Genomic DNA, 72,089 nt, shown 5'->3' on the forward strand with positions numbered 1-72,089 from the left:
ACAAGTTTGCCTTAAGAAGGCTAGCACAAACTGGGATACAGATCGAAAGAGGCGCAGGCCTCCTGCCTGGGATCCTCCTAAACTACTCCTGGTCATCGTCAGCGGGCTGCACGTAGTAGTAGGCACCTCCAGAGTAGTAGTAGTCATCATCGACGGTGGCGTCTGGATCCTGGGCTCCAACGTCTAGTTGCGGCATCCGAGAAGAAGAGGAAAACGGGGGAAAAGAGGGAGCAAAGCAACCGTGAGTACTCATCCAAAGTACTCGCAAGCAAGGAGCTACACTACATATGCATGGGTATATGTGTAAGGAGGCAATATGAGTGGACTGAACTGCAGAATGCCAGGATAAGAGGGGGATAGCTAGTCCTGTCGAAGACTACGCTTCTGGCCACCTCCATCTTGCAGCATGTAGAAGAGAGTAGACTGAAGTCCTCCAAGTAGCATCGCATAGCATAATCCTACCCGGCGATCCTCCCCTCGTCGCCCTGTTAGAGAGCGATCACCGGGTTGTATCTGGCACTTGGAAGGGTGTGTTTTATTAAGTATCTGGTTCTAGTTGTCATAAGGTCAAGGTACAACTCCAAGTCGTCCTGTTACCGAAGATCACGGCTATTCGAATAGATTAACTTCCCTACAGGGGTGCACCACATAACCCAACACGCTCGATCCCATTTGGCCGGACACACTTTCCTGGGTCATGCCCGGCCTCGGAAGATCAACACGTCGCAGCCCCACCTAGGCACAACAGAGAGGTCAGCACGCCGGTCTAAATCCTATACGCGCAGGGGTCTGGGCCCATCGCCCATTGCACACCTGCATGTTGCGTACGCGGCCGGTGAGCAGACCTAGCAACCTCCATTACAAAGGAAGTTGCGTTAACGTAGTCCAACCCGGCGCGCGCCGCTCAGTCGCTGACGTCACGAAGGCTTCGGCTGATACCACGACGTCGAGTGCCCATATCTTTCCCGCGTAGTTGGTTAGTGCATATAGGCCAGTAGCCAGACTCAGATCAAATACCAAGATCTCGTTAAACGTGTTAAGTATCCGCGAACGCCGAACAGGGCCAGGCCCACCTGTCTCCTAGGTGGTCTCAACCTGCCCTGTCGCTCCGCCACAAAGTAACAGTCGGGGGCCGTCGGGAACCCAGGCCCACCTCTACCGGGATGGAGCCACCTGTCCTTTCAGCCCCCTCATCAGAATCACTTGCGGGTACTCATCAAGCTGACCCGACTTTAATCACCATCTGTATAGTGTGTGTGTATATGTATAGCATATACCCGTGATCACCTCCCGAGGGATCACGGCCCGATAGTATAGCAAGGCAGACTGACAAGAATGTAGGGCCAATGATGATAAACTAGCATCCAATACTAAGCAATTAGGATTGCGGGTAAGGTATCAATGACTATAGTAACAATGATAGGCTATGCAACAGAATAGGAGTAACCGAACAGTAACATGCTACACTACTCTAATGCAAGCAGTATAGAGAAGAATTGGCGATATCTGGTGATCAAAGGGGGGGCTTGCCTGGTTGCTCTGGCAAGAAGGAGTGGTCGTCAACTCCGTAGTCGAACTGGGCAGCAGCAGCGTCGGTCTCGTAGTCTACCGGAGAGAAGAGGGGGAAGAAATAATGAATACAGAGCAAACAAAGCATCACAAAATATAAAAAGACAATACGCGGTGCCAGGGTGATCTAACGCAGGGACAGGTGATACTTGTGAAGGGGGGAACATCCGGGAAAGTATCCCTGGTGTTTCGCGTTTTCGGACATGGGAATCGAAGGGGGAAAGTTGCGTGTTCGCTATGCTAGGGATGGGTGGCGGACGAACGGGCTGCGTATTCGGATTCGTCTCGTCGTTCTGAGCAACTTTCATGTACAAAGTTTTTCCATCCAAGCTACGGTTTATTTTATATTAACTTAAAAAGGATTTAATCATTTTCTAAATTATTATCTATTTAATTCTAATCATTATCCAGAATAGTGTATGCTGATGTCAGCGTGACGTCAGCAGTCAACAGTGCGTTGACTGGGTCAATCTCACGAGTGGGTCTCGCATGCCATACTATGTTTTTTCTAATTAGGGTTTAACGAATCTAATTACCACTTAATTAATTAGCAATAGTTAATTAGGTTAACTAAACAGGATTAATTTAGTTAATTAATTTAATTAATTAATTATATTTATTAATATTATTATTTTTAATTCTCTTTTTTTTATAAAACCGTTCTGGGGCATGGGCCCCAATTGTCATTGGGCCAGGGGGCCTTAGCGGGCGCCGGCACTAGCGGTTACGGGCTGCGGGCGCTAGCGATGCCCAACCAGGCGAGGGCCGAGCGGCCGCCGATGGGCGCCGGCGTCGAGCGACGACCGGGGCCGCGACGAGGCTGGCCGGGAACGGCACCGGCGAGGCTGGCCGGGAACGGCACCGACGAGGCCGGCCGAGTGCCGGACTGCAGCAGAGGATGGTGGGGCCGTGCGAGGGGCGGTGGAGGTGGCTGCAGGGCAGGGCGACAGGGGAGCCGTTGGACAGTGCGACAGCGGCCACGGGGTGTAGCAGTAGGGGAGGTTCGGGACCGGTGCAGCCAGCGTGCATGACGGCGATGGGAGTAGCCGAGGTGGGGAGAAACGACGACGCGGGCACACGCAGTCCACGTTAACCGCGGGCGGGGCGCGGGGCAGAGCGGGTCCGGGTGTGGGCACGACAAGGCGCGGAGCGCGAGCGTACAACGGTGATCGCGGGGTAGGAGGGAAGGAGGGGGGCGCTCACGTGCGCTTGCAGGGGAGAGGAGGGGCCATCGGGGAGGAGGACGAGGAAGCGGGCGACGAGGTCGGAGACGCGAGGCGGCGGGCGATCCGGGCGGCGACGGCAGGGCCTTCGAATATTATGGTGGCGCACGGTGATGACGAGCAGGTGCGGTCCAGTGACAAGGGGATGACGGAGAGGAGATGAGGACGGTGCGGTCCGGTGGGCGGCTCCAGCTCCGGTGGTCATTCGAGGCGTGGCGTCAGGCGGGCAGCAAGGGGCGTCGTTGCACCCCGATCTAGATCGGGGAGAGGGAGGAGCAGGGTCGTGGGGGAAGTGGGGTGGTTGGAACCTAGGGTTCCTGTCGGTGGGGGTTAAGGGGAGAGCGGGTTGGGCCGGTTGGGTCCAGTTGGGCTGGCCTGCTGGGCCGAAGCCCAGTGGGGGCCTTTCTCTCCTTTTCCTTTTTTTTTAGTTTGTTTTCTCTTTCACCTTTTATTTATTTTCTTTACTGTTTTCATTTAAAGTTTATTTTACATTTAGCTTTTATCTAATATTAAAATGATCCCTAATTTAGTAATACATTAAAACCCACTACAGCAAAAGGTTTTACCCCAAAACAATTTAGTTTAGTATTTTGTTAATTACAAAAGCATTTAATTATTGGTTTTTGCTACTGTTTTATTCACCTAAGGGTATTTAAACATTTTATAAAAATGTGGTTTCTCCACCATAATTTCCTATGAATTATTTGGTTCACTCCGAACATTTTAGTTTTAATATTTGAAAATTTTTATTGTTTGCTTGATTTTGAATTTGAATTTGAATAGGTTTCGAACTAAAGCGCGATTACCAATAGTAATCGAGGTGATGTGGCATCATTAGCCGAGGGTTGTTGTAGCTTGATTATCCGGGCGTCACAATTCTCTTCCACTACAAGAAATCTCGTCCCGAGATTTAAGAGGGGAAGTGACGGGGAAGGGATTTGGTTACGAAATTCTAACGAGCGTTCTCGGTCTTGGTTGCTCTTCCTGAAGTACTTGATCCTCCTCGTTGGTGTCTTTCTTTCTTTTCTTTTCATTTCAGGTCATCATGATGACGTCGTCCTCCTTTCTTCGAAAATTATGTCGTACTTACGAATAGGTAAGGGGCTGCTCTACAACGATAGAATGGTATAAGGGGAAATCATTTGGGGTTATCCCAGGGATGAACACAAGAGTATCTCTCGAGTTGAACGGATGAAACATATCGAGAGCCAAGTAAGAAGGTACCATGAGAAGTTTCAAGCGGGTAGGCAATTGTTCGATGCCTAGAACAAAGTGTGAAAGGGGTTCAGAGCAACGGGAAATAGTATTGTGTCTTATACCAGACTAGATCACTAGGCAGGTGGCTCGTGAATTACATACGAAGTCAAGCGCGAGGAATAACTTTGACAATAGGTTATACAGGAGAGTCAGGTTTCGATCCTGTGGAACTGTGGGTTATGGACCCACCATGTGGTTAAAAGTAGGAAAAGCGTTGATATCTTGCACAGTCATGATAGCAAGACATGTCAGAGGGTAGCCTATCCGTTATGTTGGCAACAATGTCGATACCAAGGGCGAGGGACGAAGAGAACCGTTTTCCTGCTCGTTGAACGAGGCGGACCATTAGGCAAGTTCTCGTCCATCGGTGGCTACGAAATGTCATCAATTATAGTAATAGGGTCTTACTGGCAGAGTTGTACCACGAGGTGCTTACCTAAGCAGGGAATTACCACTACTCAGTTAAGTAGATTATAAGAAAGTTTGAACAAAACAACGAAAAGGAAAATGTGTTTAAACACGTATATCAGGGGTATATCCTTCCCAAAGTCAAGCAGAGGATGATATCCAAGACAGGATATAAGGTAGAAAACCCTTTGGATAAGAGGAGAGAAATTTCATGACATTACCCATACAACGGTGTTTGGGTAATTTCAACAAGAAACATTTAGCATGGTGCTTCAAATGTTCTTATTGAAAATCTGAGTACCACAAATATGCTTCGAGACAGTATTGACATGGTCTTCAAGCAAAGGTCAGGCTTTGGATACAAAGGATCCATCGAAAACAACTTATAGAATAAGTCTTACAGTTTCCTCATGGAAGAATGGATAACCTTGTTAAAAAGGAAACTATAACACTCGGTCCTCCGGTCAGGTGTGCTAGGCATGACATCACCTTACAGGGTTATATAAAGATCAATGCTATGACTCTTGGAAAATGTTCCAACCATCATATTTGACAAGCTTCAAATCTGAATGGTGTCAGGACACCTTAAACTCAGGATGCCTAAGAAGAAGAGGTGCAACACAATTGACGAGACGACATTATATGATTCTCAGGAAATGAACTATGGAAGCGAGTTCCGAACAGGGGTTCACCATTAAATCAAGGAGAGGTGAGGAGGTGACTGATTGACTCAGCGACAATCCATCGAGGTTAACAAAAGATGGATTTCCACAATTATGTGAACAAGGAGATAACATTTGTCAGATCAAATGGTAAAATGATGTATGCTCGAGGAAAAACATGCACAATTAAACATTGGTTGAAAGGTGCACCCGAAATATGGGCTGGGTTGCACGACCAACGTCGGAATGGTGATTCAATAATCAATAGTCTAAGAATGAATGGCCGACCATTAACTTCAAAGCAATAGGGTTGCTAGAAGGGCAGAATCCAAACAGCACCGCTCACTTGTTGGTACACCGGTTGGAACCAACACGAGGACCCAATAAAAAAATGGTGATGGTGAGAAGTATCACAATACCAAGAATTCTCAGGAGGTGGTGAAATTCTCACGACATTCTTGACATAAAGGATGGTAATACTCCAAGGTAAAGAAGAGCAATTGCTGGATAGCAAGGAACTCAAGGTATAACACAAAACACAAACAAGTTTGTGTTGGAGGGAAGGCAGTAGAGTGGTCGATGATAACACTAATCATCGAGGGCAAGGATGGTCTTTCTCAACATGAACTCAATTGATATCCTGGAAGAGCTCATAAGGTTGATGATGATCACGACACACTTTGTCGAGAGATTTCATGAAGATGTAATCAATCGGCGATGACATCAAGTCAAAGGAATGATGATGCGAAAGGTTATTGGAACCAAGGGTACGACACAAACTCAAAATCAAGTTTGTTGTTCTAGGAGTAATGATATGACGAGGAAGATCGACGTAAGATTAGCTCACCGTCGAAATTTTTGCTCTGGGGGAAAGGACCAGGTAACACAGTTAAAATCAACACGAATAGGTATAGCAGAGCAGGCTAGGAATGACATGATCGGGTACAAACTTGTACTTGAAGAAGATTACTGAAGAGTTGTTGAACCGTAGTGCGGACTCGGTTCAGTTATCGGTGTCTTTGAGTGTTTAATAACTCAGAGCCCGTGAAAATTTGGAATCCGTGAGAATGTAGTACTTGATGAAGAACTCATAAGAGGTTATGCAGTTCTGTGATAATCTCGAGATACCAGGGGGTAATACTCGACGACAGATCAAAATAGAGGCTGGATTGGGTATTGCTCTGCAGAAGACAAGTGCTTAAACTCGCACGAGAAATGGTATTTAAAGGAGAACATGGTCGGAACCACGATTGCAAAAGGCTAGATCCCAGATATAAGATGAACTTATACCAAGGGAATAATTAATTTTAAAAGAAGCTTCGATGAGAAGATCTACATCGTGTCTATGGGCATGAACACAAAGTTCAAGGTCGACTCACACCTCTCCAATGCACAACCTTTCATTCACTTCTCGCGTTCAATGAAGTCGTAGTGTTGAAATTTTATCTGGCAAAATACCAGAAGAGTACGACTCGTGAAAACTTTCGAGTTCACACATATTAAGAAAGGCATAGGTTCAACCCATAGGGGCTTCTTAGAAACATATACCACAAGTTTCAAGAGTAAATATCACAAGCTCAAAAGTAGAGCAAGGTTGAGAAAGTAGATGATACAATTTACCAAAGGCATTATGTATCCAAGGGAAGGCTCACAAGGTTATTGAATATGAAGGACAATGTCGGATAAAATCCATTAAAGGATCTGTCGGTCCATAACAGAGCTGATGTGAGCATCAACACACAATCAGAGGAAGTAACAATGCAAGGGCATTGGATTATAGAAACAACTGGCTAATCCAGAGCTCAAATGCAAAGGAATTATGATTTCCAAATTAAGGGAACAGAAGCAATGTTCCGATTAGGGGTGGATAAGTTGAATAGCCTTAGGGGTACTATCAACGGCATTTGGATTGGTTGAGAACCAGCTCATGTTTAAAATGACGTCTGAGCCGGAAAGATAATTTAAAAGGATCAACTGATGATTGCATGCATTCGCACTCATGTTGAATCAAAAGGATCAAAATGACGATGCCTAAGGATACTAACGAATATTGCCAGACATATGGAAAGCATCCATCATGCAAGTAGACAAGTATGACAGAGCAATAAGCTACTAAGGATTTTTGGAGGATCGAATAGTATTTCGAAGACCATTGTGAAACACATGAACAACTGGGGGATGAGCGGATACTCGATAAGTGCGAGAATTATCCATAGGGGTATTCAGGTGACAAAGAACAGCAAGGCGGTAAGCTCAAAGGATTATCGAAACAACGACGAGTGTTTCGAGGTATCTGGTAATAACAAGACCAACTGGGGATGAATGTAAGAATAACAACTGCAAGTAGTTATCCATAAGGGTTGACGGTGGAAGGGGAATTGCAAATGCAATGAACATAAGTTCTCGGGTCAACAGCGGAGAGTATCTTCAGGGTCTTCACGTGCCGCAGACGATCATCATTAATAAGGGGCTCTCCGGGTGAAAGTGATAACGAGATCCTAATGTTAGATTTAGCAAAAATCATTTAACCCGAATAGAAGAGAGATCAGAGTCCCAGAGTATAGGTCGAGGAATAAAAGATCCTAATACCACCCAATGGCGACGTGGGCCCGTAAGGCACACAGCCAAGTTAATAAATTTTTTGCAATGACTAGACTCAACTTCGGCCAAGGAGTGTGGAAGGGGGATTCCTACAGGCAGTCAGCTCTGATACCAACTTGTGACGCCCCCGATTCAATCATACACTAATCATGCACGCAAATGTGTACGATCAAGATCAGGGACTCATGGGAAGATATCACAACACAACTCTAAAACATAAATAAGTCATACAAGCATCATAATACAAGCCAGGGGCCTCGAGGGCTCGAATACAAGTGCTCGATCATAGACGAGTCAGTGGAAGCAACAATATCTGAGTACAGACATAAGTTAAACAAGTTTGCCTTAAGAAGGCTAGCACAAACTGGGATACAGATCGAAAGAGGCGCAGGCCTCCTGCCTGGGATCCTCCTAAACTACTCCTGGTCGTCGTCAGCGGGCTGCACGTAGTAGTAGGCACCTCCAGAGTAGTAGTCGTCATCGATGGTGGCGTCTGGATCCTGGGCTCCAACGTCTGGTTGCGGCATCCGAGAAGAAGAGGAAAACAGGGGAAAAGAGGGAGCAAAGCAACCGTGAGTACTCATCCAAAGTACTCGCAAGCAAGGAGCTACACTACATATGCATGGGTATATGTGTAAGGAGGCAATATGAGTGGACTGAACTGCAGAATGCCAGGATAAGAGGGGGATAGCTAGTCCTGTCGAAGACTACGCTTCTGGCCACCTCCATCTTGCAGCATGTAGAAGAGAGTAGACTGAAGTCCTCCAAGTAGCATCGCATAGCATAATCCTACCCGGCGATCCTCCCCTCGTCGCCCTGTTAGAGAGCGATCATCGGGTTGTATCTGGCACTTGGAAGGGTGTGTTTTATTAAGTATCCGGTTCTAGTTGTCATAAGGTCAAGGTACAACTCCAAGTCGTCCTGTTACCGAAGATCACGACTATTCGAATAGATTAACTTCCCTGCAGGGGTGCACCACATAACCCAACATGCTCGATCCCATTTGGCCGGACACACTTTCCTGGGTCATGCCCGGCCTCGGAAGATCAACACGTCGCAGCCCCACCTAGGCACAACAGAGAGGTCAGCACGCCGGTCTAAATCCTATGCGCGCAGGGGTCTGGGCCCATCGCCCATTGCACACCTGCATGTTGCGTACGCGGCCGGTGAGCAGACCTAGCAACCTCCATTACAAAGGAAGTTGCGTTAACGTAGTCCAACCTGGCGCGCGCCGCTCAGTCGCTGACGTCACGAAGGCTTCGGCTGATACCACGATGTCGAGTGCCCATATCTTTCCCGCGTAGTTGGTTAGTGCGTATAGGCCAGTAGCCAGACTCAGATCAAATACCAAGATCTCGTTAAACATGTTAAGTATCCGCGAACACCGAACAGGGCCAGGCCCACCTGTCTCCTAGGTGGTCTCAACCTGCCCTGTCGCTCCGCCACAAAGTAACAGTCGGGGGCCGTCGGGAACCCAGGCCCACCTCTACCGGGATGGAGCCACCTGTCCTTTCAGCCCCCTCATCAGAATCACTTGCGGGAACTCATCAAGCTGACCCAACTTTAGTCACCATCTGTATAGTATGTATGTATATGTATAGCATATACCCGTGATCACCTCCCGAGGGATCACGGCCCGATAGTATAGCAAGGCAGACTGACAAGAATGTAGGGCCAATGATGATAAACTAGCATCCTATACTAAGCAATTAGGATTGCGGGTAAGGTATCAATGACTGTAGCAACAATGATAGGCTATGCAACAGAATAGGAGTAACCAAATAGTAACATGCTACACTACTCTAATGCAAGCAGTATAGAGAAGAATAGGCGATATCTGGTGATCAAAGGGGGGGCTTGCCTGGTTGCTCTGGCAAGAAGGAGTGGTCGTCAACTCCGTAGTCGAACTGGGCAGCAGCAGCGTCGGTCTCGTAGTCTACCGGAGAGAAGAGGGGGAAGAAATAATGAATACAGAGCAAACAAAGCATCACAAAAAATAACAAGGCAATACGCGGTGCCAGGGGTGATCTAACGCAGGGACAGGTGATACTTGTGAAGGGGGGAACATCCGGGAAAGTATCCTCGGTGTTTCGCGTTTTCAGACAGGGGAACCGAAGGGGGAAAGTTGCATGTTCGCTATGCTAGGGATGGGTGGCGGACGAACGGGCTGCGTATTCGGATTCGTCTCGTCGTTCTGAGCAACTTTCATGTACAAAGTTTTGTTGGGGAGCGTTGCAGAAAATTAAAATTTTTCCTACGGTTTCACCAAGATCCATCTATGAGTTCATCTAAGCAACGAGTCAAGGGAGAGAGATTGCATCTACATACCACTTGTAGATCGCGTACGGAAGCGTTTGAGGGAACGGTGATGATGGAGTCGTACTCGCCGTGATTCAGATCACCGATGACCAAGTGCTAAACGGACAACACCTCCGCGTTCAACACACGTACGGTACGGGCGACGTCTCCTCCTTCTTGATCCAGTAAGGGGGAAGGAGAGGTTGAGGAAGAAGGCTCCAGTAGTAGCACGACGGTGTGATGATGGTGGAGAGGCAGTACTCCGACAGGGCTTCGCCAAGCACACAACGGAGGAGGAGAGGTGTTGGGGAGGGGAGGGGCCGCGCCTTGGCTTAGGTGTTCAGCCCTCCCCTCACCCCTCTATTTATAGGGGAAGGGGCAAGGGGGGCCGGCCCCTCTAGATGGGATCTAGAGGGGGGGCGGCGGCCAGGGAGGGGGGACTTGCCCCCCAAGCAAGGGGGGTGCGCCCCCTTTAGGGTTCCCCCCCAAACCCTAGGCGCATGGGCCCAAGGGGGGGGGGCGCGCCCAGCCCACTAGGGGCTGGCTCCTGCCCCACACGGCCCATGTGGCCCCCCGGGAGGGGTGGCCCCTCCCGGTGGACCCCCGGAACCCTTCCGGCGGCCCCGGTACAATACCGATATGCCCCCGAAACTTTCCGGTGTCCGTTTGACAACTTCACATATATAAATCTTTACCTCCGGACCCTTCCGGAACTCCTCATGACGTCCGGGATCTCATCCGGGACTCCGAACAACATTCGGTAATCACATACAAGTCTTCCTTATAACCCTAGCGTCACCGAACCTTAAGTGTGTAGACCCTACGGGCTCGGGAGACATGCAGACATGACCGAGACGGCTCTCGGGCAATAACCAACAGCGGGATCTGGATACCCATGTTGGCTCCCACATGCTCCTCGATGATCTCATTGGTTGAACCACGATGTCGAGGATTCAAACAACCCCGTATACAATTCCCTTTGTCAATCGGTACGTTACAAGCCCGAGACTCGATCGTCGGTATCCCAATACCTCGTTCAGTCTCGTTACCGGCAAGTCACTTTACTCGTACCGTAATGCATGATCCCATGACCAAGCACTTGGTCACTTTGAGCTCATTATGATGATGCATTACCGAGTGGGCCCAGAGATACCTCTCCGTCATACGGAGTGACAAATCCCAATCTCGATCCGTGTCAACCCGACAGACACTTTCGGAGATACCTGTAGTGCACCTTTATAGTCACCCAGTTACGTTGTGACGTTTGGTACACCCAAAGCACTTCTACGGTATCCGGGAGTTACACGATCTCATGGTCTAAGGAAGAAATACTTGACATTGGAAAAGCTCTAGCAATAACGAACTACACGATCTTGTGCTATGCTTAGGATTGGGTCTTGTCCATCACATCATTCTCCTAATGATGTGATCCCATTGTCAACGACATCTAATGTCCATAGTCAGGAAACCATGACTATCTGTTGACTAACGAGCTAGTCAACTAGAGGCTTACTAGGGACGTATTGTGGTCTATGTATTCACACGTGTATTACGATTGCCGGATAATACAATTATAGCATGAATAAAGACAATTATCATGAACAAGGAAATATAATAATAATGCTTTTATTATTGCCTCTAGGGCATATTTCCAATAGTCTCCCACTTGCACTAGAGTCAATAATCTAGTTACATTGTGATGAATCAAACACCCATAGAGTTCTGGTGTTGATCATGTTTTGCTCGCGAGAGAGGTTTAGTCAACGGATCTGCGACATTCAGATCCGTATGTACTTTGCAAATATCTATGTCTCCATCTTGAACATTTTCACGGATGGAGTTGAAACGACGCTTGATGTGCCTGGTCTTCTTGTGAAACCTGGGCTCCTTGGCAAGGGCAATAGCTCCAGTGTTGTCACAGAAGAGTTTGATTCGCCCCGACGCATTGGGTATGACTCCTAGGTCGGTGATGAACTCCTTCACCCAAATAGCTTCATGCGCTGCCTCCGAGGCTGCCATGTACTCTGCTTCACATGTAGATCCCGCCACGACACTGCTTGCAGCTGCACCAGCTTACTGCTCCACCATTCAACATATACACGTATCCAGTTTGTGACTTAGAGTCATCCAGATCTGTGTCGAAGCTAGCGTCGACGTAACCCTTTACGGCGAGCTCTTCGTCACCTCCATAAACGAGAAACATGTCATTTGTCCTTTTCAGGTACTTCAGGATATTCTTGACCGCTGTCCAGTGTTCCTTGCCGGGATTACCTTGGTACCTTCCTACCAAACTTACGGCAAGGTTTACATCGGGTCTGGTACATAGCATGGCATACATAATAGATCCTATGGCTGAGGCATAGGGGATGACGCTCATCTCTTCTTTATCTTTTGCCGTGGTCGGGCATTGAGCCGAGCTCAATCTCACACCTTGTAGTACAGGCAAGAACCCTTTCTTGGACTGATCCGTTTTGAACTTCTTCAGAATCTTATCAAGGTATGTGCTTTGCGAAAGACCTATGAGGCGTCTCCATCTATCTCTATAGATCTTGATGCCTAATATGTAAGCAGATTCTCCAAGGTCCTTCATTGAAAAACACTTATTCAAGTAGGCCTTAATGCTGTCCAAAAGTTCTATATCATTTCCCATCAAGAGTATGTCATCTACATATAATATGAGAAATGCCACAGAGCTCCCACTCACTTTCTTGTAAACGCAGGCTTCTCCATAAGTCTGCATAAACCCAAATGCTTTGATCATCTCATCAAAGCGAATGTTCCAACTCCGAGATGCTTGCACCAGCCCATAAATGGATCGCTGGAGCTTGCATACTTTGTTAGCGTTCTCAGGATCGACAAAACCTTCCGGCTGCATCATATACAGCTCTTCCTTAAGATAATCGTTAAGGAATGCCGTTTTGACGTCCATCTGCCATATCTCATAATCATAGTATGCGGCAATTGCTAACATGATTCGGACGGACTTAAGCTTCGCTACGGGAGAGAAAGTCTCATCGTAGTCAATCCCTTGAACTTGCCGATAACCCTTAGCGACAAGTCGAGCTTTATAGATGGTGACATTACCATCCGCGTCCGTCTTCTTCTTAAAGATCCATTTGTTTTCTATCGCTCGCCGGTCATCGGGCAAGTCAGTCAAAGTCCATACTTTGTTTTCATACATGGATTCTATCTCGGATTTCATGGCTTCAAGCCATTTGTTGGAATCTGGGCCCGCCATCGCTTCTTCATAGTTCGAAGGTTCACCGTTGTCTAACAACATGATTTCCAGGACAGGGTTGCCGTACCACTCTGGTGCGGAACGTGTCCTTGTGGACCTACGAAGTTCAGTAGCAACTTGATCCGAAGTACCTTGATCATCATCATTATTTTCCTCTTCAGTTGGTGTAGGCATCACAGGAACATCTTCCTGAGCTGCACTACTATCCCGTTCAAGAGGTAGTACTTCATCGAGTTCTACTTTCCTCCCACTTACTTCTTTTGAGAGAAACTCTTTTTCTAGAAAGGATCCGTTCTTGGCAACAAAGATCTTGCCCTCGGATCTTAAGTAGAAGGTATACCCAATGGTTTCCTTAGGGTATCCTATGAAGACGCATTTTTCCGACTTGGGTTCGAGCTTTTCAGGTTGAAGTTTCTTGACATAAGCATCGCATCCCCAAACTTTTAGAAACGACAGCTTAGGTTTCTTCCCAAACCATAATTCATACGGTGTCGTCTCAACGGATTTAGACGGTACCCTATTTAAAGTGAATGTAGCTGTCTCTAGAGCGTATCCCCAAAATGATAGCGGTAAATCGGTAAGAGACATCATAGACCGCACCATATCCAATAGAGTGCGATTACGATGTTCGGACACACCGTTACGCTGAGGTGTTCCAGGCGGCGTGAGTTGTGAAACGATTCCACATTTTCTTAAGTGTGTACCAAATTCATGACTTAAATATTCTCCTCCACGATCCGATCGTAAGAATTTTATCTTTCGGTCACGTTGATTCTCTACTTCATTCTGAAATTCCTTGAACTTTTCAAAGGTCTCAGACTTGTGTTTCATCAAGTAGACATACCCATATCTACTCAAGTCATCAGTGAGAGTGAGAACATAACGATATCCTCCGCGAGCCTCAACGCTCATTGGACCGCACACATCGGTATGTATGATTTCCAACAAGTTGGTTGCTCGCTCCATCGTTCCGGAGAACGGGGTCTTGGTCATTTTGCCCATGAGGCATGGTTCGCATGTGTCAAATGATTCATAATCTAGAGACTCTAAAAGCCCATCAGCATGGAGCTTCTTCATGCGCTTGACACCAATGTGACCAAGGCGGCAGGGCCACAAGTATGTGGGACTATCGTTATCAACTTTACATCTTTTGGTATTCACACTATGAATATGTGTAACATTACGTTCGAGATTCATTAAGAATAAATCATTGACCATCGGGGCATGACCATAAAACATATCTCTCATATAAATAGAACAACCATTATTCTCGGATTTAAATGAGTAGCCATCTCGTATCAAACGAGATCCAGATACAATGTTCATGCTCAAACTTGGCACTAAATAACAATTATTGAGGTTTAAAACTAATCCCGTAGGTAAATGTAGAGGTAGCGTGCCGACGGCGATCACATCGACCTTGTAACCATTCCCGACGCGCATCATCACCTCATCCTTCGCCAGTCTCCGCTTATTCCGCAGCTCCTGCTGTGAGTTACAAATATGAGCAACGGCACCGGTATCAAATACCCAGGAGTTACTACGAGTACTGGTAAGGTACACATCAATTACATGTATATCAAATATACCTTTAGTGTTGCCGGCCTTCTTATCCGCTAAGTATTTGGGGCAGTTCCGCTTCCAGTGACCCTTCCCCTTGCAATAAAAGCACTCAGTTTCAGGCTTGGGTCCATTCTTTGACTTCTTCCCGGCAACTGGCTTACCGGGCGCGGCACCATCTTTGCCGTCCTTCTTGAAGTTCTTCTTACCCTTGCCCTTCTTGAACTTAGTGGTCTTATTGACCATCAACACTTGATGTTCTTTCTTGATTTCAACCTCTGCCGACTTCAGCATTGAAAATACTTCAGGAATGGTCTTCACCATCCCCTGCATATTGTAGTTCATCACGAAGCTCTTGTAGCTTGGTGGGAGCGACTGAAGGATTCTGTCAATGACCGCCTCATCTGGGAGGTTAACGTCCAGCTGGGACAGGCGGTTGTGCAACCCAGACATTTTGAGTATATGCTCACTGACAGAACTATTTTCCTCCATCTTACAACTATAGAACTTGTCGGAGACTTCATATCTCTCGACCCGGGCATGAGCTTGGAAAACTAGTTTCAGCTCCTCGAACATCTCATATGCTCCGTGTTGCTCAAAACGCTTTTGGAGCCCCGGTTCTAAGTTGTAAAGCATGCCGCACTGAACAAGGGAGTAATCATCAGCACGAGACTGCCAAGCATTCATAATGTCTTGGTTCTCTGGGACGGGAGCGTCACCTAGCGGTCCTTCTAGGACATATTGTTTCCTGGCAGCTATGAGGATGATCCTCAGGTTCCGGACCCAGTCCGTATAGTTGCTGCCATCATCTTTCAGCTTGGTTTTCTCTCGGAACGCGTTGAAGTTCATGTTGACATGAGCGTTGGCCATTTGATCTACAAGACATATTTTGCAAAAGTTTTAGACTAAGTTCATGATAATTAAGTTCATCTAATCAAATTATGAACTCCCACTCAGATTTGACATCCCTCTAGTCATCTAAGTGTTACACGATCCGAGTTGACTAGGCCGTGTCCGATCATCACGTGAGACGGACTAGTCATCATCGGTGAACATCTCCATGTTGATCGTATCTTCCATACGACTCATGTTCGACCTTTCAGTCTCTTGTGTTCCGAGGCCATGTCTGTACATGCTAGGCTCGTCAAGTTAACCCTAAGTGTTCTGCATGTGTAAATCTGTCTTACACCCGTTGTATGTGAACGTAAGGATCTATCACACCCGATCATCACGTGGTGCTTCGAAACGACGAACTTTAGCAACGGTGCACAGTTAGAGGGAACACTTTCTTGAAATTATTATAAGGGATCATCTTATTTACTACCGTCGTTCTAAGTAAACAAGATGCATAAAACATAATAAACATCACATGCAATTATATAAAGTAGTGACATGATATGGCCAATATCATATAGCTCCTTTGATCTTCATCTTCGGGGCTCCATGATCATCTTGTCACCGACATGACACCATGATGTCTTCATGACACCATGATCATCTTGTCGCCGGCATGACACCATGACATCGGGGCTCCATCATCGTGTCTTCATGAAGTTGTCACGCCAACGACTACTTCTACTTCTATGGCTAACGCGTTTAGCATTAAAGTAAAGTTATTTACATGGCGTTCTTCAATGACACGCAGGTCATACAAAATAAAGACAACTCCTATGGCTCCTGTCGGTTGTCATACTCATCGACATGCAAGTCGTGATTCCTATTACAAGAACATGATCTCATACATCACAATATATCATTCATCATTCATCACAACTTCTGGCCATATCACATCACATGACAATTGCTGCAAAAACAAGTTAGACGTCCTCTAATTGTTGTTGCATCTTTTACGTGGCTGCAATTGGGTTCTAGCAAGAACGTTTTCTTACCTACGAATAACCACAACGTGATTTTGTCAACTTCTATTTACCCTTCATAAGGACCCTTTTCATCGAATCCGCTCCAACTAAAGTGGAAGAGACAGACACCCGCCAGCCACCTTATGCAACTAGTGCATGTCAGTCGGTGGAACCGGTCTCACGTAAGCGTACGTGTAAGGTTGGTCCGGGCCGCTTCATCCCACAATACCGCTGAAGCAAGATAAGACTAGTAGCGGCAAGCAAATTGACAAGATCTACGCCCACAACAAAATTGTGTTCTACTCGTGCAATAGAGACCTACGCATAGACCTGGCTCATGATGCCACTGTTGGGGAACGTTGCAGAAAATTAAAAATTTTCCTACGATTTCACCAAGATCCATCTATGAGTTCATCTAAGCAACGAGTCAAGGGAGAGAGATTGCATCTACATACCACTTGTAGATCGCGTACAGAAGCGTTCGAGGGAACGGTGATGATGGAGTCGTACTCGTCGTGATTCAGATCACCGATGACCAAGTGCTGAACGGACAACACCTCCGCGTTCAACACACGTATGGTACGGGCGACATCTCCTCCTTCTTGATCCAGCAAGGGGGAAGGAGAGGTTGAGGAAGAAGGCTCCAGCAGCAGCACGACGGCGTGATGATGGTGGAGAGGCAGTACTCCGACAGGGCTTCGCCAAGCACACAACGGAGGAGGAGAGGTGTTGGGGAGGGGAGGGGCCGCGCCTTGGCTTAGGTGTTCAGCCCTCCCCTCACCCCTCTATTTATAGGGGAAGGGGCAAGGGGGCCCGGCCCCTCTAGATGGGATCTAGAGGGGGGACGGCGGCCAGGGAGGGGGGACTTGCCCCCCAAGCAAGGGGGGTGCGCCCCCTTTAGGGTTCCCCCCCCCCCAAACCCTAGGCGCATGGGCCCAAGGGGGGGCGCGCCCAGCCCACCAGGGGCTGGCTCCTGCCCCACGCGGCCCATGTGGCCCCCTGGGAGGGGTGGCCCCTCCCGGTGGACCCCCGGAACCCTTCCGGTGGCCCCGGTACAATACCGATATGCCCCCGAAACTTTCCGGTGTCCGTTTGACAACTTCCCATATATAAATCTTTACCTCCGGACCCTTCCGGAACTCCTCGTGACGTCCGGGATCTCATCCGGGACTCCTAACAACATTCGGTAATCACATACAAGTCTTCCTTATAACCCTAGCATCACCGAACCTTAAGTGTGTAGACCCTACGGGCTCAGGAGACATGCAGACATGACCGAGACGGCTCTCGGGCAATAACCAACAGCGGGATCTGGATACCCATGTTGGATCCCACATGCTCCTCGATGATCTCATCGGTTGAACCACGATGTCGAGGATTCAAACAACCCTGTATACAATTCCCTTTGTCAATCGGTATGTTACAAGCCCGAGACTCGATCGTCGGTATCCCAATACCTCGTTAAGTCTTGTTACCGGCAAGTCACTTTACTCGTACCGTAATGCATGATCCCATGACCAAGCACTTGGTCACTTTGAGCTCATTATGATCATGCATTACCGAGTGGGCCCAGAGATACCTCTCCGTCTTACGGAGTGACAAATCCCAGTCTCGATCCGTGTCAACCCAACAAACACTTTCGGAGATACCTGTAGTGCACCTTTATAGTCACCCAGTTACGTTGTGACGTTTGGTACACCCAAAGCACTTCTACGGTATTCGGGAGTTACACGATCTCATGGTGTAAGGAAGAGATACTTGACATTGGAAAAGCTCTAGCAATAACGAACTACACGATCTTGTGCTATGCTTAGGATTGGGTCTTGTCCATCACATCATTCTCCTAATGATGTGATCCCGTTGTCAATGACATCTAATGTCCATAGTCAGGAAACCATGACTATCTGTTAACCAACGAGCTAGTCAACTAGAGGCTTACTAGGGACGTATTGTGGTCTATGTATTCACACGTGTATTACGATTTCCGGATAATACAATTATAGCATGAATAAAGACAATTATCATGAACAAGGAAATATAATAATAATGCTTTTATTATTGCCTCTAGGGCATCTTTCCAACAAGTTTTTCCATCCAAGCTACGGTTTATTTTATATTAACTTAAAAAGGATTTAATCATTTTCTAAATTATTATCTATTTAATTCTAATCATTATCCAGAATAGTGTATGCTGACGTCAGCATGACGTCAGTAGTCAACAGTGCGTTGACTAGGTCAATCTGACGAGTGGGTCCCGCATGCCATACTCTGTTTTCTCTAATTAGGGTTTAACGAATCTAATTACCGCTTAATTAATTAACAATAGTTAATTAGGTTAACTAAACATGATTAATTTAGTTAATTAATTAATTAATTAATTATATTTATTATTTTTAATTCTCTTTTTTTATAAAACCGTTCTGGGGCATGGGCCCCAATTGTCATTGGGCCAGGGGGCCTTAGCGGGCGCCGGCACTAGCGGTTACGGGCTGCGGGCGCTAGTGATGCCCGACCAGGCGAGGGCCGAGCGTCCGCCGATGGGCGCCGGCGTCGAGCGATGACCGGGGCCGCGACGAGGCTGGCTGGGAACGGCACCGGCGAGGCTGGCCGGGAACGGCACCGACGAGGCCGGCCGAGTGCCGGACTGCAGCAGAGGACGGTGGGGCCGCGCGAGGGGCGGTGGAGGTGGCTGTAGGGCAGGGCGGTAGGGGAGCCGTTGGACAGTGCGGCAGCGGCCACGGGGTGTAGCAGTAGGGGAGGTTCGGGACCGGCGCAGCCGGCGTGCATGAAGGCGATGGGAGTAGCCGAGGTGGGGAGAAACGACGATGCGGGCACACGCAGTCCACGTTAACCGCGGGCGGGGCGCGGGGCAGAGCGGGTCCGGGTGTGGGCACGACAAGGCGCGGAGCGCGAGCGTACAATGGTGACCGCGGGGTAGGAGGGAAGGAGGGGGGCGCTCATGTGCGCTTGCAGGGGAGAGGAGGGGCCATCGGGGAGGAGGACGAGGAAGCGGGCGACGAGGTCGGAGACGCGAGGCGGTGGGCGATCCGGGCGGCGACGACAGGGCCTTCGGATATGATGGTGGTGCACGGTGATGACGAGCGGGTGCGGTCCAGTGACGAGGGGATGACGGAGATGAGATGAGGACGGTGCGGTCCGGTGGGCGGCTCCGGCTCCGGCGGTCTATCAAGGCGTGGCGTCAGGCGGGCAGCAAGGGGCGTCGTTGCACCCCGATCTAGATCGGGGAGAGGGAGGAGCAGGGTCGTGGGGGAAGTGGGGTGGTTGGAACCTAGGGTTCCTGTCGGTGGGGGTTAAGGGGAGAGCGGGTTGGGCCTGTTGGGTCCAGTTGGGCTGGCCTGCTGGGCCGAAGCCCAGTGGGGGCCTTTCTCTCCTTTTCCTTTTTTTAGTTTGTTTTCTCTTTCACCTTTTATTTATTTTCTTTACTGTTTTCATTTAAAGTTTATTTTACATTTAGCTTTTATCTAATATTAAAATGATCCCTAATTTAGTAATACATTAAAACCCACTACAGCAAAAGGTTTTACCCCAAAACAATTTAGTTTAGTATTTTGTTAATTACAAAAGCATTTAATTATTGGTTTTTGCTACTGTTTTATTCACCTAAGGGTATTTAAACATTTTATAAAAATGTGGTTTCTCCACCATAATTTCCTATGAATTATTTGGTTCACTCCGAACATTTTAGTTTTAATATTTGAAAAGTTTTATTGTTTGCTTGATTTTGAATTTGAATTTGAATAGGTTTCGAACTAACGCGCGATTACCAATAGTAATCGAGGTGATGTGGCATCATTAGCCGAGGGTTGTTGTAGCTTTATTACCCGAGCGTCACAGATCGTCACTGGGGTCTGGGGTGCTACCACCCTTAGAAGCATTGATACGGTTCCTTCCAAACTCATATACCCCATCCTTATTGTCGATCTTCTCAGATTCTCAGGAAAATTCCTTCTCTAGGATCTTCCGGTAGTGGCATAACCTTTTCCTCAATTCATGTGTCCATTTCTCTTGGTAAGGTTCTTCCGAGACCGGTTCTTCTTAGCTGATGGGTCTGACGCCAATACTAAACAACTATCGATATCTCATGGTGGGCAACAATTTATGATTTCTCCTGCAGGAAATGGGTCTGGGGTTCATCCTCACCGTATATCCTACGTTTGGCAACGGTTGCCTTGTACAAGGGAAAAACGTCATACCATTCTGAGGTTAGGGTTTGATCGTCGTCTCTCTACTATAGGTAAGTCACTCAGATTTACCATCCCATATAGCAAGGCGAATAATAAGAGTAAGTCGGTATGGTGATCAATCCATCCCACACCCGAATCATTATCTTGTATATGGTTTAGCGAATCTCGCATTCTAACACTCGGTCATCCTCACAAGCATTGCAGACTATCTCTTGTCGATGAACCAAGTTCGGATAAATCCATTGATTCTGCAAGCCAAACAAAATATCTATCGTTCCTTCACAACTCTCAGGTTTTGCGTAACTCCTATAAGATCGTTTGTTGATAAAGTCGTATCCTCTTCCAGGGTTTTTCCTTCAGCAAGAATGTGCTTGCTTCTTGGCAGGTCCTGGGGCCTGGGGGTTATGGCCCATCTCATCATTTGTAAACCTTGAACTCATCCTCGGGGAAACTAATCATTATTCCAACATCCAACTTCCTAGCATACTTAAATCCATCCAATTGTACTGTCCCCCTTCCTTCTATTGGTACCAAACTAAGATGTGATTACTTAGACTCATCATGGAGTTACAACTGCTCCATATTACCAACGTTCTAGCTCCTTTATATCCAATAATACTTTACCTCTTCATATTCTTGGGGTATCCCACATATCGGGACAAAACTCGTACTTATTTTGTCCATAGTCCCCTTCGTGGAATATCATAATCCTTTCCAGGGGTCAAGGGTTCTCACAATTACTACCACCCTTGAAATGCACAAACTTATCCATAGACCATATTTCTCATATCCTCGAAATTGGTCAAAATCCTTCTTCATAGAGTAACAACTCATAAGATCCAAATAAGTACCAATGATGATTCTCAAAGTATTACAACCTCCTGCATTTCCATCACATGCCTCAACTCAACACCTCAATATAAAAGAATTGTTTCCACTACTACTACTATACTTCTCGTTGCATCAGACGTGCTCGGCATCGGCGCATCCAGCTTGTACGTCTCCTTGGCCTTGGCGACGATGCGCCGAACCTCCTCCCACTTCTCGCACTTCTCGATCCGGGAGAACGCGTGGAGGTACTTGAAATCTTGGTCGGCGCTGCTGTCCTGGCGGTACATGGCGAACATCCAAACCATCTGCGCCGAAGAACAAGAGTCGGCGACGCGCACAGCAAAAAGGAGCGAGAATCGGTGTCGGTGCATACCTGACCCTCGATGTTGGGGCCGCTTTCCGGGCGAGCCGCGACCTCCTCGACGATCCCATGCCATTTGTTGCATGCCGTTTGGATGATCGCCCAATGGTTTGCCATGGCCTTCGAGTCGCGCTGCATGTGGATGCCGGTGAAGTAGGCATCGACCAACTTGCGCTGATCAAACTTCGATTTGATGCGCTCCCAGTACGTGTTGGCGCTCTGGTTCGTGCCGGTGATCGGGTCGAGGCAAACGATCTTCCATGCTTGGGCGAGGCACTCGTCTTCTTTGGACGCCCACTTGACACGCGGCTCGCCGGTCCTGGCCGCCCGCTTATTCTTCTTCCCTTTCCTCGTCGGAGCAGGGGTCGGCTCCTCCTCGTCCTCGTCCTCCTCCTCCTCCTCCTCGCCGTAGTCGAGCTCGTCGTCCATGTCGCCGACGAGGTCCATTGTATCGTCTTGCGCATTGAATCCCGGGAAGGCGGCGACGGCCGAGCCGCTCGTGATGATGTCGTCCATGTCAGCTTCCGTCGTGTCGGGGTTGCCGAAATGCGACGACGAGGCTTGCAAGAAGTGCAAGGCGCCACAGCGCAAATACGGCGTCGGTGAGGCGCCGTACGCCGACGACGAGTAGGTGTACGGGGGTGAGGGCGTGCGCTGAGCAGGGTGGCCATGCGGAAAGGTGATGTTGGGGTTGAACCCGCCGTGCGCGTCGCCGTCAGCGTAGCCAGGTGAGGGCGCGCATCCCCAGGGTTGTGACGACGATGAGAAGCCGGCCGGCAACCCGACGCTCTGCTGGCTCCAGGCTTGCGGGCCGTGGACACTGGGTGGGTTCATCATCCCGGCGTGTGACGCCTCTGCCTGCTCCGCCGTGCGAGACGCCTCTGCCTGCTCCGACGCGGCCGTCGACGCTGCGTTCGCGTCCCGGGCCCTCTTGGCGTTGAGCTTGTTCGGCCTGTCGGTGGTGACAGCCTCCCGGTGCTGAACCTCCGCCCCCCAGTCGGCGTTCGACATGCCCGGTGGTTTGACGGCGGCGCCCTCGGCTTCCTTTGCTTTGGCTGGGTGGCGTCGGCACCGACAGCGGTGCTAGGGGCCGTATACTTCTTCAGCGGCATGGCAGCCGAATGGAGGGGAGATGGAGGAGAATGGCGGGAGAAGAGGGGAGAATGGAGGGAAAGAAGGGGGATCGGCGGGAAAAAGGGCCATCTCTCGCCGACAGAGCGGACCCACGCATCTTTTCGCTTCAGCCGGCGCCCCCAAGCGATCCCCGGGAGCTTGGGTTCAGCTCGGGTTTGCCGGCTGTTATTTCGGCCCAGATCGGCAATAAACAAGGCCCTGGGGCGCGACTGGGCCGACTTTTTGACGCTGACGATAAAAAAAAAGCATTAGGAGGATGTTGGGGACGCGAGTGAGGATGCTCTAATGATGTACAACTTCTACAATCTATACAAAACGATTTTAGAGACTGCAGATATTCATTTGCTAGAGTTTACTATAACAGCCCTGAGCAGCCGACGAAGCCTGGAAACAAGAAAGACGCTGAGATCTGAATCTAGATCTTAAATATGGACTAGATCAGCAGCCTACTCGGAGCTTTGCTTCTACCCTTCTTTCCCTCTGCTCGCCATCGACCGAACCACAGCCGCCGCCGCTTCCCCGGGGATAAAATGGCGACGGCCTCTTCCTTCGCCGCCGTCTTCATCAGCAGCGCCATCGCCTCCTGCTTCGCTGAGGTACACCACAGCATTGCAGTCTCTCTTGCTCTATCCTGGCTGTGCCGCTGCCTAGCACATCGCTTGTATTGGGGATTGGGATGAATGCCTGCTCGATCTTGCTAATGCACCCCGTGATAGAAGGGAAGCTTTTTGGATAACATTTCCAGCCTCCATACCATACCAGTGTAGTACATATAGTAGTGGTATATTAGTCTGTTTCTCGTGCCATAAAAAACAAGCAACAAGACCTGAGTAGAAGAGACTAGAGAACCATTCCATTTTCATCAGCTGAGCTGCTGCACTAAACTAGAGCTATAGCTAGGCCTAGGGTTTCTTTGTTGCCTTACCTCTCCTTACCTGGATATGATATGATGATTACTCAGAGTCTCAGACTCGTTATATATTGATCATAATACTTGAGATTGTTGTTGTCATTGATTCCATCAGGTGTGCACCATTCCTCTGGACACAGCCAAGGTGCGTCTTCAGCTGCAAAAGAAAACAGCTGCTGGGCCTGCAGCTACAGTAGGAATGCTGGGCACAATGATGTCGATTGCAAGGGAGGAAGGCGTCACCGCACTTTGGAAGGGCATCATCCCTGGCTTTCACCGCCAGTGCCTCTATGGCGGTCTCCGTGTCGGCTTGTATGAGCCTGTCTGTGCTGCACCCATTTCACCTTGCAGTTGCAGTGCATTTCCCTTCTTCAGTCCAGAGTGACCAATTGCCTGACAGGATTGCTCTTTCTGCGCATTGCAGGTCAAAGCCTTATTTGTGTTTGTAGGTGATGCCACTTTAATGAATAAGATTCTTGCCGCTCTTACAACTGGTAAGCATTTCCAGCCTCTCTTCACTGGAAAAACTCTACTTTTCTCATAACATTGCCACACTACCCTGGTCCATTGTAAAGGGCTGTGCCAGGTTAATGTGGATGACGAAACACACACTGAACGAATTAACTATGTGTGCATAGGTGTCATAGCGATTGCTGTCGCAAATCCAACTGATCTTGTCAAAGTGAGATTGCAAGCAGGTGGAAAATCTACTGCCGTCAAGAGGCACTATTCTGGAGCCCTTAATGCATATGCCACCATAGTCAGACAGGTTGCTGCTACGATTCATCATGACAACGACCAGTAAAAGGTTACAAGATTATTCCTCTCGCCCATGGTCTGTAAGCTTGTTATTTTTCTAGGAAGGTATCGGAGCTTTGTGGACTGGCCTTGGTCCTAATATGGCACGAAATGCTTTGATTAATGCCGCCGAGTTGGCCAGCTACGACCAATTTAAACAGGTGCCTCTTCATTCTCCCTCATCTTTCGATCCTGTATTTAATTATACTTTCACCACATTTTTCTTTGTGTGCAGATGTTTCTAGGTCTTCCTGGGTTTACAGATAATGTTTATACTCATCTTTTAGCTGGACTCGGTGCCGGTATTTTTGCTGTTTGCATTGGATCTCCAGTGGATGTGGTATTGTCTGCAAAAGCTTTATACCTCATTATTTCCCTTGTCTTCTATATTAACGAATGGTCTAGTTTTCACATAATTTTAACTGCATGAGTCCTTTGTAGGTAAAATCAAGAATGATGGGCGATTCAACATACAGAAGTACATTTGATTGTTTCGCCAAGACATTAAAAAATGATGTATGATGAACAATTTCCATTATTTTCAGTATTGTGCTGTTTTATACCTCCAAATTTCTAAGAACTTAATAGAAGATAACTTTTGATGTTCTACCACCAATATCCAAACACTTAGCGAATTTCATTTTCCACTTGTGAAGCCCATATCTGTATGTATCAAATATGTCAACATCTGCCCTTAATATACTATATCATCCTTACTCAAATAAGAAACGGCAATATAGTTGATATTTTGTGTCAGATAGATAGTCATCACCTTGTTAGGTTATTGAGTTTTTCTCTTCCGTGGGTGCCTGGTTGGTTTGCTCAACATATGCGTAATGGTTGTTGATGTATCCAGGAGATAAATGTCGTTTTATTGCTGACTACCTGTTTTCTGGATTATTTGAAGATGCTGACTTACGCTTGACTGCATTTTGCAGCTTAATCAGGAAACATGTGCATGGCTATTTTTTCTGTCAGCCTTTTTCTAATGCTTATATTATCACATTCCAAACCTCTCGTCCCTCTTCGTGTCGCCCCTGCCTCTGATCCCTCGACACGGGAGGCGCCAACCCTAGCCGCCAGCGCCCCGATGACTCCCCTCCCCCCTCCGTCGCCGCCTAGGGTCGGCGCCGGCAAAGCCCGTGCATTGACAGGTAGCGGCCGAGGGCTGCTCCTCCTCTCGGATCGAACGGCGGCAATGGCGCTGGATCCGCGGGACGTGGCCTCTCCCTTGGTCCACGGCGGCGCGACGGCGGCGCTTGTGGTGGCGCGGGTGGAGATCGGCAGATGATGGGGGTGGGGCTGGACGTGGCCGCTAGCGGCGGCGAGGTCCGGCCTGGATCCCAGGGCGGCGGCCCTAGTCGGTGGTGGAGAGTGAAGCTCAGGCAGCCCGCGGCGGCATGGCGTGGTGGTGCCCCTGTCCAAGCGGAAATGCGTCGGCGATCTGGTGCTCCGGATTGGATTAAGATAAGTGATGGTGACGAGCAAAAGCGGGATCTTTCCTGGCGGCTCACGCGGTTGGGCGAAGTGGGGTGGCGGCCCTCCTCCCAGGCTCCAGTGGTGGTGCACTCCGGTAGTGGCCGGTGCGCCAGGGCTCCCACGGCGGGAGTGTTGTTGTGGGTGGTCGCCGGATCTGGGCGGCCTGATCTGCGGCTTTGAAGGTGGTCTGGCCGGTGCACATGGATTCTCATGGGACAGATCCAGGTGAAAACCGTCTTCGGCTGGTGGCCGGAGCCGGTGACAGAGACGCCCCAGGCGCCGTTTCCTTCTTGAAGGCATCATCGAGGTGAAGCTCCCACCTCATTCCGCTACCTTCGGGGGAAACCCTTGATCGGCCGATCTAATGATGGCGGCGCTTAAGTGTCGTTCCCTCGTTGGGGGCATCATTCTTGTAGGGGTTCATCGGCTGGAGGGACCAGTGGACGACTACAACGGTGGAGCGGTGTGGCATCTAACAACCCGACAACGGCGGGTCTCGGTGATGGTCGCGTGTTGATGGACGCGCGCAGGATGGTGGCGCTGTCTGGCGTTGTGGTGGCTTCGACGGCAGTTGGGCTTGGCAAGGCATATGCATTGATCTGTCCTGAAGATGGGACGGCGGAAGATGACGGCGGCGGACTTTTCCGTGTGTGTTGAGGGTCTGCTACACCGGTTGGTGCTCTCGGCTCAAGGCAGTCTAGGGTGGCCACAGGATTAGATGGTGGGCCTGGATGCGCCAGGGCACTCCATGAGACTTGTAGGTGTAGCGGTTGAGGTCGGAAGGAAGGTGGCTTTGGGTTGATCCATGTATCTACTTTGTCGGACTCTGTTGAATAATTAATAAAGATGGCTGTATGCATCGCTTGATGCAGAGGCCGGGGGTAAGCCTCCTTTTCGAAGTAAAAAAACATGCCGATGTATTGTAGTTTGAGTTTAGCCTAGATTTTGTTAAGATCACTACAGAATTTTAGAGCTACGACAGAGGGAGAGACATTGGGAAAGCTAGTAAGGAAAAGAAACGTGCCTCTTTGGCCATTCCAAAGCTTTGCTTTCGGGTCTGTATCGAACCGCTTTATTTGTTTTGTACTACTTTTTGTTGTAAACGCTTTGCTTCAGTTCGCTAAAGCCGGGCAAGCGTCTCCTTTCTAAAGGTAATTCCAAAGCAGCAGTTATGTACTAGGAAAATTTCGTTGGTTAGTCTAACCCCAAACTTCCGTTTCTGTCCCATTCAGGCCACAGTTGCTAGCAGTTTTGATGATATGGCACGCTAGAGTTTCATGATGTGGCATGCCACATTTAGCGAAAATTGATGAAATGGCATGCCGTCTCAGTAATCATTTTCTATAAATAGGCATAACATACTCCTGTGTGAATGCCAGCAACTTGTGGTTCTACCAACTATACCTCTTTTTATTGTTGATCTGGTTTTGGATGGTGCAAATGCTTGTGCTGGAGGAATATGCGTTATTCTGCAATAATTTAGAAAGTGTAGTGTCATGTTACTAGGTGCTTTGCAGAAAATCATCACTACAATACATCCATACTGATCAAAGATCGTGCTTTTCTGCAGGGACTTGCTGCTTTCTACAAGGGGTTTATTGCAAACTTTTGTCGAGTTGGGTCATGGAATGTGATAATGTTCTTAACTTTGGAACAGGTAACATTTTCTACTTCCAACATAATTCTGACTAAATTTTTTGCACACTATTCCTGTAAAACTAACTGATCCATTTTTCTTTTGGTCGAATATAAAAAGGTTAGAAGATTCTTTCAGTGAGGATTATATATAAACTCTGCGCTGCAAGGTTTCATGGAACAAGCTGGGTACAGCTTCTGGAGCAACATACATACACAATCATTCAGCATAGGATTCAGATTTCATTGTACAGGAGAATGCATTCTCATGTTGTAATTTGATCTATTTGATGACTACGACCCAATCAGTCATGAGCATGTTGTAAATTGTTACTCCCTCCGTCCCATAATGTCAAAAAACGTCTTACATTATGGGACAGAGGGAGTAGCTTTTACCGATGCCCACTTTATTGGGTTAATAAATTTGAGAAGTTATACTTAACAAACATCTGCTTATTTGTGCAATGAGATCATAAGAAACTTACTTTATAATCTCTAAAAACTACATGTCAGCAAGTTTTTTTTGTTCATCCAGAAATAAGTTGTCTCACCGAGCCTCCTCAACGATTTGGATTTCTGACCGTTGGCTATGGCTGCTTGATGCGATCTGGGCGTCGGATCGACCCTTGGAACGACCTCGCTCGTCGGATCAGATCCTGGTACGGTAGGAATGAATAGTTTCACCTCGACCGTGCCACCGCATGTAAATAGCTTTGCCCCGTCGAGAGCATTTTCGTTATTTCATGCTTACACATATAAATTGCGTCCGCTCCCATGTAGATGACCTAGCCGCCTCTCGCCCGCACTCGCGCTCTCAACCCTTGTCCTCCCGCATCCCAGCCCTGCTCGCCCCAGCCCTCTCCTCAACCTCTCCCTCCACCAGACCTTGCTGCCCCGCCCACTTCGCCGCCACCAACGCCCCGCAGACCTCGCCGCCGTGGACCTCTCTCCTCGTCTCCCTCGCACCACGCTGCCCGCAGCCTCGCCCTCTTGTCATCAGAAGGGAAGGGAAGGGAAGAGAAGAGGGAGAGTGAGCAGGTCAGGCTGCGGCCAAGGTGCTCGCATATTCGCCGGTGATGTCATCCGACCTTGGCCTCCGAGTGCTTGTGCTCTGCCTGCGCCGCTCCCACGCAATGCCTGCTCGGGATGCCGCCCTCCCCCCTGCTCCAACCCTAATCCCCCCCCCTCCCCTCACGCTGTTGCTGCTTTTGGTCACGCAGGTGCACACACGCGTCCCTGCTCCTCTGGTGGACAAGGTCGGTTCCGATCTGGATGAGTAGCAACTGCTGCAGGTGGACGGGGCACGAGCCCTCATGGCTCCTCCCTCCTCCTACCCCCCTGAACCTGGTGAGCTCCACCCCCTCTTCCTACCCCTGCACATCTATCTTATCTAGCCAATTCTCAGATTTAGCTAGGTTCCAAAGAAGAGATTTTTCTTTGTCTTTCTGTTTTGCTTTTACCTTGCTGCCAAGGAAGGCCTTGGATCTAGCTAATTATTTACAGAGTACATGTTTGTTGCCTTGCTCGGCTTGTTGGCCATATTCTGCTCAATGCACGTACACTAAAATATGTATTATTTTGGCAAATTGTTAAATCTGCGTATGTTGTATTCTTGCCAATTTTAGGTTCTCAACTACATGGAAGTGATAGTACATTTTTAGTTCTCCATGCTTATTATCATTCTTGATATTTTTCTATTTACAGCTGCATGGAAGTGTTAGAACTTTTCAGTTCTCCATCCATGGTAACTATCGATATATGACTCCAGTTCATGTTCTTCTAATTCTACATTAGGGTATGAAAAATCCACTCTTATACATCACTACTCCTTTACTTCATATGTGTGTCCTGATAAATATGTGAAGGATGTGAGGTGTCGCTGATGAGACCTTTGTGCTAGCTGGTGATCATGGACAATGCTATATAGTTAGTTTGATATGCTATATGGTCTAGCTAGGTTCAAAGGAATGGGATTTTTAGATCAGTCTCATATTCATGTTAGTTTTATAACAAATCGGTGAAATTTACTTTTGTGTGTTGTTGCTTCAAGTTAAAGTTTGGTCACTTGCTTTAAGCATCCTATCCATTAAGGATGTGTTTCTCTTGATACTGCATGCCCATGCTAATTGTTTGAGGATGTTTCATATTGGGCGTCACATGCCATCACATGTTTAATACTGATGTATCCTTAAGCATCCTATTTGATTAAGGATGTGTTTACCTGGTTATCACATGTTCACGCTAACTGTTTAAGTGATGTGCGGTTCGGGTGTGGATTTGTGTCTGATCAATTAACAGTTCTATTAATACTGATATGTCCTTAAACATTATATGTGTATTGCATCACTCCCATGTTTACTCTTCTCTGGTGCTGTTGTTACTCACACAGTTTGGTTTGTGAATACAACACTGTTAAACATTTAGTTTTGTTTTCTCAGTGCTTTAGAGAAGATGGACATGAGGCCCCAACCCAAACTGGCATAGCCAAGCGGGGTTTTATCCTTCCACTTGGCATTTCCTTCTCAGTTTTGTATGTTTAATTTTTAGAGTCGTGGTTACTATATAAACTGAGATGTGGAGATTGCAGTATTGATCTTAGTTCAGTTCATTCTATTACGTGGCCTCACTTTGTTGTCCGTGATTTCCCTCATTTGATTGATTTGACACATGTTCATTGACTAGATTATAGTTTACTACATTTCTAAGTGATACTTGATTTCTTGGCATTGTTCATTGCTCCGAGCCATGTCTGATACTGAATTTGACCATGATCCTCTTGCAGTAAATATGACTTATTTGCTCACTATTGGAATATTTCTTTTCACATATTGCTACCTCCTTAGGTGTAATGTTGTTTAAAAGGTTTGTCTTGGAGCTCCTTTGTTCCCGATCTTGGTGTAGATAAACCAAAACTGCTCCTTTTAGGCCATCCAAGAGTGTGAAACGACCAACGATGTAATTAGCATATGTGGACAGATATGCTACAATGTTCCCAATTGTTTTTCAGTGATAACTCTTGCTCCAAATTTTGCTTTCCGAGAGATGGTTGAGGCAGAGATTATTGTGTTACGGCAGTGCACACTATGGTGCCGGGTTGCATAGGGGCATGCCCTTAGTATTCAAATAGCATGTACTAATTGAGGTTTCACCTTTTATTGCCTACTCACAGATGTCACCGGAAGCGTCATGGTTATTTCTGAAGCTCACCATTTTCTTGGATTTCTTGGGGTTTGATGTAAATCTGGAAAGGGCTATATGGCAACATCCGTCTGCCAAAAAATTAGTTATTTGGTATGTCCGAGAACTTCCCATTAACCAATTCTGCTTTTGTATTTCCTTTTGCATCGGCTTATTTGGTTTCAGGCTTATGTGTTCAGTGTTCATCTTGTAGAAGATCTTACATCATAATTTGGTGTCCTGTTCAGTGGTAAACAATAAAAATTATTGTTGTCTCTTGCGACGATGAACAATTTATAGTTGTTTTAGTAGCATAATTACATAATGATATTGTTAAAAGGTAACTGGTTTATGAGAATAGTTCCATTATTTAGTGTGACGATCGTGTTCTTCCTGCAGCGGCTTGGGGAGGAGTGTCGTGTTTATGAGGTAAAAGGCTGAATTGAAAGCGCCGCTGGGACTGCTCACGGTGCATAGAACTTCCATGGCAGCACGGGCAATTCCAAGGCCCACTTGAGCTCCTCTTGCTGATGCCAGACAGTGAGGTTTCTCAACCTCCAGTCCATTAGCCTAGCCATGTAAGATTGCTTTGCTAGAGATCATTCATTTTTTGCCATCCATTCATTACAAACTTGATTCTTCGTCACAAATGGATCCTTAATTATGCATGTCACTTTGTGATGCGGAGCATCCCACGATCATCCCCATGGACGCATCTACATCCCCTACAACACCACTTGGACCTATGACTCGAGCACGTGCAAGAGCTCTCGAAATCGAGGTGACATCACTCCTCTCACAACTCCCTTTCGATTCACATGAGACATGGTTACTACCTCAAATGGAGATGCTTTGCATACTCAGGTACCAAGGAGTTAACCATGGAGAAGTTAGGAAGCAAGGAGAACCGGAAGCGGAAGACATGCGTGAAGACGGAGAGGAAAAGCGCCAAGTCCCAGACTGGCCGGACGATCCGGACAGAGCCCGGACGATTCGGATCCCGGTCCGGATGATCCGGCTAATGCGCACCGAAGATACCCGAAGCTCCCACCTGAAGCCGGATCATCCGAACGACGTCGCGGATCATCCGAACCCTGCCCGGACATCCGGACCCCCAGCCGGACATCCGGACCTGCACCGCCACCAGTCGCGCCTCTAGCTCATCCGGGCCTCCACCCGGATCATCCTGACAAGCCCGGATCATCCGGCTCCACCCCCGGATCATCCGGCCAGCGCCTGCGCGCGCGTGTTGGGCTGAGCCCATGTACCCCTTCGCCCCCCTAGCCTATATATAGGACTCGTCCTCCTCACTTCGAGACTTAGCATTGTGATAGCTCATTTTGAGATAGAGCTCTGCTCATCCGTATCGGATCTACTCCACGTGAGGGACCGTGCTTCTTCGGAGAAGATCCATTCGGATTCAAGGCCTCCATCCGGAGAAAACAATCAAGACCTCCTCACGGAGAAGAACGGTTATTCGTGTATCGTCCTTTGTTGACTTTGGATCTCGTGTTACCTTGTGCCTCGATGATTTAGACCTTGTGTGATCGATCTCTTGTCGGTTGAGTGTTTCTCTCGTTTTCCCTTTGTGATTTCCCCGTGTTCTTCCGCGCGTTCTTCGTGTCTCCCCGTAGGATCCCCTCCAAACGTGAAAGATCGGCCCCTAGGGTTCCGCCCTACATCATCTTGGTATCATGAGCCACGTTGATCACGTTTTTGGAGCCCCTACCCCGTGTTTTCTAGCTTGATTTTGTTGTTTTCGTCCTAAATCTGAAAATCCCCACCAAAAATAGCCCCCAATTGTTTTTGTGATTTGTTGATTTTGATCCGTGGATTCGGTGTGTAACTCGTGGATCTTGCTTTTCCCCACCTTCCCCCCCCTCGAAATCCATCCAAAATCTGTGGAATCTTCGAAATTCTCGCCGTTTTCGAGTTCATCCCGAGCAGTTCCCGAGCGCGATTGACCTGCCCGGATCATCTGGACCCTGACCCGGATCATCCGGACGCGCCGGGATCATCCGGCTCCTGGCTCGGATCATCCAGCTTCCTTTGCCGAAACTGCATTTTCTGCAGTTCTCCACCACCACCACCTACGCCTACACACTCCCCCACTTAGACCACCACCACCTTCACCTGCCAAAACCCCACGACACACCCTCCGTACCACCATTCGACTTTGAGTTCGAGAATTTGAGTTGTGCTTTCCCGTGTCCTATTGTGTTTCGGCTATTTAGGTACGGTGCGACATCAACATCACCACCGCTCATCTTCGTCGACTATTCATCTTCACTACGGACTGTAACTTCGACGACATCTTTGCCACACCTTGCACTTGCATTGATAACCATCATATCCCATCTTTTGCTTAACTTACCCATCGAGACTAGCCATTGAGTATTGCCGGCAATGTGACTTGTGCACATTAGTGATCATACACCATACCATATCATCTCTTGTGTCACAAAGTTGTCATCGCATACACAATTGCTATCTTGGTTCGTGAAGTATTGCATAAGAAAAGAGCTCACAAGTGAAAGAGCCAACCAAGCTTTTAAGCAAAAGAGAAAGATAAGCAAAGAGCTTATAAGCAAGAACCATAGCATCATACTACATTAAGATTGTCATACCCGATCATCTTGGATCATATCACCGAAATACCATAAATATAGCATACTTGGGATAGAGATCGTTGCATTTTTGCCTAGTAGGTTGTGCACAAGCTACATATCCGCCTTTTGTGCAATCGTGCTAGCGTCTCTCGAGTATTGTGCAACAAGAGCATTTTCGTGGATTCCACATTTTGGCTCACTTTTGGTTTGCACAATCCCATTATTCTATTTGCGTGTGTGTTTCCGTGTTCCACTACTTGCTTGGTCTACTTGTCGCATTTGCGAATTTGTGAATCTTTTTCAACATCTTTGAGTCAAACTAACAATTGCAATCAATTTTGTGCCACCATCCTAACCAAGCTCCACCATAAGCTTTTACTTGTGTAGGTGTGAGAACCGACAAGGATTGTGTCGGATGTTGGGTTCCGGCAGACCCTTAAGGTTCGAACTCTGGGTGCGCGCGAAGATCTTCCCCCTACCAATCCACGTCCGATCGCCTCGCGAGAATCTAACCTAAAACGATGAACAACACGAGGAACACAAGATTTATACTGGTTTGGGCCACCGTTGTGGTGTAATACCCTACTCCAGTGTGTGGTGTGGTGGATTGCCTCAGGGGCTGATGATGAACAGTACAAGGGATGAACAGCCTCGCGAGAGGTGTTCTTGAGCTGGTGCGATGAACTACTTGGGTGAGTTCGGTCGCCTCTCTATCTGATGAGAACTCGATCTCCTCTCTATCTGACGATGACTCGATCTCCTACCTCTTCTGTGGTGGCTAGCCCTATTTATAGAGGCCCTGGTCCTCTTCCCAAATATTGAGCGGGAAGGGTGCCAACAACGGCCATTTTGAAGGGGAACATCTAGTACAGGTTATCCTGACTAAAGTTGGTCTTCGGCTGCCAAAGGCACTGGCGATGACGCCGTCTTGGGCTCCACGGTGACCTCCATCCTGCCGCTCTGCTGGTCTTGGTCTTGTTGCACTAAAATGGCAACCTTTGCCTGATGCCTCGGTACTCCATGCCTGTGCTTGCTCCCTTTGCACCAAAGAGGAAATAAGGACACTGCGCAGGCCGGCGCCCGCCTGGTCTCGATCGTCACGGCTTGCGTCACGGGCACCTCGCGAGGTCCCCTGCCTTGATGTCTCCGCCTCCTCGCGAGCCTGCCTGGCGAGGCCGCTCCTGAGGAAGCCTCGTGTCATCCGCCCCGCGAGGCTTGGCCCCTCGCGAGGGTCTTGAGTCTTGTGTTGATGAAGATGGGCCGTACTGGGCCACCACTCGAGCCACGCCGCAGGCCGCAGGCAGGCAAGTCTGGGGACCCCCGTTCCCAGGATGCCGACAGTAGCCCCCGGGCCCAAGGCGTGCTCGGACTTGGCTTAGTAGAGAAGCAAAGGGGCAAGTGCGGAGCGCCACAGGCCCCATCAGCCTGCGGCCTTGGGCGCCGCGTGGCGGTTGATTGGACGTGGGCGTCTCCGCTTCCCCACGCCGCCTCGGCAACTGCTCGACTTGACAAGTCCCTGCATGCAGAAATGAGTCATGATTACCTGTGATCATGGAGGCCGACGGTTGGCCTCCTTCGGACTATAAGTACGGACGAGCGAGAGCCCCCTGCAGTCCATCTCTTTCTGCTTCACTCTTTCTTCCTCGCCCTTGCTTCACTTCACGCCAATGGCGCTGATCCGCCGGTTTTTAGCGGAAGAGAAGGGGAAGGCCCCCGAGAGGGTCCCGACCCACTTCTGCCGAAGAAGCGGCCGGTCCCCGGCTGTCGCGACGTGGTTGCGTGGCAGGAAACGTCGAGGCCCTGGTATGAACGGCCGCCGCCTGGGTTTCCGCTGCCCTTGTACGCCCGGGCCGAGGGCCCTGGAGAAGAAGATGCTGAGCGGCACTGCCGGCGCCGCCGGCGACGCTGTCGAGTCAGGGCGGTGCGCGTCATCGCCCCCGGGGTCCATGCCGAGGGCTCTTCTCGCGAGCTTGTGCTTCACGCCGCTATGCCTCCACGCTCTTGGATTCCCCTTCCTCCCTCCTTCGCCTTTGAGATGCCGCCGAGGGGGCCTCTGGAGCTCTGGCAGCAGCATGCTGACTTCAGCACCCTCGGACCGGAGCGGAGGTCGAGGTTGTCGCTCCGGGCAAGGTCTACATGACCCGGGGCTGGGGCGAGATCGCTCGGGTCTGCCGGACAGGGGGTGCCCTCGTAATTCATCTTGAATACGATGGCGCCTCCTTGATGTTTTTCAAGGTCTTCGACGCGAAAGGACGCCGACTGGAGTGCTGCCCCAAGGAAGGCGGCCGGGGCATTGAAGTGGTGAGGGCCAGGCCCGCCAACCGCTTCCCCAGCAGCTCCTCTGGTAGCAGCGGAGGGTCCAGCAACTCTCCCGAGCTTCACGTGACTCCGAAGACGAGCGACGAGAGCTACGAGTCCCCGAGCTCGCGTCACGCTCGGAGTGGGGCAGCTACATTGGGCCGCCGACGCCGCTGATCTGGATGGGGTTGGCGCCGGTGCTGGGCGGCCCACTATTGATGATGGCGTCTCCTGTGGAGGCACGCGTAGTTAGCGTTCCTTAGGATTGGCACCTTTTGTTCCCTGCGAGGAATAAAAAAAACACCCCGCGGGGGTATGTAAGGCGTATGCCATGTCTTTTGTGAATATTATACTTATTATGGAGTGACGCGAGATGCTTTTCCTGTCTCGGCTCGGCTCCCCCTTTCTATCCTCACGAGGGCTTGGTGCTCTACACTGACAGGTCCCGGTCCCCAGGCAGGCTTCAGCCGTCGCTGGTATGCCAGGTCGCGATGCCATGGTCAAGGCCAGGAGGTGAGCGGCCCAAGGTCCAGTAAGAGCCCCCGAGGCGCGATGCTCGGGAGGTCCCCTTTAGTGCTCAAGCAGCCTCCGCTGGGCAAGAAAGGAAGGCAACATCGCCGTGACAGGGCTGCACTAGGCGAGGGTTTACCGTCGCGTCGATTTAGCTTTTCCAGGGGCGTGCCTTATCTCATGAGCTTAGAGTAGTTCTTCGGCGAGGTGCCGGGCCTGCGCGCCGGCGGCTGGGGTGTCGCTGGATTGGGTCCTCGTGAGCTTCTCCCCTCTTCCCCGCACTTTCCTTCATGCTCTACGTCCTCAGGTCCCGACTCTCGAGCGAGCTCAGCCGCCTCTGGTATGACAGGTCGCGATACCGTGGGTCAAGGCCAGTGGTGAGGGCTGGAGAGCCAGTAAGAGCCCATGAGTCGCGATGCTCAGGCGCCTCCCTTTTAACGCGTGAGCGGATCATACGGGAGAGAGAGAGAGAGGGAGCTCACGATGCCCCCACGCTGGTCCTTAGGCGGATCATGTACACCAGCACGAGGAAAACAAGGACTGCCATTACGGTTGCCAGCCATCCATTGTTTGCTCCGAGGGAGTGATTGGGGCACTGAGGGCCTGGTGAGGTAGTGCTTTGCGGGGCTACCGTGGCCAGAGCTCGACCACTCAGATTTGTCGACGTTGCAGGGACGGACCCATGCACAAGCGTCGTGCCAGAGCGAGCGGCTCCAAAGGTAGGTGTCAATCGAGCAAGCGATTATCTCAAGCAGGTTAAGCATAAATAAGCAAATAAACTTAGATAAATGCAGAGAAAGGCACACGCCACTAGGTCAGGCCCAAGCGTCTTGGGAATGATGCAGCCCGAGGGGCGCCCCCAACAAGGTAAGCTGAAAACATGAGCAAAACATATACATGCCACGGGGACAGATTCACGCGACCTGGGAATGATGCAGCCTTGAGGGCGCTCCCAGCTGAAACGAAACTTGCGAGAAGTCACCTGATACCATTGCAGAGCGAGTGTTGGAGTAGCTGACGGTGCGTGGTGAAGAAGCCAATCCTCACGAGCCCTCGGGGCTCCGAGCCTCGGGAGGCTCAGGAGGTCCGGGCGGCTTGGCGAGGTCCACCTCCATTTCCTCCAGGAGCATGAGGTGCTTGGCCACCTGGGCTTCCAGAATGCTTCTCATCAGGCGCTGGTGAGCAGCATCCGCGTTCGGCAGGCTGAAGGGCATGCGAACGTAGCTGTGAGGTGGACCTTTGCAACGCCCCACGCGCAAAGGCCAGAAGCACTCCTGAGACGCGACTCGATTGAGCCCTGGGTAGTCGATACAGACGCGCAGCCTGCCATCCTTGCCTGGATGGGGGGCTACGCTGGGCAGGCGGTGGTCGCCGTGCATGACTCCCGATTCCTGCAACTCCTGAGCAACCTTGGTGATGAATTCTTGAGGGTTGGGCCCTCCTTGCCTTGTGCCTTCCTGAGGGAAACGTGTCGTGAAGCACGCCTCCAAGTGGTGCCCGAGCGCCTCCCTCGTGATCTTGGCAAAGTCAGTGGCTCCCCAGGAGAGAGCCCCCGAGCCTTTCCCGAGGAGGGCACCGGGCGTGCCTCCCTATGCGACAGAGGGTGGCGCCCCTGGGATGGGCACGTGTCCTGATGCGGCGCCTCCGGAGGTGTCTGCCTCCTGAGGCCTTGAGACATGTGATGTCTTCTTCTTCTTGGGAGCTGCTTCAGGAAGGTTTCCACTCTTGCTGTCTGGGTCCTCGATTGACGTGGCTTGGAAGGCGCGCTTGAGAGAGCACACCGCATCCTTCTCTTCACAGGGGACCATGATGACTCCGCCACTTCCTGGAATCTTGAGGACGTTGTAGTCATGGTGAGTCACTGCCATAAACTTGGCTAGGGCGGGATACCCAAGGATGACATTGTATGGCAGGAGAATGTGGGCAACGTCGAAGTCAATGATCTCGGTACGGTAGTTCTTGCGCTGCCTAGAGGTGACAGGGAGGCGGACCTGCCCTATCGGGACAGTGGAACCATCAGTGACTCCTGAGAAAGGCTTGGTTGGTTGAAGCTGATCGTATGGCACTTGGAGGTTGTTGAACATCTTGACGGACAGGACGTTGAGCCCTGCCCTGCCATCGATGAGGGTCCTGGTGACTTGCACATTGCTGATGACTGGGGAACAGAGCATCGGGAGGACACCGGCCGTTGCCGCGCACTTGAGCTGATCCGCTGAGCTGAACGTGATGGCGCATGCAGACCACCTAAGAGGGCGCGTGGCCTCAAGCTTGGGAAGGACTGCATTCACCTCGCGAGCAAACTGCTTGAAGATGCGCTGAGAGGCTGGGGCCTGGGCACCGCCCAAGATGCAAGCGATTTCACACAGCTCCTGGAAGCCCCCAGCCCCCTCGTCTTGATGGTGGTCGTCATTCCTTCTTGGTGGTGGTGGTGGTGGCAGAGGAGGAAGTCTTGCGTTGCCTTGCGGGCAATCCTCACGAGGCTGATCCCTCCAAGCCCCCTCGCGAGGCTGGTCCTGCCAGCGATCCTCGCGAGGCCGGTCATGCCATCCTTGGCGAGGGCCACAGTCATCCCATCGTCCTCCACCTCTTGCTCCGCCTCGGCCGTAGCCCCGATCGTTGCGCTCGGGGCATCGACCGACACGGCCTTCTCGCACGGCCCTGAGCTCTTGGCATTCGTTGGTGTTGTGGGTGTGGAGATCGTGGTACACACAGTACCGGCTGCCCTTGGACGACTTCGGCTGGTCCCTGCCGTGCTTCATGTCCGGCTCTGCCGCGAGCACAACTGCTTCCTTGCGCTTCACATCCTTGGCCTTGGCTTTCTTCTCTTCTGGGTCTGCTACTGGTAGCTCGAGAAGGGAGAGGCGTCCCTCCTTAGCCCTTGCGCACTTGGTCGCCAGGTTGAACAACTCTAGAGACGTACACAGATCTTCGTGGATCGCCAACTCCTCCTTCATCTTGACGTTGCGGACGCCATCAGAGAACACCGAGATGATGGCCTCCTTGGTCACCTTGGGAATCTTGAGGCGAGCGCTGTTGAAGCGCTGGATGTACTTCTGCAAGGTCTCTCCGGGTTGCTGCTTGATGCGGCGCAGGTCACCCACGGCTGGCGAGCGGTCGCGAGTGCCCTAAAAGTTGGCGATGAAGCGAGTGCGCATCTCGTCCCAGGAGGAGATCGTGCCAGGGGGCAGGTTCAGGAGCCAGGTGCGGGCACCGTCCTTGAGTGCCATGGGAAACCAGTTCGCCATGACCTTTTCATCCCCGTTGGCGGCTTCGATGCCCAGCTCATAGAGCTGTAGGAACTCCGCAAGGTCGGCAGTGCCGTCGTAGCGAGGGGGCAGGTCAGGTTTGAACTTGCCCGGCTAGGCGACACTGCATAGCTCGGTGGTGAAGGCGCGGCAGCCTGCGGTGGCCACCGGAGCTCTCTGCTGATGCGGGGCTTGCTCCTGAGGATTCCCGCGCGCCGCTTCCTAGAGCAGCACGGGGTCTTGACGTGGTGGCGCAGGGATGCGGTCGTGGCGCACGGGTGCCGGGAGCACGCGTGCACCTTCTTGGGGACGAGGGATCTCTTGGCAGCTCCTTTCTTATCATGCGGGCGCCGGACGCGGTGGATCTCGTCCCGGGGCAGCGCGCCTTGGAGCCAGGGTGCCTTCTTGGGGAGGAGGTGGCGAAGGCACCTCCTGGGCTGCACCACCCACGCAGGACGGGGGGTGAGGCAGCAAGAGGGATGGCGCAGGGGAGCCCCCTGCGGTGCTGACGAGCTCGGTGATGTGAGCGAGCCACTCCTTGTAGAGATCGTCGACGGGACGGTAGTGCAGGAGCTCTCGCGCCAGGAGCAACACAGCGTGCGCGTCCGTGGGGGCGCGACGGGTGTGGGATGACGAACCAGCTGGAGTCAGCGATGGGGTGGCGGTGCGGCCTTCCCGCCGGACCGAAGGATGCAATGACGAGGCCTGCTGCTCGTTCCCTGCCGGGCCGGTGGCGGCAGGCGACGGGGAACGACGGGGACATCTGCCGACAAGAGCCGTCTGGGCGACGCGGGCGGCGAGAGCAGCCCGACGCTCAGCGCGAGCCCGACGAGCATCAGCCATGGACACGACGGGCGGTCGAACGCGGAACAACGGGAGATAGATTCCGGCACACCCCTACCTGGCGTGCCAAATGTCGGATGTTGGGTTCCGGCAGACCCTTAAGGTTTGAACTCTGGGGTGCGCGCAAAAATCTCCCCCCTACCAATCCACGTCCGATCGCCTCGCGAGAATCTAAGCTAAAACAATGAACAACACGAGGAACACAAGATTTATACTGGTTCGGGCCACCGTTGTGGTGTAATACCCTACTCCAGTGTGTGGTGTGGTGGATTGCCTCAGGGGCTGATGATGAACAGTACAAGGGATGAACAGCCTCGCGAGAGGTGTTCTTGAGCTGGTGCGATGAACTACTTGGGTGAGTTTGGTCGCCTTTCTATCCGATGAGAACTCGATCTCCTCTCTATCTGATGATGACTCGATCTCCTCCCTCTTCTGTGGTGGCTAGCCCTATTTATAGAGGCCTTGGTCCTCTTCCCAAATATTGAGCGGGAAGGGCGTCAACAACGACCATTTTGAAGGGGAACATCTAGTACATGTTATCCTGACTAAAGTTGGTCTTCGGCTGCCAAAGGCACTGGCGATGACGCTGTCTTGGGCTCCACGGTGACCTCCATCCTGCCGCTCTGCTGGTCTTTGTCTTGTTGCACTAAAATGGCAACCTTTGCCTGATGCCTCGGTACTCCACGACTGTGCTTGCTCCCTTTGCATCAAAGAGGAAACAAGGACAATGCGCAGGCCAGCGCCCGCCTAGCGCCCGCCTGGTCTCGATCGTCACGGCTTGCATCACGGGCACCTCGCGAGGTACCCCTGCCTTGATCTCTCCGCCTCCTCGCGAGCCTGCCTGGCGAGGCTGCTCCTGAGGAAGCCTCATGTCGTCCGCCCCGCGAGGCTTGGCCCCTCGCGAGGGTCTTGAGTCTTGCGTTGATGAAGATGGGCCGTACTAGGCCACCACTCGAGCCACGCCGCAGGCAGGCAAGTCTGGGGACCCCCGTTCCCAGGACGCCGACAGATTGGTACCAATAGTGCTATTTCATTGTCCGCATTTCAGTGAACTTGATTCATCGTCAACATCGGTCAAGGTACATTGGTATAAGTTCTTCTCCTTCTCCCACTCACATTTTTGCTTGGAATGATGGATATGCCTAGTACTTCTACCAACCCACTCTTCATCAAGCAAGACGACGACATGTCATCATACGTCACCAAGAGCCACCTCTTTGGTGCACAACGAGCGTTGCATCAAGAGCAACACGCTATGAACGAACGCATCGACAACCTCGCCACCGACTTGCGACTCTCCGAGCAACGTACCAAGGACTACTTCGATAACAAGCTCGACGCGCACAAGCAAGAGAACGATGCAAGGATGGATGAGATCCGCACCTTGTTGGTGAACCGGCCTCCTTCAACTTCTTCATACTCAAGACGGAGCCACTCAAGTCGACACTCCGACGACTCCTTCTCCGGCTCAAGTACACCGTCATCGAACACTCTTCAATGAGCCGCGCGTCAAGACCGTCATGCATCTCGCAACCCGCTACACGACAAGCATTCACAAGAGCAAGTCGATGAGCAAGTCCCTCGTCCTCACTCAAACCAATTCGCTTTTGCTCAAGCTCAAGAACGACAATGTCTACGCCGCCAAGAAGAAGAACGAGCACGTCTACACCAAGAGGAACAAGACGCCGAGGCTCAACGTCTTCAACAATAACAACGTGAAGAGCAAGCTCTTGAGGCGCAACATGCCCTTCAAGAATCAAGTCGAGCCATCGCCAACCGCAATCGCGACCGGCGCAATCAAGAGGAAGCCCTTCGAGAAGAAATCCAAGAGAGGAACTACCAACCACGTGTCCAACGTCAAGTTCCCCAAGCTCCTCCACAAGCTCCACCTAAACCTCAAGTTCAACAAGAGCAAGTTGATCATGGACTTCCTCCACGCCAAGAGCAACATGAGGATGATTACCCTCCACGTCAAGGGCGTCATCATCACCATCGCCAACAACACAATGAAGAGCAACGCTATGCAAAGCTAAAATTCACCATGCCCAAGTTCAATGGAAGCAATGACCCCAAAGAGTACCTTTCATGGGCATTGAAGGTCGACAAAATCTTTCGTTTGCATAACTATGAGGAAGAGAAGAAGATCGCTATGGCATCACTTGAGTTCCAAGACTATGTGCTCATATGGTGGGAACAAATCCTTGAGCGCCGACAAGCAAGAGGTGAACCTCCAATCACCACTTGGGCTCAAATGAAGGATGTCATGCGAGCATGTTTTGTGCCCACCTACTACAACCACGACCTCTTCAAGAAGCTCCAACTCCTCAAGCAAGGAACAAAGAGTGTTGAAGAATACTACAAGGAAATGGAGATAGCCATGATTCGAGCCAATGTCAAGGAAGATGATGAGCAAACAATGGCACGTTTCTTGAATGGACTCAACCATCCCATCAAGAAGATCGCCGACTTCCAACCCTACTCCAACCTCATTGAGCTCGTGCATCAAGCTACAAAGGCGGAACGTCAAGTGCAAGATGACTTCAAGTACGCCAAGTACTCATCCAAGACCTACGGCTTCTCCAACAACCAAGCTTCAACAAATCCTCCAACCTCTACATCAACCAAGCCTTCTCCAAGCAACGACGACAAGCCAAGTTACAAGAAAACTTCATCAAGTTCAAGTCGTCTTCCTCCAAATACAAGCAACTTCAAGCCGCGTGCTTCATCATCTACTCCGACCGATGAGACCGTCAAAACAAGCGCCTTCAAGTGTTTCACTTGCGGCGGCCGAGGCCACAAGTCCTATGAATGCACAAACAAGCGCACCATGATCCTCAATGACGATGGCACCTATGACTCCATTAGTGATGAGGAGATGGAAGCTCTTGAGCAAGTGGCCATGCACCGGCGCATCAACGAGGATGAAGATGATCAAGTCTTTTGTGATGAGGATTCGAGCCCCACTCTTGTTGTCTCTAAAGTCTTGACTCTTCAACATCAACAAGAAGAAGACGAAAGATGCCACATCTTCCACACTAAGGCCGACATCAATGGAAGGTCCGTCAAGGTCATCATTGATGGAGGTAGTTGCCACAACTTGGCAAGTGAAGAACTATGCTCCAAGCTTCAATTGGTCAAGATAAAGCACCCGCACCCATACAAAGTCCAATGGCTAAGTGACTCCGGCACTATACGAGTTGAGCATACGGTCCAAGTCTCCTTCAAAATTGGTGCATATGAGGACACTTTGGAGTGTGATGTCGTCCCAATGTCCGTTTGCCACCTCCTTCTTGGTCGAGCATGGCAATTCGACCGTGGTGTTATCCACAACGGGCGTACCAATCACTATAGCTTCAAGATGAAAGGGAAGGAGTATGTGCTACGACCTATGTCTCCTAGTCAAGTGATAGCCGACAAGCAAGCCACCCATCATGGAGAGAAGAGTGAGAAAGTGATCCACCGAAAAGTGAGTGAGAGCCACAATCCAAACTTGAGCGCCTCTTCGCTTAGCGAGAAAAACCTAGTACTATTTGCCACAAAAAGTGAGATGAGAGAAGTGTGTGAGAACCCATCGAGTGTGATGCACTTTGTCCTTGTGTGCAAGGATGGGGAAACAAAAGCTAACACCTCTCATGAGCTACCTTTAGTGTTTCAATCTCTTTTGCACGAATTCCAAGATGTTTTCCCCGATGAGCTACCTCCGGCTCTACCTCCTCTACGAGGCATTGAGCATCGAATCGACCTCATCCCCGGAGCGCCACTTCCAAACAAAGCTCCATACCGTGTCAACCTCGAAGAAACTAAGGAGATCCAATGGCAAGTACAAAAACTAATCGACAACGGTCATGTACGTGAAAGCTTAAGTCCTTGTGCCGTTCCGGTTATACTTGTGCCTAAGCAAGATGGAATTTTCCGCATGTGTTCCGATTGTAGACCTATAAATGCTATTACCGTTTGCTATAGGCATCCCATTCCTCGCCTAGATGATATGCTTGATGAACTTAGCGGAGCCGCCTTTTTCTCAAAAATTGATCTTAAAAGTGACTATTATCAAATCCGCATACAAGAAGGTGATGAGTGGAAAACTGCTTTCAAAACCAAATTTGGCTTGTATGAGTGGTTAGTTATGCCGATGGGTTTATTGGAAGCTCCCGGTACTTTCATGCGTCTTATGCATTTTGTGCTTCGACCTTATATTGGAGTCTTTGTTGTGGTTTACTTTGATGATATTCTTGTGTTTAGCAAATCCATGAAAGAGCATCTTAATCATGTTAGGGCAGTTTTGCAAACCCTTCGCAAGGAACGTCTTTATGCCAACTTGAAAAAATGCACGTTTGGTGTTGACAAACTTGTTTTCTTGGGTTTAGTTATCTCTTCCAAGGGTGTCCATGTTGATGAATCTAAAATTGAAGCTATTAAAACTTGGCCCCAACCCACCAATTTGCAACAAGTGCGTAGTTTTCTTGGCCTTGGGGGATTTTATCGTTGCTTTGTGAAAGACTTTAGCACTATTGCCGCTCCTTTGCATGCTTTGAGTAAGAAGAATGCTCCTTTTGTTTGGGGATCTTTGCAATCCACCGCTTTTGATGAGCTCAAGTCTTTGCTTACTCATGCTGCGATTCTTGCTTTGCCCAACTTTGAGAAAACTTTTGAGGTTCATTGTGATGCAAGTGGTACCGGAATTGGCGGAGTTTTGATGCAAGAAAAACGAGGCATTGCATATTTTAGTGAAAAACTCTCCGGTGCACAACTTAAGTATCCCATTTATGACAAAGAATTGTATGCTTTAGTGCGTGTGCTACATGTTTGGGAACATTATCTTAGACCTCATGAGTTTGTCATCCATACCGATCATGAAACGCTTAAGTACTTAAAAGGTCAAATTAAGTTGAACAAGCGTCATGCCAAATGGAGTGAATTTATTGAATCTTTCCCCCTATGTGATCAAGTACATTAATGGTAAGGAAAATGTAGTTGCGGATGCACTTTCACGCATATGCACGCTTGTCACTAAACTTGAGTTGAATGTTATTGGCTTTGAGCACATAAAAGACTTGTATGCTAATGATCCATCATTTGATAATCCTTATGCTAAATGTTTGACGCATACATCTTGGGAACGATATTACATCAAGGATGGTTATCTTATGAGCGCTAACAAACTATGCATTTTGTAACATCCCAAAATTCTAAATTTTGGAATGTTATATTAAATAGATAGTTTTGATTGTTTGCTTGATTGATTGACTGAAAGTGAATGAAATTTGAAACTTTTGAAAGTTAAATGAGAGGGAATAAAAGGACTTTCTCAAACTTTCATCTTGCATTTTTGATCTTCTTGAATTCAAATTCTTTTCAAATACAAAACCCTAGAGAGAAGATGACATAACTTCTTCCATTTATTTAAATGAAAAGGGTTGTTGAAAATATTTGAATTTCATTTGAAAATATTTTAAATTCAGAAAACTTTAAGCAACTAAATGATTTTCATAAGAGAAGATAAAATGACTTCTTCAAAACATATGAAATATGAGTTGGGAGTTTAAAAGAATCCAATTTAGAGCCCCTTTGAAGTTATTTTTCAATTGGGAGTTATATGGGTTTTATTCAAATTATTTTTTTCTTCAAAAATAAAATATATGGAAAATAGGGTAAAATGATTCCCTACAGTAGAAAATTAGAGAGAAATAAATTTGAAATCACTTTGTTATTTTTAAATGATTTGTATTATATTTTATTGCAACAGTAGCAATCTTTGCTTTATTTAAATTTTTGAGGATTTTATTTGATGCTAGAAAAATGTGCAGGTTGTATAAAATATTTTTCTGAAAATTTTGATATATAATATGCCTATGTATAATTATATTTTATTTTTCATTATTCAGTTTTCATTTTCTGTTTCTATTAAAAAAACTGCGTGTGCGGCGCATAACTAACTATCGCCCACATGTGAAGCATAGTACGCAGTTCACATTTCTCCTACATGGGCTAGGCCTCGCCGGCCATATTTCTTCCCCATATTTTTTTCTCTCCATAGTTTTCCTTTTTCATTTCAATTGCAAAAAATGAAAAAAAAACTGCAACGCCGCGTACGTTGCGCGCGCGGCCGGCCGGTGGTGATTTTTAGCCCACGCGGTTCCCCATTTATTTTATTTGTTCGTATATATTTAGTCCCACATTAGCTAGCTTTTGACCTCTAAGTCTCTTTTTCACCTATAAATATAGACCCATAAAGACTCCAAAAATCATCTGATTCGGCTTAAATCAATATTTTGGTTTGCCTATATTTATTAAAGAAAAATATTTTTCTCCCTCCGGCGGGATTTCTGGAAGTTGTCTTCTTTATCTAAAGTCGTTTTTTCTATACCTTATAAAGGTATATTTCTTCGTATTTTTTTATATACTCCCGTAGCTTATTATTTCTACACTAGTACCTATATAAATTAATATCTGTATTTAAATAATAGGACTAGAATTAGTCCCTCTATTTACATATATGGTAGAATAATTAGATTTATAAATTAGTCCCTGTATTTACATATTAGGACTAGAATTCTTTTAGCTATAGCCATTTTTTTCGTAAAACAGTTTGACCCTGATTTTTCAAATAGCCATAACTTTTTACTCGTTCATCCAAATTAGACGAAACCAACGCCAATATTTTCGTCTTGATTCCACCTATCTAATAAATGTATCAATTAAACTTTTTGCAACTTTCAAATTTTGAAATTTGTTCAGATTCATACTCAAATTACTTTTGATCATATCTTTTTATCCGTAACTCCGATTTAATTGATTCTTTTTGCAAGCCGAAGCTCTTGACCCAAACTTTTTGATAAGGCCAAATTCACTCAATTTTGGTATTGTTAGAAATTATTTTCTGTTGCAAGAGTTAATGCTTGTTTTTGAAGTTTTCCGAGATATATTTTTCGATTCTTTTGCATGATTGCTTATGTGTGGTCTTATTGATTGCTTACGATAGATTGAACGGAGTGTGACGAGTAGAAATATCAGGAGCTATGAGTGCGAAGCATCTTCATCAACAGTACATGCAAGTTCATACTTTGATCATATCCCTTTCATACCCAGTTTTTATGCATTAGTTTCAACCCTCAAACATTGCATGAGTAGGATTATTAACATGTGGGTATTGGGGAGTAGTTGATGACGTAGAAACCTATTGCCCTGTTACTATCAAACCCTTGGGAGTTACTTCTACGTTATGCTTATACTGCTATGCTATGCTCGTAGACGTGGATTGGGTTTGAGTGTATCCATGACAGATGTGAGATTGTTATTTAATGGTTTAACTTAAGGTGGCAACTTTAATATACATCTGGGTGGATTGAGGCACGTGGGGAACCCAGTGATTGCCTATTTTTTTGGAAATCCCGGGGTTCCGTGTGATTATCCTATGGACTGCCACCCAGGCTCAAAGGGATCATAAGATTATTCATGCTAGAAATTTCGTGTGTAGCCACAGGCTATTATGGGCTATATCATAGTTGATTAAGTCATGTGAACTCTTATAGTGGTAGACTAGTAGATGTAGGGGAAAGTAGGTGTAACTATCTACCCATCGTAAGGTGCTAACGCTTATGAAAGACTGTGTCTCAGTCATCCGTTTCTCAAACACCATGTAGTGCGAGAAATCCAACGGAGGAGATCGAGTCTTGTGGGGAAAAGTGCGCAAACCTCTGCAGAGTGTACAAACTAATCACGGTTAGCCGTGTCCCCGGTTATGGATATCTTGAGTATCTGGTTCTTGAATTATCATGTTGATCTCATCACTCTATAATTAAATTGTTGGGTCGTTAATGATTACTTTTAATTGGGATTGAGAGGGGGTTTACCTTCTCAATGTTTTCAACCAACTTTGTAGTTAAATAAAATATATTCCTTTGCAGTAGGGAAAAATTGGCTTTTCGCAAAAACATTATAACCATAGAGCTTTTCCACCAGCCATATATGCATGTAGAGATAGCCTTTAGGGTGGAACTTTAGGAAGCCGTATTTGACAAAGGAGCATTTCGTGAAGAGCTTAGGAACCAGAAGCTGAAAGTAGCCAAGCCGGAGGAGCTAAACCTCGAGATACCGGAGATTTGTCAGTAACTGATGGACAGTAGGACATGGTTCATGCGAAGGATGTTGAAACCCAGAATTTGGAACGCAACTCCAGCAATATTGAAGAACACCATGAGAGACTTCGCGTCAACAGAGATGATCTGGCAAAAGAACTTGATAAGGACAAGCACGATCAGAAGAAGCCATCGGAGACATGACCAAGACTTGCAGAGTTTGACGACCTTGAAGATTTATTGACCTCTAGAAGACCAAACCCCTGTTATATACTTACGTTAGACGTGATAGTTGTGAGCTGTCATTTGTTTGATGTTTTTCCGACAGCCACAAAATAAAATGCCCTTTTCAAAACTACTGTTTGTATTGTGTGTATCCCTCTCTATCTCTCTTATCCCACCCCAAACCCCTAGACCCAATAGAGGATGAATGGAGATGAACTCATATTTTCTGGACCAATGAGTCAATTGGAGACGGACCGATGGATTCAGAACATGGAATATCATATGGAGAATAACACTATAGCCGGAAAGAATATGACCCAGCATGCTCTTCAGTGCTTTGAAAGAGGTGCTGCTACTTGGTGGAGGATGTACCAAAACATCAATGGACGGCAAGGAGTAACCACTTGGAAGAAATTTAAGTTGACTTTGCTAAAGTCTCGTCTTATGTCCCCGAATTTGAAGCCTTATGGAAAGGATATGAAGAGACTCCGTGCATGCAAGCTTTGTGGAGGAATAGGACACAACCATAAGGAGCACAAGGATGAATGCCCTAATTATGAAGGAAGTCACCCAGCTGAAGAATGCCCAACTAGGCAGATTACTTGTTTCTTGTGTGAAGGAACTACCCACTACCCTGCTCAGTGTCACATTTACCCCATGGTACAAAGAACCATCCAGCAGAAGAAAGAAGCAATGAAAGGAGCCCTCATGGAGATTTTAGAAGAACCTATGATGAAGGAAGATGTCGAGGACACACACAAAGGAAACAAAATTAAAGCCTGCACCAAGTCATGCTATTCATGTGGAGAAGAAGGACACATCTCCCAGAATTGTCCAAATGGGGATCTAGTAGAATTCCCGACAGAGGAAGTAGAGTATGACCCACATGAAATAGAAGCCCTAATTGGAATGGAAAAGTCCAGGAAGAGAAGTAGATTGGATTCCAGGAAAGACCTGAGCCATATGACCTGTTTCAGGTGCAAGGAGTCAGGGCACTACTTCAGCAGTTGCCCAAAAGGAAGCCAAGGACCCAAGGAGGCTATGTAATCATGAGGAAACCTCGAGATTCGTCAAAAGTAATATGTTTCTTCTGTAATGAAGCAGGGCACTTTGCAAGAGATTGTCCCAAGGAGAAGGAGACTTGTGCTAAATAGTTGAGTTAGCAACAAAAGAAGTGTAGTAGTAGTAGTGGGAACAATTCTTTTACATCGAGGTGTTGAGTTGAGGCATGTAATGGAAATGCGGGAGATTGTAATAATTTGAGAATCAATAAAGTTAGCATCGTTGGTACTTATTTGGATCTTATGAGTTGTTACTCTATAAAGAAAGATTTTGACCATTTTCGAGGATATGAGAAATATGGTCTATGGATGAATTTGTGCATTTTAAGGTTGGTAATACCCTGTGAGGACCCTTGACCCCTGAAAAAGATACGATGTTCCATGAAGTGGACTATGGACAAAATAAGTACGAGTTTTGTCTCGATATGCGGGATACCCCAAGAATACGAAGGGATGGATTACTATTGGATATAAAGGAGGTATGATGTTGGAAGTATGGGGCAATTGTAACTCCATGAGGAGTATGAGTAATCGCATCTTAGTTTGGCACCAATAGAAGGAAGGGCGGCATTACAATTGGATGGATTTAAGAATGCTAGGAAATTGGATGTTGGAATAATGATCAGTTGCCCTGATGACGAGTTCAAGGTTTACAAGTGATGAGATGGGCCATAACCCACATGCTCCAGGACCTGCCAAGAAGCAAGCACACTCTTGCTGAAGGAAAAACCCTGGAAGAAGTTACGATTTTATCGACAGACGGTCTTATAGGAGTTACAAAAAACCTGAGAGATGTGAAGAAACGATAGATGTTTGTTTGGCTTGTAGAATCAATGGATTTATCCGAACTTAGTTCGTTGACAAGAGAAATTCTGCAATGCTTGTGAGGATGACCGAGTGTTAGAATGCGAGATTTGCTAAACCATATACAAGGTAATGATTTGGGTGCGGGATGGATTGATCACCATACCGACTTACTCTTATTATTCGTCTTGCTATATGGGATGGTAAATCTGAGTGACTTACCCATAGTAGAGAGACGGCGATATTAAACCTTGTCTAAAACTTAGAGTGGTATGGCGTTTTTCCCTTGTACAAGGCAACTGTTGCCAAACGTAGGATATACGGTGAGGTTCAACCCAGACCCATTTCCTGCAGGAGAAACCATAAATTGTTGACCACCATGAGATATCGATAGTTGTTTAGTATTGGTGCCAAACCCATCAGCTAAGAAGATCCAGTCTCGAAAGAACCTTATCATGATAAAAGGACAGAAGAATTGCGGAAAAGGGTATGCCACTACCGGAAGAGCCTAGAAAAGGAATTTTCCCGAGAATCTGAGAAGATCGACACTGTCAAGAATAAGGATGGAGTATATGAATTTTGATAGAACCGTAACGATGTTATTAAGGGTGTGCTACCTCTTGAGCACTGCGTTGGATTTCCCCGAAGAGGAGAGGATGATGCAGCACAGTAGCGTAAGTATTTCCCTCAGTTTTTGAGAACCAAGGTATCAATCCAGTAGGAGACCACGCACAAGTCCCTCGTACCTACACAAAACGATAGCTCCTCGCAACCAACGTGATTAGGGGTTGTCAATCCCTTCACGGTCACTTATGAGAGTGAGATCTGATAGAGACGATAAATAATATTTTTGGCATTTTTGGTATATAGATGCAAAGTGAAAAGTAAAAGGCAAAGTAAAAACAAAGCAAGTAATAAAATAATGGAGATTAATATGATGAGAATAGACCCGGGGGCCATAGGTTTCACTAGTGGCTTCTCTCAAGAGCATAGATATTCTACGGTGGGTGAACAAATTACTGTTGAGCAATTGACAGAATTGAGTATAATTATGAGTATATCTAGGTATGATCATGTATATAGGCATCACGTCCAAGACAAGTAGATCGAAACGATTCTGCATCTACTACTATTACTCCACTCATCGACCGCCATCCAGCATGCATTTAGAGTATTAAGTTAAAAACAGAGTAACGCCTTAAGCAAATTGACATGATGTAGAGGGATAAATTCATGCAATATGATAAAAACCCAATCTTGTTATCCTCGATGGCAACAATACAATACGTGCCTTGCTGCCCCTTCTGTCACTGGGAAAGGACACCGCAAGATTGAACCCAAAGCTAAACACTTCTCCCATTGCAAGAACTACCAATCTAGTTGGCCAAACCAAACGGATAATTCGAAGAGACTTGCAAAGATAACTCAATCATACATAAAAGAATTCAGAGAAGATTCAAATATCATTCATAGATAAGCTGGATCATAAACCCACAATTCATCGGTCTCAACAAACACACCGCAAAAAGAAGATTACATCGAATAGATCTCCACGAGAGAGGGGGAGAACATTGTATTGAGATCCAAAAAGAGAGAAGAAGCCATCTAGCTACTAGCTATGGACCCGAAGGTCTGAAGTAAACTACTCACACTTCATCAGAGGGGCTATGGTGTTGATGTAGAAGCCCTCCATGGTGGATGCCCCCTCCGGCGGAGCTCCGGAATAGGCCCCAAGATGGGATCTCGTGGATACAGAAGGTTACGGCGGTGGAATTAGGTTTTTGGCTCCTCTTCTGATCGTTTGGGGATACGTAGGTATATATAGGAGGAAGGAGTACATCGGTAGAGCAATAGGGGGCCCACGAGGCAAGGGGCGCGCCCTAGGGGGGGGCACCCTCGTGACCGCCTCTTTTGTTCCTTGGAGCAGGGTCCAAGTCTCCTGGATCACGTTCGGTGAGAAAATCACGTTCCCGAAGGTTTCATTCCGTTTGGACTCCGTTTGATATTCCGTTTATTTGAAACACTAAAATAGGCAAAAAACAGCAATTCCGGGCTGGGCCTCCGGTTAATAGGTTAGTCCCAAAAATAATATAAAAGTGGAAAATAAAGCCCAATATAGTCCAAAACAGTAGATAAAGTAGCATGGAGCAATCAAAAACTATAGATACGTTGGAGACGTATCAGGCATCCCTAAGCTTAATTCCTGCTCGTCCTCGAGTAGGTAAATGATAAAAAAGAATTTTTGATGCGGAGTGATACTTTGGCATAATTTCAATGTAAATCTTCTTAATTGTGGCATGAATATTCAGATCCGAAAGATTCAAGACAAAAGTTCATATTGACACAAAAATAATAATACTTCAAGCATACTAATCAAAGCAATCATGTCTTCTCAAAATAGCATGGCAACAGAAAGTTCATCCCTACAAAATCATATAGTTAGGCTATGCTTCATTTTCGTCACACAAAGATGTTCCCAACTTCTATACCCCCGATGACAAGCCAAGCAACTGTTTCATACTTAAATAATCTCAAACTTTCTCAACCTTCACGCAATACATGAGCGTGAGCCATGGATATAGCACTATGGGTGGAATAGAATATGATGATGGGGACTGTGTGGAGAAGACAAAAAAGGAGAAAGTCTCACATTGACGAGGATAATCAGCAGGCTATGGAGATGCCCATCAATTGATGTCAACATGAGGAGTAGGGATTGCCATGCAACGGATGCACTAGAGCTATGAATGCTCAACAAAATAAAACAAGTGGGTGTGCATCCAACTTGCTTGCTCATGAAAACCTAGGGCATTTAAGGAAGCCCATCGTAGGAATATACAAGCCAAGTTCTATAATGAAAAATTCCCACTAGTATAAAAAGACAACTTATGATACTCACTACATGAAGAACAAGGTGCTACTTTGAAGCACAATATATGAGACTCACTACATGAAGAACAAGGTGCTACTTTGAAGCACAAGTGTGGAAAAAGAGATAGTAGCATTGCCCTTTTCATTTATTTTATTTTTTTCTTCTTTTTTGGGCCTTTTTTTGGCCTTTCTTCTTTCTTTTTCTTTTTCTTTTTCTTTTTGGGCAATGCTTTAATAATGATGATCATCACACTTTTATTGATTACAACATAAGGATTACAACTCGAAACTTAGAACAAGATATGACTCTATATGAATGCCTCCGGCGGTGTACCGGGATGGTGCAATGAATCAAGAGTGACATGTATGAAAAATAATGCACGGTGGCTTTGCCACAAATACGATGTCAACTACATGATCATGCAATGGCAATATGACAAAAGTGATGTATGTCATGATGATGATGATGGAAGTTGCATGGCAATATATCTCGGAATGGCTATGGAAATGCCATGATAGGTAGGTATGGTGGCTGTTTTGAGGAAGATATAAGGAGGTTTATGTGTGATAGAGCGTATCGTATCACGGGGTTTGGATGCACCGGCGAAGTTTGCACCAACCCTCAAGGTGAGAAAGGGCAATGCACGGTACCGAAGAGGCTAGCAAAGGCGGAAAGATGAGAGTGCGTATAATCCATGGACTCAACATTAGTCAAAAGAACTCATATACTTATTGCAAAAATTTAGAAGTCATCAAAAATCAAGTACTATGCGCATGCTCCTAGGGGGATAGATTGGTAGGAAAAGACCATCGCTCGTCCCCGACCGCCACTCATAAGGATGCACAAGCCAGGTACACTTCATGTTTCAAATTTGTTACACAACTTTAACCATACGTGCATGCTACAGGACTTGCAAACTTCAACACAAGCATTTCTCAAATTCAAAATTACTCAACTAGCGCGACTTTGATATTATCACCTCCATATCTCAAAACAATTAACAAGCATCAAACTTATCTTAGTATTCAACTCACTCAAAAGAAAGTTTCACATATCTTGAATACCAAGTATATTAATATTAAGCAAATTACCATGCTATTAACGACTCTCAAAATAATCTAAGTGAAGCATGAGAGATCAATAGTTTCTTTAAAACAAATCCACCACTGTGCTCTAAAAGATCTAAGTGAAGTACTAGAGCAAAAATTATCACGCTCAAAAGATATAAGTGAAGCACTATGAGCAAAACTATCAAGCTCAAAAGATATAAGTGAAGCACATAGAGTATTCTAACAAATTCCAATTCATGTATGGCTCTCTCAAAAGGTGTGTACAGAAAGGATGATTGTGGTAAACTAACAAGCAAAGACGCAAATAATACAAGACGCTCCATGCAAAACACATATCATGTGGTGAATAAAAATATAGCTCCAAGTAAAGTACCAATAGAAGTAGATGAAAGAGGGGATGCCTTACGGGGCATCCCCAAGCTTTGACTTTTTGGTGTCCTAGGATTATCTTGGGGGTGCCATGGTCATCCCCAAGCTTAGGCTCTTGCCACTCCTTGTTCCATAATCCATCAAAAGAATTCACCCAAAACTTGAAAACTTCACAACACAAAACTCAATAGAAATCTCGTGAGCTCCGTTAGAGAAAGAAAACAAAAGACTACTTAAGGTACTGTAATGAACTCATTCTTTATTTATATTTGTGTTAAACCTACTGTATTTCAACTTCTCTATGGATTATAAACTATTTTACTAGCCATAGATTCATCAAAATAAGCAAACAACACACGCAAAACAGAATCCGTCAAAAACAGAACAGTCTGTAGTAATATGTAACTAACGCAAACTTCTAGAACTCTAAAAATCCTACCAAAATAGGAAGTCCTGTAAAATTTGTCTATTGAACATCAGCAAAAAGAATCAACGCAAAATAACATTTCTGTGATTTAATAAAATTATATCCGTGCGTGCAAATTTCTGGTTTTCAGCAGAATCAAATCAACTATCATCGTAGGTTATCCTATAGGTTCTACTTGGCACAAACACTAACTAAAAGATAAAACCACATTTAAACAGAGGCTATATGGATTATTTATTCCTAAACAGAAGCAAAAACAAAAAACAAAAAATAAAATTGGGTTGCCTCCCAACAAGCGCTATCGTTTAACGCCCCTAGCTAGGCATAAAAGCAAGGATAGATCTAGGTATTGCCATCTTTGGTAGGCAATCCATAAGTGGCTCTCATGATAGATTAATATGGTAATTTTATTTTCTTTCTAGGGAAGTGTTCCATGCCCTTCTTTAAGGGAAATCGGAATCTAATATTCCCTTCCTTCATATCAATAATTGCACCAATCGTTCTAAGGAAAGGTCTACCAAGAATAATAGGACATGAAGGATTGCAATCTATATCAAGAACGATAAAATCTACGGGCACATAATTTCTATTTGCAACAATAAGAACATCATTAATTCTTCCCATAGGCTTTTTAATAGTGGAATCCGCAAGATGCAAGTTTAGAGAGCAATCATCAAAGTCACGGAAATCTAGCAAATCACACAAAGTTTTGGGAATAGTGGAGACACTAGCACCCAAATCACACAAAGCATGAAACTCATAATTTTTAATTTTAATTTTAGTAGTAGGTTCCCACTCATCATAGAGTTTTCTAGGGATAGAAACTTTCAACACAAGTTTTTCTTCATAAGATTGCATCAAGGCATCAACAATGCGTTCGGTAAAGGCTTTATTTTGACTATAAGCATGAGGAGAATCTAGCACGGATTGCAACAAGGAAATACAACCAATTAAAGAGCAATTTTCATAATTAAATTCCTTGAGATCCAAAATAATGGGTTTAGCAACATCTAGGTTTTTATTTCTTTCAATCACACTTTTATCAATTTCATCATCAAGATCTAGAAACTCCGAATTCTTACAACGCCTTCTAGGTAAAGGAAGATCATATTCAGTTTCATCAAGATTCATATTGCAAAACAAAGATTTAATGGGGGACACATCAATAACTTTTAGATCTTCATCTTGATTTTCATAGGAATTGGAAGAACACGCTTTAATAAAGGCATCTTTGGAAGCACGCATCCTTGCGGTTCTTTCTTTGCACTCATCAATGGAAATTCTCATGGCTTTAAGAGACTCATTGATATCATGCTTAGGAGGAATAGATCTAAGCTTTAAAGAATCAATTTCAAGAGAAATTCTATCAATGTTCCTAGCCAAATCATCAACTTTAAGCAATTTCTCTTCAAGCAAAGCACTAAAATTCTTTTGTGAATTCATAAACTCTTTAACACTACTCTCAAATTCAGAGGGCATGTTATTAAAATTTCCATAAGAGTTGTTGTAGGAATTTCCATAATTATTATAAGGATTACTAGGATGAGGCCTAGGATTAAAATTCCTTCTATACGCGTTGTTTCCAAATCTATTCCTACCAACAAAATTCACATCCATAGATTCATTATTATTCTCAATCAAAGTAGACAAAGGCATATCATTGGGATCAAGAGGAGTATTTTTAGTAGCAAACATCTTCATAAGTTCATCCATCTTTTCACTCAAAACATTGATTTCTTCTATAGTATGCACTTTTTACTAGAAGAACTTTCGGTGTGCCATTGAGAATAATTAGCCATAATATTATCAAGCAATTTTGTAGCATCTCCTCACGTAATTTCTATAAACGTGCCTCCCGCGGCCGAATCTAAAAGATTTCTAGAAGCAAAATTAATCCGGCATAAAATTTTTGTATGATCATCCATAAATTCAAACCATGAGTAGGGCAATTGCGAAGCATCAATTTCATTCTTTCCCAAGATTGAGCAACATGCCCATGATCAAGTTGTTTAAAATTCATAATATCATCCCTAAGAGTGATGATCTTAGCGGGAGGAAAATACTTAGAGATAAAAGCATCTTTGCACTTGTTCCAAGAATCAATACTATTTTTAGGCAAATACGAAAACCAAACTTTAGCATGATCTCTAAGTGTAAACGGAAATAACTTCAATTTGACAATATTGTTATCCGTATCTTTCTTCTTTTGTATATCACACAAATCAACTAAATTGTTTAGATGAGTAGCGGCATCTTCACTAGGAAGGCTGGCGAATTGATCTTTCATAACAAGATTCAGTAAAGCGGTATTGATTTCACAAGACTCATCATTATTAAGAGGAGCAATCGGAGTACTAAGGAAATCATTATTATTGGTATTCGAGAAGTCACACAATTTGGTATTATCTTGCGCCATGGCAACAAGTAATCCAACACACAAGCAAATAGAAAGGCAACGGGAAAAAGCAAACGGAAAAAAGGAGGAGGAGATTGGGAAAGAGAGGGCGAATAAAATGGCAAGGGTGAAGTGGGGGAGAGGAAAATGAGAGGCAAATGACAAATAATGTAATGCGAGAGATAGGGATTGTGATGGGTACTTGGTATGGTTGACTTGCTCTTGCGTGAGCCTCCCCGACAACGGCGCCAGAAATTCTTCTTGCTACCTCTTGAGCACTGCGTTGGATTTCCCCGAAGAGGAGAGGATGATGCAGCAAAGTAGCGTAAGTATTTCCCTCAGTTTTTGAGAACCAAGGTATCAATCCAGTAGGAGACCACACACAAGTCCCTTGTACCTACACAAAACGATATCTCCTCGCAACCAACGCGATTAGGGGTTGTCGATCCCTTCACGGTCACTTACGAGAGTGAGATCTGATAGAGATGATAAATAATATTTTTGGTATTTTTGGTATATAGATGCAAAGTGAAAAGTAAAAGGCAAAGTAAAAACAAAGCAAGTAATAAAGTAATGGAGATTGATATGATGAGAATAGACCCGGGGCCCATAGGTTTCACTAGTGGCTTCTCTCAAGAGCATAGATATTCTACGGTGGGTGAACAAATTACTGTTGAGCAATTGATAGAATTGAGCATAGTTATGAGTATACCTAGGTATGATCATGTATATAGGCATCATGTCCAAGACAAGTAGATCGAAACGATTCTGCATCTACTACTATTACTCCACTCATCGACCGCTATCCAGTATGCATCTAGAGTATTAAGTTAAAAACAGAGTAACGCCTTAAGCAAGATGACATTTTGAAGAGGTCATGGAGAAGATCACTGGCCTTGAGAAGACGTTCGAAACAAAGCTCGATAACAAGTTTAATGAATTGCTCGCGCGTCTTCCACCACCACCACCCGCTGCACCTAACGTACCTCTCCAACAACAACAACAACGACTACCTCCACGTCGCGAAACAGACCTCCGCCGAGCAAGCCGTGTTCCTCTTGCGTTTGGCCAAACTATTGGTGCTGCTGTTGATACTTCTGTGGCTCCTGCTGTTGATGCGGAGGAGGATGATTATGTGGGAGATTATGAGGATGAGGTTGATCAAAATCAGCACTACGTGCAGCCACCTGTACCACCACCAGCAGGTCGACCTCAGGTATATATTCGTAATGGTAGGCCTGCACCACCACCTCAGGTACGAGATGATGTCCATATTCCTAAACTAAAATTGAATATTCCACCATTTGAGGGTAGATATGTTCCTGATATATATCTCACTTGGGAGTTAGAAACTGAACAACGATTTACATGTTTACAATATCCTGAGGAGAGACGAGTTGCTGCTGCTGTTTGTGCTTTCACTAGTTTTGCATGTGTATGGTGGTCTGAACATTGTAGATTATATCCTATTCCAACTACTTGGGCTGCTTTGAAAACTGCTATGCGTATGCGTTGGGTTCCACCATATTATCAACGTGAATTGCTTCAAAAATTGCAGCGTTTAAGACAAGGGAAAAATTCTGTAGAAGAATGTTATCAGGAATTACAAACTGGCATGATTAGATGTGGTATTGTTGAGGAGAATGAAGCTATGCTTGCACGTTTTCTGGGTGGATTAAATAGAGAGATTCAGACCATTCTAGACTATAAGGAGTATACTAATATCACTCGTTTATTCCATCTTGCTTGTAATGCTGAACGTGAAGTGCAGGATCGACAAGCATTGGGGCGAACTAACTTTTCTACAGGCCGACCTTCATCATGGACACCACGTGCATCTTCTACTTCAACTGCACCAGCACCTCCATCCGGTGCCACCTCCAGCCGTGATACAAGAAAACAGGCACAACCACCATTATCTGCCAAGAGCGCACCTGCGGGGCCTGCACAACGTTCATCTTCTTCCATGGCATCAATAGGGCACACAAGTGATATTATTTGTCGTCGTTGTAAGGGAGGAGGTCATTATGCGAGAGAATGCAAATCTCCGCGTGTGATGATTGCTACCACGAATGGTGGATATGAGTCTGCTAGTGACTATGATGAGGAGAATTTGGCTCTTATTACACATGAAGAACATGGTGGAGATGATTCTGATCATGAGACGCAATACATGGCTCCTGAAGACGCTGACATGTATGAATGTTTAGTTGCTCAACGTGTTTTGAGTGTGCAGATCACACAAGCTGAGCAAAATCAGAGGCACAATTTGTTCCATACCAAGGGAGTTGTGAAGGAACATTCTGTGCGCGTCATCATAGACGGAGGGAGCTGCAACAACTTGGCTAGCATGGAGATGGTGGAGAAGCTTTCTCTCACCACAAGACAACATCCACATCCTTACTACATCGAATGGTTCAACAACAGCGGCAAGGTTAAGGTAACACGTACTGTTCGTGTGCATTTTAGTATCTGTACATATGCTGATTATGTTGATTGTGATGTGGTACCTATGCAAGCATGTTCCTTATTACTTGGTAGACCATGGCAATTTGATAAAAATTCTGTACACCATGGTAGAAACAATCACTATACTCTTGTTCATAAGGATAAAAATATTACTTTGCTTCCTATGACTCCTGATTCCATTTTGAAAGATGATATTAATAGAGCTAATAAAGCAAAACAGGAGACGAATAAGAGTGAAAATCAGATTGTGGCAAAAGAATTTGAGCAACAAATGAAGCCTAATAATAAACCATCTAGTGTTGCTTCTGAAATTAAATTGAAAAGTGCATGTTTATTTGCCACCAAATCTGATATTGATGAGCTAGATTTCAGCAAATCTGTTTGCTATGCTTTTGTGTGCAAAGAGGCATTATTTTCATTCGAGGACGTGCCTTCCTCTTTGCCTCCTGCTGTCACTAACATTTTGCAGGAGTTCGCTGACGTCTTTCCACAAGACGTGCCACCGGGATTACCGCATATTCGAGGGATTGAGCATCAGATTGACTTAATTCCCGGTGCTTCACTGCCAAACCGTGCACCATACCGTACCAATCCAGAGGAGACGAAGGAGATTATGCGTCAAGTACAAGAGCTTCTCGACAAAGGTTATATACGCGAATCCCTTAGTCCTTGTGCTGTTCCTATTATTCTAGTGCCGAAAAAGGATGGTACATCACGTATGTGTGTTGATTGTAGAGGCATTAATAATATTACTATTCGTTATCGTCATCCTATTCCTAGGCTAGATGATATGCTTAATGAATTGAGTGGCTCTACAATTTTCTCCAAAGTTGATTTGCGTAGTGGATACCATCAAATTCGTATGAAATTGGGAGATGAATGGAAAACAGCATTCAAAACTAAGTTTGGATTATATGAGTGGTTAGTCATGCCTTTTGGGTTAGCTAATGCACCTAGTACTTTCATGAGATTAATGAATGAAGTTTTACGTGCTTTCATTGGACGATTTGTGGTAGTTTACTTTGATGACATATTGATTTATAGCAGATCTTTGGAAGAACATTTGGAACATTTACGTGCTGTTTTTATTGCTCTACGTGATGCACGTTTGTTTGGTAACCTTGGGAAGTGCACCTTTTGCACCGACCGAGTATCTTTTCTTGGCTATGTTGTTACTCCACAGGGAATTGAAGTTGATAAAGCCAAGATTGAAGCTATTGAGAGTTGGCCGCAACCCAAAACGGTCACACAAGTGAGGAGTTTTCTTGGCCTCGCTGGATTCTATAGGCGTTTTGTGAGAGATTTCAGCACCATTGCTGCACCTCTCAATGAGCTTACAAAGAAAGATGTGCCTTTTCTTTGGGGTACCGCACAGGAAGAAGCCTTCTCGGTATTGAAAGATAAGTTGACACATGCTCCTTTACTCCAACTTCCTGATTTTAATAAGACTTTTGAGCTTGAATGTGATGCTAGTGGAATTGGATTAGGCGGTGTGTTATTACAAGATGGCAAACCTGTTGCATACTTTTCTGAAAAATTGAGTGGGCCTAGTCTGAATTATTCTACTTATGATAAAGAATTATATGCTCTTGTTCGGACTTTAGAAACATGGCAACATTATTTATGGCCCAAAGAATTTGTTATACATTCTGATCATGAATCTTTGAAACATATTAAAAGTCAAGCTAAACTGAATCGTAGACATGCTAAATGGGTTGAATTCATTGAGACTTTTCCTTATGTCATTAAACACAAGAAGGGAAAAGAAAATGTTATTGCTGATGCATTGTCTCGCCGCTATACTATGCTTTCACAACTTGACTTCAAAATATTTGGTTTGGAGACCATCAAAGATCAATATGTGCATGATGCTGATTTTAAAGATGTAATGCAGAATTGTAAAGAAGGAAGAATGTGGAACAAGTTCGTCGTTAACGATGGATTTGTGTTTCGTGCTAACAAGCTATGCATTCCAGCTAGCTCCGTTCGTCTTTTGTTGTTGAGGAGGCGCATGGAGGAGGATTAATGGGACACTTTGGAGTGAAGAAGACGAAGGACGTACTTGCTACACATTTCTTTTGGCCAAAGATGAGACGGTATGTTGAGCGTTTTATTGCTCGATGCACTACATGTCAAAAAGCTAAGTCACGACTCAATCCTCATGGTTTATATATGCCTTTGCCTGTACCTAGTTTCCTTGGGAGGATATATCTATGGACTTTGTTTTAGGTTTACCTCGAACAAAGAAGGGGAGGGATAGCATATTTGTTGTCGTGGATAGATTCTCGAAAATGGCACACTTTATACCATGTCATAAAAGCGATGATGCTGTTAATGTTGCTGATTTGTTCTTTCGTGAAATTATTCGCTTGCATGGTGTGCCAAATACTATTGTTTCAGATCGTGATACTAAATTTCTTAGCCACTTTTGGAGATGTTTATGGGCTAAGTTGGGGACTAAACTGCTTTTTAGTACTACTTGTCACCCCCAAACTGATGGACAAACTGAAGTAGTCAATAGAACGTTGTCTACTATGCTTAGGGCTGTTTTGAAGAATAATAAGAAAATGTGGGAGGAATGCTTGCCTCATATTGAATTTGCTTATAATCGTTCATTGCATTCTACTACTAAGATGTGCCCTTTTGAAGTTGTGTATGGTTTCCTACCTCGTGCACCTATTGATTTGTTGCCTCTTCCATCTTCGGAGAAGGTTAATTTTGATGCTAAACAACGTGCTGAATTGATTTTAAAAATGCATGAGTTAACTAAGGAAAACATTGAGCGTATGAATGCTAAATATAAACTTGCTGGAGATAAGGGTAGAAAACATGTTGTGTTTGCACCTGGAGATCTTGTTTGGTTACATTTGCGTAAGGATAGATTTCCTGATTTGCGCAAATCAAAGCTAATGCCACGTGCTGATGGTCCCTTTAAGGTGTTAGAGAAAATAAATGATAATGCATATAAACTTGAGCTGCCTGCAGATTTTGGGGTTAGTCCCACTTTTAACATTGCAGATTTGAAGCCTTATTTGGGTGAGGAAGATGAGTTTCCGTCGAGGACGACTTCATTTCAAGAAGGGGAGGATGATGAGGACATCAATACCATTGTTACACCCACAACCCCTACTGCTACATATACGGGACCAATTACTAGAGCTCGCGCACGCCAATTAAATTATCAGGTACTTTCGTTTCTTGGTAATGATTCTAATGTTCATGAGAATATGATGCTGCCTAAATTGGATACATTTGTTTTGCTTACAAATGAAGGGCCTAGCTTGGAGAAGGATGAACATTGGAGCAAGAACAAGCATGGAGATGATGCCATGCGCAAGGGGAACAAGAACGGAGTTACAAGTGATGATTTCAGGACTTTGAAGCCACCATAATGGGTGCATGAAGCCTTGGACGAAATATACAAGATGCCCCTTCATAAATTTCGTCCCGAGGCTATTATAGGTGCTGCGTCACCTTTTTATTGAGCCAGGCCCATGTAATTTCGAAATACATAAGTATAGGCTATTTTTAGAGTCCGTATGTGTGGGGAAACAAGAGATAGGGTTGATTTCGGACCCCTCCACCAAGGGCCACGAAATTCCCCCTCTCTTCCTCCATATATACAGCCCTTAGGGCACCGTTTAGACTTTGGGTTTTGTTTAGATTAAAAGTTCGCCATAGCTGCAACTTCGCGTACTTCGTTTGTGTTCAACGACCAGACAAAGGCGTCACAGAACCCCACCTTGATCAATAAAGCTTTCATCTTATATTCGCAATATCCAGATTGCAATCTTAGTTTCTTCCTTGTTCTTCGTTTGCTCGCAGGAAACAGACCCTCGTGGTCAGGTTGATCGTGCTCCGGCGTGGTCAATAACCTCTCGGAGTTGGTTTAGCGATTGCTAAGGCGCGACGTCCTCGCACGTTCGTAGTCGGATCGTCAAAGTCGACTTCCACCAAAGCGATATCCATCATCTCATCGAAAGACGGGACACCCTTGCCTCTATCAACTAGCTATGGACCCGAAGGTCTGAAGTAAACTACTCACACTTCATCGGAGGGGCTATGGTGTTGATGTAGAAGCCCTCCGTGGTGGATGCCCCCTCCGGCGGAGCTCCGAAACAGGCCCCAAGATGGGATCTCGTGGACACAGAAGGTTGCGGCGGTGGAATTAGGTTTTTGGCTCCTCTTCTGATCGTTTGGAGATACGTAGGTATATATAGGAGGAAGGAGTACGTCGGTAGAGCAACAGGGGGCCCACTGTGACGCCCGGATAATTATGCTACAGTGAACCTATGCTAATGATGCCATGTCACCTCTGTTGCTATCGCTAATCTCGCATCAGTTCAAAACCGATTCGGAAATTCAAATTTAAAATAAAGTCAAACTAGAAAAGTTTTCAAACATTAAAAAAAGAGTACAAATGGTGACAAATAAATCATAAGAGATTATGGTCGAGAATCCAACATTTTTAGAGTTTCCTAGTTGCCCTAAAATAATTAAAACATCAGTTGAAACAATTATTCAAATGCTTTTAAATAATAAACACATACAAATTGAGGTGCCAGGCTGTTTGTGGCAGAGGGATGTTTAGTGATATTAATATAGAAACTAATTTTATGTTTTGTAAAACTAAAATAAAATTAAGGTTAAGAGAAAACAGAAAGAAAATAAACAAAAGAAAATAAAGAAAAGAAAATAAAGAAAACCCCCACCTCCCTGGCCCAACTGGACCACCGGCCCAGGCGCACCCCTCCTCTCCTCCCCTGTTGACGAACCACCCCGTGGCCATGACCGATGCCCGCCACGTCACCGGTCGTCGCCGTGGCGGCCATCCGCCGGCACCCCCACTCCTATAAGGCCTCGCCCCGGGCCAAACCCTAGCTCTCTCCCCTCACTCCCCCCTCACTGGATCTGGGTGCCCCTCGTCCCTCCGTATTCCGCTTGTCGCCCCCGAGGCCACCTCGTCGCCATTGCCGCGGTCAACCGCCTCTTCTTGCCGTCTCTGCACACCCAGGAGCTCCGCCGGACTCCTCCACGTCGTCCCCGCCCTCAACTTCAAGCCGGGGCGCTGCCAAGCTCGACATCATCTTCAAGCTCTGCCCCGAGCTCGCCGCCTTCGATTCGGTCATCTCCGACAGCTGCCGGCCTCCCCGACCCCTCGAGCTCGCACGCGTCCTCCACTGTGAGGCCCTCCTCCCATTCCCCTCGTTTCTCCCCTTTGAATCGGCGCCGTAGACCCGCCCCCATCTGAATTCGCCATGGCCAGACCCCGCCGTAGCCGCCCCGGGCTCGCCCCGTGCGCGCTTGCTGCACCCGTGGTCGTGCTCCCCTGCGGCTCTGGACGCCCCAGGCCGCGCCCTCATGCGGTTGTCCGCTCGGGCCGCGCCCCTACTGCTGCTGTGCTGGTAATTGCTGATGCTTGTGACTGTCGCTGCTATTTGCTGCTCTGCTCGGCTGCTGCACGGTGTTGCTGTCGCGTGTTGTTGCTCCTTGCCGGCACCCGCGCCCACCTCCACAGCCGCCGCGCCCGGCCGCAGCCGCCAGCGTGCACCTTGAGCCCGCGCGCCGGCCACGCCCTGCTCGCCCGAGCTCCCCGCGCGCGCGTCCGCTGATTCCAGTCGCGCCCGTGCTGGTGCGCTGCTGCTGCTCATTGTGTTGTTGTTTACGTCGCTGCTGTTGCTCATGCTATTGCCGCTGATTCTAGCTGTTGCTTTCTGCTGCCGCTGTTGTGGCCACCCGTGCTCTAGTTAGTAGCTAGTTTAGGAATAGTTAGTGCTTAGGTTATTAGATTGTCTAATTAGGTGTAAGTCTATGACGTGCGGTCTACCTGAATTAGATTAAAGAAATATCATGTAGGAAATTATTAAAACACAAACATGTGGACGAAATCTTGACTGGGTCAACTGGACCACTAGGACCCATCTGTCATACACTCTGTCTAGACTTTAGCTAGGTGACAAAATTATTCTGTTTTTTATTTTTTATTTTCGAATTAAATAAATACATCAATTCTAGAAATTCTTTTAAACGTTAGAAAATCATATAAAATAAACCGTAACTTGGATGAAAAAAATTTGTACATGAAAGTTGCTCGGAACGACGAGACGAATTCGGATACGTAGCCTGTTCGTCCGCCACACATCCCTAACCTATCGGACTCGCAACTTTTCCCCTCCGGTTCATCTGTCCAAAAACGCGAAACACCGGGGATACTTTCCCGGATGTTTTCCCCCTTCGCCGGTATCACCTACTACCGCGATTGGGCACACCTAGCATTGTTACTTGTCATGTCATGCATTGATATGCATCTGTTTGCATTGTATTCATTGTTTCTTCCCCCTCTTCTCTCCGGTAGACAACTAGACCGACGCTGCTGCTGCCCAGTTCGACTACGGAGTTGACGACCCCTCCTTCTTGCCAGAGCAACCAGGCAAGCCCCCCTGATCACCAGATATCGCCTATTCTTCTCTATACTGCTTGCATTAGAGTAGTATAGCATGTTACTGTTCGGTTACTCCTATTCTGTTGCATAGCCTGTCATTGTTGCTACAGTCATTGATACCTTACCCGCAATCCTAAATGCTTAGTATAGGATGCTAGTTTATCATCATTGGCCCTACATTCTTGTCAGTCTGCCTTGCTATACTATCGGGCCGTGATCACTTGGGAGGTGATCACAGGTACATACTATACATATATACATACTATACAGATGAGGACTAAAGTCGGGTCAGCTCGTTGAGTACCCGCAAGTGATTTCAATGTGGGGGCTGGAAGGACAGGTGGCTTCATCCCGGTAGAGGTGGGCCTGGGTTCCCGACGGCCCCCGACTGTTACTTTGAGGCGGAGCGGCAGGGCAGGTTGAGACCACCTAGGAGCGAGGTGGGCCTGGCCCTGGTCGGCGTCCACGGTTACTTCAGAATAACACGCTTAACGAGATCTTGGTATTTGATCTGAGTCTGGCCACTGGCCTATACGCACTAACCAACTACGCGGGAAAGATATGGGCACTCGACGTCGTGGTACCAGTCGAAGCCTTCTTGACGTCAGCGACGGAGCGGCGCGCGCCGGATTGGACCGCGTAACGTGACTTCCTTTGTAATGGAGGTTGCTAGGTCTGCTTCCGGCCGCCCTCGCAACGTGCAGGTGTGCAATGGGCGATGGGCCCAGACCCCTGCGCGCATAGGATTTAGACCGACGTGCTGACCTCTCTGTTGTGCCTAGGTGGGGCTGCGACGTGTTGATCTTCCGAGGCCGGGCATGACCCAGGAAAGTGTGTCCGGCCAAATGGGATCGAGCGTGTTGGGTTATGTGGTGCACCCCTGCAGGGAAGTTTATCTATTCGAATAGCCGTGTCCCTCGGTAAAAGGACAACCTGGAGTTGTACCTTGACCTTATGACAACTAGAACCAGATACTTCATAAAACACACCTAGACAACTTCCATAGACAACCCGATGATCGCTTTTCCACAGGGCGACGAGGGGAGGATCGCCGGGTAGGATTATGCTATGCGATGCTACTTGGAGGACTTCAATCTACTATCTTCTACATGCTGCAAGATGGAGGTGGCCAGAAGCGTAGTCTTCGACATGATTAGCTATCCCCTCTTATTCTGGCATTCTGCAGTTCAGTCCACCGATATGGCCCTTTACACATATACCCATGCATATGTAGTGTAGCTCCTTGCTTGCGAGTACTTTGGATGAGTACTCACGGTTGCTTTTCTCCCTCTTTTCCCCTTTCCCTTCTACCTGGTTGTCTTAACCAGATGCTGGAGCCCTGGAGCCAGACGCCACCGTCGACGATGATTCCTACTACACTGGAGGTGCCTACTACTACGTGCAGGCCGCTGACGATGATCAGGAGTAGTTTAGGAGGATCCCAGGCAAGAGGCCTGCGCCTCTTTCAATCTGTATCCTAGTTTGTGCTAACCTTCTTAAGGCAAACTTGTTTAACTAATGTCTGTACTCAGATATTGTTGCTTCCGCTGACTTGTTGATGTCAAGCACTTGTATTCGAGCCCTCGAGGCCCCTGGCTTGTAATATGATGCTTATATGACTTATTTATTTTTAGAGTTGTATTGTGATATCTTCCCATGAGTCCCTGATCTTGATCGTACACATTTGCGTGCATGATTAGTGTACAATTGAATCGGGGGCGTCACACCCACGAGGCAGGGGGCACGCCCTAGGGGGGGCGCCCCCCACCCTCGTGACCGCCTCTTTTGTTCCTTGGAGCAGGGTCCAAGTCTCCTGGATCACGTTCGGTGAGAAAATCACGTTCCCGAAGGTTTCATTCCGTTTGGACTCCGTTTGATATTCCGTTTCTTCGAAACACTGAAATAGGCAAAAAAACTGCAATTCTGGGCTGGGCCTCCGGCTAATAGGTTAGTCCCAAAAATAATATAAAAGTGGAAAATAAAGCCCAATATAGTCCAAAACAGTAGATAAAGTAGCATGGAGCAATCAAAAATTATAGATACATTGGAGACGTATCAGGGTGGTAGCACCCCAGACCCCTGTGACGATCGATGGATTTTGAGAAGACCCCCGACCCTAACCTATTTTAAGGGTGGTAGGTTTGTAACATCCCAAAATTCTAAATTTTGGAATGTTATATTAAATAGATAGTTTTGATTGTTTGCTTGATTGATTGACTGAAAGTGAGTGAAATTTGAAACTTTTGAAAGTTAAATGAGAGGGAATAAAAGGACTTTCCCAAACTTTCATCTTACATTTTTGATCTCCTTGAATTCAAATTATTTTCAAATACAAAACCCTAGAGAGAAGATGACATGACTTCTTCCATTTATTTAAATGAAAAGGGTTGTTGAAAATATTTGAATTTCATTTCAAAATATTTCAAATTCAGAAAACTTTAAGCAACTCAATGATTTTTATGAGAGAAGATAAAATGACTTCTTCAAAACATATGAAATATGAGTTGGGAGTTTAAAAGAATCCAATTTAGAGCCCCTTTGAAATTATTTTTCAATCGGGAGTTATTTGGGTTTTATTCAAATTATTTTTTCTCCAAAAATACAATATATGGAAAATAGGGTAAAATGATTCCCTAGAGTAGAAAATTGGAGAGAAATAAATTTGAAATCATTTTGGTATTTTTAAAATGATTTTACTAGATTTTATTGCAACAGTAGCACTCTTTGCTTTATTTAAATCTTTGAGGATTTTATTTGATGCTAGAAAAATGTTCAGGTTGTATAAGATCTTTTTCTAAAATTTTTGATATATAATATGCCTATGTATAATTTTATTTTATATTTCGTTATTCAGTTTTCCTTTTCTGTTCCTATTAAAAAAACTTCGCATGCGGCCCATAACTAAATAGCACCCACATGTGGAGCATAGTACGCGGTTCACATTTCTCCTACATCGGCTAGGCCCAGCCGGCCATATTTCTTCCCCATATTGTTTTCTTTCCATAGTTTTTCTTTTTCTTTTCAATTGCAAAAAAAGAAAAAGGAAACTGCAACGCCGTTGCGCGCGCGGCCGGCCGGTGGTGATTTTTGGCCCACGCGGTTCCCCGTCTATTTTATTTGTTCGTCTATATTTAGTCTCACATTGCCTACCTTTTGACCTCTAAGTCTCTTTTCCACCTATAAATATAGACCTATAAAACCTCCAAAAATCATCTGATTCGGGTTAAATAAATATTTTGGTTTGATAAATTTATTAAAAAAATATTTTTCTCCCCTCCAGCGGGACTTCTGGAAGTTGTCTTCTCTATCCGAAGTCGTCTTTTCTATACCTTATAAAGTTATATTTCTTCGTATTTTTTATATAGTCCCGTAGCTTATTATTTCTACACTAGTACCTGTATAAATTCATCCCTGTATTTACATATATGATAGAATAATTAGATTTATAAATTAGTCCCTATATTTACATATTAGGACTAGAATTATTTTAGTTATAGCCATTTTTCTTTCGTAAAATAGTTTGGTCCTGATTTTTCAAATAGCCATAACTTTTTACTCGTTCATCCAAATTAAACGAAATCAACGCCAATATTTTTGTCTTGATTCCACCTATCTAATGAATCTATCAAATAAATTTTTTGCAATTTTCAAATTTCGAAATTTGTTCAGATTCATACTCAAATTTCTTTTGATCATATCTTTTTATCCGTAACTCTGATTTAATTGATTCTTTTTGCAAATTGAAGCTCTTGACCTAAACTTTTTGATAAGGCCAAATTCACTCAATTTTGGTAATGTTAGAAATTGTTTTCTGTTGCAAGAGTTAATTTCTTGTTTTCGAAGTTTTCCGAGATCTTTTTTTCCGAGTCTTTTGCATGATTGCTTATGTGTGGTTACTATTGATTGCTTAAGATAGATTGATCGGAGTGTGACGAGTAGAACTATCAGGAGTTATGAGTGCGAAGCATCTTCATCAACAGTACATGCAAGTTCATACTTTGATCATATCCCTTTCACACCCATTTTTTATGCATTAGTTTCAACCCTCAAACATTGCATGAGTAGGATTGATAACATGTGGGTATTGGGGAGTAGTTGATGAGGTAGGAACCTATTGCCCTGTTACTATCAAACCCTTGGGAGTTACTTCTATGTTATGCTTATACTGCTATGCTATGCTCGTAGACGTGGATTGGGTTTGAGTGTATCCATGACAGATGTGAGATTGTTATTTAATGGTTCAACTTAAGGTGGCAACTTTAATATACATCTGGGTGGATTGAGGCACCTGGGGAACCCAGTGATTGCCTGTTTTTTTGGAAATCCCGGGGTTCCGTGTGATTATCCTATGGACTGCCACCCAGGCTCAAAGGGATCATAAGATTATTCATGCTAGAAACTTCCGTGTGCAGCCACAGGCTATTATGGGCTCTAGCATAGTTGATTAAGTCATGTGAACTCTTATAGTGGTAGACTTTCAGATGTAGGGGAAAGTAGGTGTAACTGTCTACCCATCGTAAGGTGCTAACGCTTCTGAAAGACTGTGTCTCGGTCATCCGTTTCTCAAACACCATGTAGTGCGAGAAATCCAACGGAGGAGATCGAGTCTTGTGGGGAAAAGTGCGCAAACCTCTGCAGAGTGTACAAACTAATCATGGTTAGCCGTGTCCCCGGTTATGGACATCTTGAGTATCTGGTTCTTGGATTATCATGTTGATCTCATCACTCTATAATTAAATTGTTGGGTCGTTAATGATTACTTTTAATTGGGATTGAGAGGGGGTTTACCTTCTCAATGTTTTCAACCAACTTTGTAGTTAAATAAAATATATTCCTTTGCAGTAGGGAAAAATTGGCTTTTCGCAAAAACATTATAACCATAGAGCTTTTCCACCAGCCATATATGCATGTAGAGATAGCTTTTATCGAATGTGAATCATATGAGCATCATGAAAACTAACTTGATGATAATTCCCATGTGTCCTCGGGAGCGTATTGCTTTATATAAGAGTTCGCCCAGGCTTATCCTTTGCCACAAAAGGAATGGGCCACCTTGCTGCACCTTTGTTATACTTGTCACTTGTTACCCGTTAAGAATTATCTTGCTACCAAACTATGTGTTACCGATAATTTCAGTGCTTGCAGAAAATACCTTGCTGAAAACCGC

At 46.4% G+C, this 72,089-nt stretch overlaps 1 protein-coding gene across 2 annotated transcripts; it reads left to right on the forward strand.

The window, feature by feature from the left end:
- The first annotated feature begins 23,537 nt into the window (after positions 1–23,537).
- LOC123069913 (mitochondrial uncoupling protein 1) lies at positions 23,538–28,530 on the forward strand. 2 transcript variants are annotated; one of them, XM_044492883.1, is made up of 9 exons: positions 23,538–23,802; positions 24,232–24,438; positions 24,541–24,610; positions 24,755–24,885; positions 24,977–25,075; positions 25,150–25,254; positions 25,356–25,430; positions 27,964–28,050; positions 28,150–28,530. In XM_044492883.1, the coding sequence occupies exons 1-9, from the start codon at positions 23,737–23,739 to the stop codon at positions 28,168–28,170; spliced, it is 861 nt and encodes a 286-aa protein (XP_044348818.1). In that variant the 5' UTR covers positions 23,538–23,736; the 3' UTR covers positions 28,171–28,530. The 2 variants fall into 2 exon arrangements, with proteins under 2 accessions (XP_044348818.1, XP_044348817.1); XM_044492882.1 differs by having other exon boundaries at positions 28,155–28,530.
- The last annotated feature ends 43,559 nt before the right edge of the window (positions 28,531–72,089 follow it).

This window comes from Triticum aestivum, chromosome 3B, assembly GCF_018294505.1.
Source record: "Triticum aestivum cultivar Chinese Spring chromosome 3B, IWGSC CS RefSeq v2.1, whole genome shotgun sequence".
Classification (NCBI taxonomy): domain Eukaryota; kingdom Viridiplantae; phylum Streptophyta; class Magnoliopsida; order Poales; family Poaceae; genus Triticum; species Triticum aestivum.

What these genes read in the sequence shown, in the direction of transcription:
- LOC123069913 (XM_044492882.1), top strand. Translation starts at nt 23,737, where the DNA reads ATGGCGACGGCCTCTTCCTTCGCCGCCGTCTTCATCAGCAGCGCCATC. An exon ending in TCTTGCCGCTCTTACAACTG is followed by an intron (nt 24,611 to 24,754) that starts GTAAGCATTTCC and finishes ATGTGTGCATAG; the next exon opens with GTGTCATAGCGATTGCTGTC. An exon ending in GCTACGACCAATTTAAACAG is followed by an intron (nt 25,076 to 25,149) that starts GTGCCTCTTCAT and finishes CTTTGTGTGCAG; the next exon opens with ATGTTTCTAGGTCTTCCTGG.